Consider the following 71,725-nt stretch of genomic DNA (forward strand, 5'->3'; position numbering starts at 1 on the left):
CGGAACCATGTCATGATAGAAAACTCCGTAGTACAGACTCCTGATGTTCCTTTGTTAGAGGAAAATAAAACCAGCTTTTACGCAAACAAAACTCAGATACACAGCCACAAAGCCATATTGCATATAGTATAGTTTATCATCTGTTTTTATTACAGTGATCTTGCCGGTACATTCAATGTACTGACCTACACGGCTGCAACGTATCATGTTGCAAGATTATTTCTACGACGAGTGAGTTTCATTGATTGGGTTATGGTCTACACTCAACCTGCCGATGGCGTTGATGGGACTCCACACCCGATTGTTTGTTTCCGCTGAGACTTATGAGGTATATATCAGTTTTATGTTATTTATACATGTGATTGCACTTTGATATATACATTGATGTACTGTGTGTGCCAGCATACTGATCCATGGATGGCACAGATACACAGAGACTTGACCGTCTGAGGTCGGGTCGCTACAGCATCAAAACCACAACGATAGTTCGTCAAGTTAGTGTTGTTTTAACCTTCTTAAGGACCGGGCGTAGCCACACTCGGTTCAACTAAAGTTGGAGAAACTGACACGCGCCAGCCACCTGTGTGCAAAGCACGTCGGTAGAACCAGTCTCGCGTAAGCGTACGCGTAATGTCGGTCTGGGCTGCTTCATCCTGTTGGAAATATGCCCTAGAGGCAATAATAAATAGGTTATTATTATATTTCCTTGTTCATGATAATCGTTTATTATCCATGCTAGAATTGTATTGATAGGAAACTCAGATACATGTGTGGATACATAGACAAACACCATGTCCCTAGTAAGCCTCTAGTTGACTAGCTCGTTGATCAATAGATGGTTACGGTTTCCTGACCATGGACATTGGATGTCGTTGATAACGGGATCACATCATTAGGAGAATGATGTGATGGACAAGACCCAATCCTAAGCCTAGCACAAGATTGTGTAGTTCGTTTGCTCAGAGCTTTTCTAATGTCAAGTATCATTTCCTTAGACCATGAGATTGTGCAACTCCCGGATACCGTAGGAATGCTTTGGGTGTACCAAATGTCACAACGTAACTGGGTGGCTATAAAGGTGCGCTACAGGTATCTTCGAAAGTGTCTGTTGGGTTGGCACGAATCGAGACTGGGATTTGTCACTCCGTGTAAACGGAGAGGTATCTCTGGGCCCACTCGGTAGGACATCATCATAATGTGCACAATGTGACCAAGGAGTTGATCACGGGATGATGTGAGTTACGGAACGAGTAAAGAGACTTGCCGGTAACGAGATTGAACAAGGTATCGGGATATCGACGATCGAATCTCAGGCAAGTAGCATACCGATAGACAAAGGGAATTGAATACGGGATTGATTGAATCCCCGACATCGTGGTTCATCCGATGAGATCATCGTGGAACATGTGGGAGCCAACATGGGTATCCAGATCCCGCTGTTGGTTATTGGCCGGAGAACGTCTCGGTCATGTCTGCATGATTCCCGAACCCGTAGGGTCTACACACTTAAGGTTCGATGACGCTAGGGTTATAAAGGAAGTTTGTATGTGGTTACCGAATGTTGTTCGGAGTCCCGGATGAGATCCCGGACGTCACGAGGAGTTCCGGAATGGTCCGGAGGTAAAGATTTATATATGGGAAGTCCTGTTTTGGTCACCGGAAAAGTTTCGGGTGCTATCGGCAATGTACCGGGACCACCGGGAGGGTCCCGGGGGTCCACCAGGTGGGGCCACCGGGACCAGAGGGCTGCGTGGGCCAAGTGTGGGAGGGGACCAGCCCCAGGTGGGCTGGTGCGCCCCCCCACAAGAGGCCCAGGGCGCAGGAAGGGGGGAAGGGGGAAACCCTAGGCTCAGATGGGCCTAAGGCCCATCTAGTGGGGCGCCCCCCTCTCTCCCCCCCTTGGCCGCCCCCCCAAGCCCCATCTAGGGCTGGCCGCACCCCTTGGGGGGGAACCCTAGATGGGGGCGCAGCCCTCCCCCTCCCCTATATATATTGGGGTTTTGGGGCTGCCATACACACGAGAACACATCTCCCTCATGGCGCAGCCCTACCCCTCTTCCTCCTCCTCTCCCGCGGTGCTTGGCGAAGCCCTGCGGGATTGCCACGCTCCTCCACCACCACCACGCCGTCGTGTTGCTGCTGGACGGAGTCTTCCCCAACCTCTCCCTCTCTCCTTGCTGGATCAAGGCGTGGGAGACGTCACCGGGCTGCACGTGTGTTGAACGCGGAGGCACCGTTGTTCGGTGCTTAGATCGGAATCAACCTCGATCTGAATCGCTACGAGTACGACTCCTTCATCCGCGTTCTTGCAACGCTTCCGCATCGCGATCTACAAGGGTATGTAGATGCACTCCCCTTCCCCTCGTTGCTAGATTACTCCATAGATTGATCTTGGTGATGCGTAGAAAATTTTGAATTTCTGCTACGTTCCCCAACACATCCAACAATACCGCCGAACCAAAGTGTGACATGTTGGTAAGCAGTATGACTTGTATCGCCCACAACTCACTTGTGTTCTACTCGTGCACATAACATCAACGCATAAAACCTGGCTCGGATACCACTGTTGGGGAACATAGTAATTTCAAAAAAAACCCTACGCACACGCAAGATCATGGTGATGCATAGCAATGAGAGGGGAGAGTGTGTCCACGTACCCTCGTAGACCGAAAGCGGAAGCGTTAGCACAATGCGGTTGATGTAGTCGTACGTCTTCACGATCCGACCGATCCAAGTACCGAACGTACGGCACCTTCGAGTTCAGCACACGTTCAGCTCGATGACGTCCCTCGAACTCCGATCCAGCTGAGCTTTGAGGGACAGTTCTGTCAGCACGACGGCGTGGTGACGATGATGATGTTCTACCGACGCAGGGCTTCGCCTAAGCACCGCTACGATATTATCGAGGTGGACTATGGTGGAGGGGGGCACCGCACACGGCTAAGAGATCAAGAGATCAATTGTTGTGTCTATGGGGTGCCCCCCTGCCCCCCGTATATAAAGGAGCAAGGGGGAGAGGCGGCCGGCCAGGAGGGGGCGCGCCAGGAGGAGTCCTACTCCCATCCCTTCCTTGTTGGATTAGGAGAAGGGGGAAGGAGGAGGGAGAGAGGAAGGAAAGGGGGGCGCCGCCCCCCTTCCTTGTCCAATTCGGACTAGAGGGGGAGGGGGGCGCGGCCTGCCCTGGCCGCCCCTCCTCTTCTCCACTAAGGCCCATGTAGGCCCATTAAGCCCCCCCGGGGGGGTTCCGGTAACCTCCTGGTACTCCGATATATATCCGATAACCCCCGAAACCATTCCGGTGTCCGAATATAGTCATCCAATATATCAATCTTCATGTCTCGACCATTTCGAGACTCCTCGTCATGTCCGTGATCACATCCGGGACTCCGAACTATCTTCGGTACATCAAAACACATAAACTCATAATATAACCGTCATCAAACTTTAAGCGTGCCGACCCTACGGGTTAGAGAACTATGTAGACATGACCGAGACACGTCTCTGATCAATAACCAATAGCGGAACCTAGATGCTCATATTGGCTCCCACATGTTCTACGAAGATCTTTATCGGTCAAACCGCATAACAACATACGTTGTTCCCTTTGTCATCGGTATGTTACTTGCCCGAGATTCGATCGTCGGTATCTCAATACCTAGTTCAATCTCGTTACCGGCAAGTCTCTTTACTCATTCCGTAATACATCATCCTGCAACTAAATCATTAGTTGCAATGCTTGCAAGGCTTAAGTGATGTGCATTACCGAGTGGGCCCAGAGATACCTCTCCGACAATCAGAGTGACAAATCCTAATCTCGAAATACGCCAACCCAACAAGTACCTTTGGAGACACCTGTAGAGCACCTTTATAATCACCCAGTTACGTTGTGACGTTTGGTAGCACACAAAGTGTTCCTCCGGTAAACGGGAGTTGCATAATCTCATAGTCATAGGAACATGTATAAATCATGAAGAAAGCAATAGCAGAATACTAAATGATCGTGTGCTAAGCTAACGGAATGGGTCAAGTCAATCACATCATTCTCCTAATGATGCGATCCCGTTAATCAAATGACAACTCATGTCAATGGCTAGGAAACATAACCATCTTTGATCAACGAGCTAGTCAAGTAGAGGCATACTAGTGACACGTTGTTTGTCTATGTATTCACACAAGTATTATGTTTCCGGTTAATACAATTCTAGCATGAATAATAAACATTTATCATGATATAAGGAAATAAATAATAACTTTATTATTGCCTCTAGGGCATATTTCCTTCAGTTGCCGCCCTGAGCCGGTTTATAAGCCGCCTGGGAGAAAAGGCTATTCCTCTGTACCAGATGATGAAGAAAATGGATCACTTTGTCTGGAGTGATGTTGCTAATGAGGCATTTGATGCACTTAAAAAACAGTTGGCCGAGCTGCTGGTTCTTGCAGCTTCTATTGAGAAGGAGCCTTTGCTACTTTATGTGGCCGCCAACAGCAGAGCCGTCAGTGTGGCGGTTGTGGTGGAAAGGAAGGAACCAGGCAAGGAATATCCGGTTCAAAGGCCGGCTTATTATGTCAGTGAGGTCTTAATTGAGTCTAAACGGAGATACTCGCATTGGCAGAAGCTAGTTTATGGGGTGTTCATGGCTAGTCGCAAGTTGAAGCAATATTTCCTTGGTGATCCCATTATTGAGGTCAGTTCAGCTCCCTTAGGGCATATTATTCAGAACAGGGAGGCCACAGGCAGAGTGGCTAAGTGGGCCATTGAACTCGGACCTCATGGGTTGGAATATATGCCGAGGGCAGCTATCAAGTCTTAGGCTCTTGTGGATTTCATCAATGATTGGACAGAGTTGCAGACGCCTGAGGAAAAGCCAGATAACACTTACTAGACGATTCATTTTGACGGGTCGAGGCAACTAGAAGGCTCGGGGGCTGGAGTTATTTTGACTTCCCCACGAGGTGACAAATTTTGCTATGTTTTAAGGCTAATGTTCCCTTGTACTAACAATACAGCTGAGTATGAGGCTCTGATCCATGGCCTTCGGGTAGCTAAAGAGATGAATTTAAGCCGTGTGAGGTGCTTTGGCGACTCAGATTTGCTGGTTCAGCAAATCTCCGGAACTTGGGATTCCAAAGACCCGCTCATGGCGGCTTACCGTCAGGCGGTTGATAGTGTTGCTGGTCATTTCAAAGGTTATCAGGTGGAACATGTCGATCGCCGAAAGAATGAGGCGGCTGATGCTTTAAGCCGGCTGGGGTCTCAGCGTAAACCGGTGCCGCTCAATGTTTTTTCTCAATATACTAAATAACCCTTCAGTCAAGCTACCGTTAGAGGAGGATCTTGCAATCCCTGACCCGGAGGCACAGTTGGTGGCGGCTCTTCATGCTATTCCTGACTGGACAGTTCCGTATTTGGCTTATATGACCCGGGGTGAGTTACCTGAAGATGAAACTTTGGCCAGGCAAATAACCCGGCGGTCTAAGTCAATGACCATTGTCAATGGCGAGTTACACCGATGCAGTGTCACAGGGGTGTTCCAGCGCTGTATTTCTCCTGAAGAGGGTCGTGAGATCCTAAGGGAGACTCATGAAGGAGATTGTGGTCATCACGCCGGCTCTAAATCTCTTGTGGCTAAAGGTTTTCGTCATGGCTTTTATTGGTTGACGACTCATGCTGATGCAGAAGATCTGGTTAGCAAGTGTGACGGCTGTCAGAAGTTTTCTAGACGAGCTCATGTGCCGACTCAAGAGTTGAGGATGATTCCAATTACTTGGCCGTTTGCAGTATGGGGGCTGGATATGGTTGGACCTTTCAAGAGATCCAAGGACAAAAAGACCCACCTCTTGGTGGTGGTTGACAAGTTTACCAAGTGGGTTGAGGTAGAGCCGGTCAGCAAGTGTGGTGCGGCAATGGCGGTTCAATTCATCAAGAAGGTGATTTTCCGCTTTGGGTACCCTCACAGTATCATAACGGATAATGGCACTAATTTATCCAAAGGAGCTATGAAAGAATTCTGTCAAAGAGAGCATATTTGTCTTTACGTCTCATCAGTGGCTCACCCCCCAGTCCAATGGTCAAGCTGAAAGGGCCAATCAAGATATCTTAAGAGGGATAAAGCCCCGGCTTATGGTCCCGTTGCAAAGGACGCCGGGTTGTTGGTTTGAGGAGTTACCTTCGGTACTTTGGAGCATCAACACCACCCCTAACAGATCCATGGCTTATACGCCCTTCTTCATGGTTTACGGGGCAGAGGCGGTTCTCCCAAGTGACATCCATCATGATTCACCCCGTGTGGCGGCTTATGTTGAAGCTGACAATGAAAAAGCACGTCAGGATGCTCTGGATATGTTGGATGAGGAACGTGACCTCGCGGCGGCTCGTTTGGCGATTTATCAGCAAGATATGCGTCGTTATCATAGCCTTCGGGTTAAAACCCGGACCTTTCAAGAAGGCGACCTGGTGCTCCGGCTCATCCAGGATCAAACAGATATGCATAAATTATCCCCGCCTTGGGAAGGGCCTTTTGTGGTCAGCAAGAATCTGAACAACGGGTCATACTACCTCATTGATATTTGAGAAAACAAGGACTCACGCACATCGGAGGAGGAGACCCACCGGCCGTGGAACATTGCTCATCTGCGACCATATTACACGTAAGCCACCGGCTCTTGTGCTGTACATACCTTCATCAATGTATATATTTTAATCAGTATAATAAAGACGGCATCCCTGATAATTCGGGGCCTCTGTCGTTTCATTTCAAAGTATTTGAGTCTTTATTGTCTGTTCATAAGGTCACTTGGGGGCTGTCTACTCACTGAGCATAGCTGTTCATACCCTCTTGATCCGGTTTTCAAGTCGTCTCATTGGTCACTTGGGGGCTTCCTGCTCAATGAGCATAGTTGTTCATACCCCCTTGATCCAGTTTTCAAGCCGTCTCATTGGTCACTTGGGTGCTTCCCGCTCACTGAGCAAAGCTGCTCATACCCTCTTGATCGGTTTACAAGCCGAATTTGAGTTAAACCTGCCTGTTTGCAACTTGCTACTCCGCCAGGTGACCCGCCGAACTCTTGACAGCTACTCTTTTCAATAAGACCCTGAACTAGTCAAGGTTAAAACGGCGGCCTTTGTCACGAGAGAGCCGGCTTACAGAGAGCTAGGATAAACTCACATGTCGTCGTAGTCTCTCTGCTATGTGGCCCGTTCGTACTCTTAATAGTCAATCTTTTCAATAAGACCCTGAACTAGTTAAGGTTAAAACGACGGATTTATGTCACGTGAGAGCCGGCTTACGGTATAAAAGGCTTTCATGCCAAACTTCTTTGAAGTAAAACTGATTTTTTTTCAAAGAACAAAATAGAGCTAGACTCTTCTGGACCTGTAAAGCTTCTGGCTTACAGACTTACATCCTTATATCATCATTACGATATTGGTCTACACGTATGACTTCATATTTGAATAAATACTTCGGGTTTTTCTAACCCGCCCTGGTTATAGACTTTACGTCACCAGAACATATTATATTTGACATTAATTATGACCCGCCCTGGCGTAAACCGCTAGGGTATATGTTGTTTACTATGTGTGCAGGAACATTGAAAAAATAGTATGATATTCCTTGCAAGGCTCATCAGTGGCACATAAACATATTTAGCAGTTTTAAAGCTAAACATGCACGATGGCATGACAGGTCATTGTTTCAACTAGTCTATTACAAGGCTTTTCAAGGCCCAAATGATTAAGAGTCGCCCATTGGATCAATTGTTCTGGTCTTGGCGAGTTGAAGCCTACGGGTTATCCTGCGTCGGTTCTTCTTCTACTCCCTCCATTGTCTGGAAGTCAGATGATGTCCAGTCGATGCCAGTTAAAGATCTGAATTTGGCTTCATCGTCTATAAGATTGGACGGATCAACATCAGGAGCAAAGGTGTGCTTACGTATTGGAGGAATGAGCTCTATAATCTCATAAGCCGGCGCTTTCACTTTTGTGTTCTCCTTGGTGTAAGCCAGCTAATACTTAGAAAAATCAGTTTCTTTGGCCAGCTTGGTTGCCAAAGGGCGCATCTCCTTCACACATTTGGTAAAGTCACTGGCATCGAAGGGAGACCCGTCCTCTTTCAAGCTCGGACAGCCAGTTGCTAGCCCCTCTGGGTCTAGCTCCGCCTGCCATGCTTTGACCCGGCTCAAAGCAGTGATGGCGCCGGCTCAAGCTGCGGATCGCTTGATCTCTTCAATCCTATGCATGACAGATAACTTGTCCAATACATCCTTGATGAGTGAAGGTGGCTGCTTATTATGCGAGATAACTACTAAGGATCGATGCGTGCCTGTGTACAACTGTTCCACCAGAGTATAAACCGCCTTCAGCTTCACCAACATGTCTTGGCCAAGGTTAGAGCTTCTGGGGCCTGCATGCATAACATATGATAAGTCGCCAGGCGGGTTAAAGAAAGTTACTTGTGCAAAATTGCAATGCAATAACACTTACCAAAGATGGCGGCTGTCATTTGATTTACATGTCGCTTTAAACCGGATAACTCTTCAGTCACCGGTTTAAAGGCAGCTTCAGCATCTTCAGCTGTTTTCAGAAGAGCTGCTTTTTCGGTCTCCCAGCCAGCTCTGTACATGTCGAAGTCTGTCTTTAGTATTTCAGATATATCTAAGGCGGCTTTTAGTTTTGATTTGGCCTTTGATGTTTCAGATTGTTGTAAGGTGATGTTCTTCCGTAGATCGACCACATGAGATTCCTTCATGCTTAGCTCAACCTGCAAGGATAAATCAAGCAGTACTTAGGAATCATGATAATCATTCTATTGAAGTCCCAAGAACATTACAAAGTATTCTACTTGGCACTTGGGGGCTAATGTAGGTCATTCTTTTTCAAAACGAATCCTTACTGACCCGGCTAGATTTTTCAAATTAAGCCGGCTCATGGGGGCTACATATCCGGATTTTCTACAAACATGATATTAAGTCTTGGCTTAACTATTCAGTTTAAGCCGGCCCTTGGAGGCTACTTAGATGGATCTAATGCATATAGGGTAAATTTGAAGGATCGCAACAAGGCTGTCATTTAAGTCTACAACATTCTCAAATTCTTTCATATCCTATAAACTTGGCGGCTGACACATATATTAATATGAGAAGGGTTCCAGTGTTTACCTCAAAGCGCTCTTTCATTAGATTGACTAAGCCGGCTTCCATGTCTCGACTGGTATGCAGGCGGCTTAAGTAGCCCGAATGAATCTCGCTGGCGCTGAAGTTGGCGTAGCTCTCCAAGTCCAATTTCCATTTGCCTTTGTCAGCAGCTGAGAATTCTTCTTTAGCACTGTGTTTTGATAACACGGTGGGGTTGCCTGGCTCTGTAGAACCAGTCCCGGTGACCACAACATCTTCAGCCTCTTCTTCAGCGGGCTTGGTGGAACTTGGCGGTTTAGTACCGGGCGGGTCAACACCCATTGGATCCACTGTGACCTCATGTGTCTCTGGTGGCATGTCATCAACAGCAGCCACCGGAGTTTCTTGAAAGGTTTCAGAGATGGTTCGAGTCTCCGGCTCAGTAGCCTTGGGGTCTTCGGCCGGCTTGTTTACCTTCAGTTTTTTGCTGGGCTTAGCTATGCCACTGAAAATAAGACACAAGAAGAAGGGTAATGTATTAGTTGGAAAAGTGTGAAAGTAAAGAAATCTAATGTTCTCACCCAGGAGCGACTTTGAAAAGGGGAATCTAAGTCCCAGTCCAGTCGCCGAAAGAGGAGTGAGAGGTTCCCTGATAATTTGAGTCGGAAGGGTTAAGCGGTTGACGGATAAGACCCGCCTTTGAAAAAGATAAGGTTGAATTCGGTGGCACCTCAGTTCGGCGCTTCCGGGGAACCGACGTGTTGGGTAAGCGGGAGGAAAGATTTCCACAGCCACTATTCCGGGTTGTGCGGCGAACTTCGTGTTGTTGTTTCTTCAAAATAAAGTTGGGATCCAAGTAAGCTAAAGGGTGAGAAAACCTTACTTTGCGGCTCGCTTGTCGAACTTTCTATCTTGGCAGAGGTTCTAAGTCGGAGGAAAGGATAGTTACCTCTTCACCATCTACATGGTTGGCCTTCGCGTCATCCTGATAGTAATCAGTGTCAATAAGATGTACAAAAAAGGAGCCAATGGAGTCAAGTTCTACCTCCGACTCGTCATCTAGAGTAAATGGGTCAATTGCATCTGCCTTCTTCTTGGCAGGCTTCTTGGGAGTCTCTCTTTGCCCTGACCTTCTTGGCCGGCTTATCCTGAAGTTTCTTGTTCCAGAAAGAGGAATTGGCCTAAAGAAAACAAGTGATAATGAGGAGAAAGCAATGTATGAATAATTAACAAAGTAGAAATAGCTTCAAGTACTTACAGCATGAGCCGGGTTAAGAGTGAAAAATGGATTCAGCCCCATCTTGCTACAAGTTTCCAAGTTCTCTCTGAGCAACATTTTTGTCATCTTGTTGATTTCGCTATCGTCTAGCCGGATGTTACAATGACGTTGTGGGTCTTTCACGTCACCGGTGTATTCACACATTAAGTCGGACCGGCGGCTCAAGGGAAAAATCCTCCAAGCGTGTCAGCACCGGACTAAATCAACTCTGCTTAAACCGTTGGCCATCAAGGCTCTGATCTTCGAAAAAATGGGCATGTATTTAGCCCATTCTTCAGTGCTGATCCGGTCTGGGAGTGGATGTCTTGAGCTAAGCCGACTGTCACGGAAACCCGGCAGAGGATTCTCATCGCTTGGAGATGTATCTTGACAATAAAACCAGGTTTCGTTCCAGTCTTTAGGATGACTAGGAAGTTGGGCCGAAGGGAAGGTGGCTTCTTTGCGCCTTTGAGTGGAAATTCCTCCAAGTTCTAAGCTAGGCCCGTCTGTGAACTCAGTCAGGCGGTTCAAGTAATAGTGCTCTCTGAAAAGATCAACACTGGGCTCCTCTTAAAGATATACCTCGCAGAAGACTTGAAAGTTGCAGATGCTGGAAACAGAGTTTGGGCCAATGTCTTGGGGGTGAAGTTGGAAAAAGTGCAAGACGTCATGAAAGAATTTTGAGTCGGGTGGAGAAAAGCCCCGAAGCATGTGATCAGAAAAACCACGACCTCGCCTTCCTTTTGCTCAGGTCTAATCTCCGTCCTCGGAGCCCACCAGTGGATGACATCCTTGGCTGCTAAGACGCCCGTTTGAGCGTATTCTTTCAAGGTTTCTTCGGTAATGATTGAGGCGGTCCAATTGCATGCAGTCACGATCTTAGTCATCTTTTCAAATGAAAAACCTAGAAAGGGAAATGTTATCGGGTCAAGTTCATGATGTTAAGCTGTCCAGTGATCAGAAAGCAAGTGCATCATGCAAGGTTAATTCGTACGCAAAGAATACGTGCTATAAAGGTTGGCATGATTAAACCGGCAAGACACTACCGGGTTATACAGACACTAAATATATACAGGCGGTTTAAAGCGGGCTTAACGGTGTTTGGCAGGTTACGTCATATCATATAAGCCGCCCGTGTGGCTACAGTGCACAGGTATCTGTGGATCTATAAGTGAAATTTTGCTAAGCACTGAACAAACAAGTTCCACAGATCAGTTCTACGATTTTGGATCTACTGCAGTTCAAAAAATAGAAGGAAAATTGCTAAGCCTAGCGCACAGCGGATGAACTGTTGTATTAAGGTTTAAATCTAAAACAGATGGGAGGCATCTACGGATACATGTGGTTATTGCAAAAAAGAATCACGCAGTTCCTGTGCTATTGAGAGATTGAATAAAGCATGAATGGGAGTATTGCGAAGAATTCCAAGGAATGGCCGACGAACACAGATGAACTTGGCAAACCCTAATGCAGATTTATAATGGAAGGGGGATGCGTACCTGGCGATGAAGATGGAGAGCGGATGTGCGCCGCGTTTCTCTGGTCCGTTCAGGTCGATGCAGCGGCCGGAGCTGACGTCGCTGGAGGAAGACGGCGACGGCGGAGCTCGGATTGCAGTGGCGTCGCGAGGAAGGAGACGAAGAAGAGGAGGCAGGGGTAAAGAGTAAAAAGGAGGACCCTTGTCCCTATTTATAAGGAGGTGACGAGACGACATGCGCGGAAATCGAGGAGGCAAAAATGATTATGCTGGCAAAGCGGGCGCCTCGATTTTCGGGAGGTCCATTAAGATAAAGATCCGTTGAGGTATCCTGGGCCTTGTGCGGAGTTAATGCGCATGATGTCATGGCGGGTTACAGCGGGTTGGTAAGGAATTGATAATGGAAAATTCTGCTAAGTCAAGTAGTGAAGATTGATGTGAACAAGTTCAAATCAATCTGGGGCATAATGTTGGGGATATAACTTCGACGTAAGACCCGACCAGGAGGGGCCGGGTCACACTGTTGGCGGCTTAAGGTGAGAAGGCCCAAGACGTCTGAAGGCCCAAGACCCGGAGGTGACTTAAGGCCCAAAGGTGTGAACCGCCATATGATAACTTGTTCTGTAAGACAGGTTTAGTTAGAAACCGAGCCGGTCACGTTTGTGTGAGCCGGCCGGGACTCTGTAAGCCGTCGGGTATCAACCTGTATATAAAGGGGTGACCCAGCGGCGGGTTAAGTCAAGAAACAACCAACCGAGAGCTAGGTCAAGCGTATTCGCTCCCTTGTACTCGAAACTCAAGCAATACAACTAGAAGCAGGAAGTAGGCTTTTACCTCGTTGAGAGGGGCCGAACCTGGGTAAACTCCTTGTGTCCTTTGTCCGTTCAACCCCTTTAAGCTAACCTAGTTGCGATGGCTCCGCACCTAAGTCCTTTCACTAGGGCATCTGCCGTGTTAAATCCACGACAGACAGCCCTTACTAAAATAAATGGAGGATTTTGACAAATTGATTCTTTGACCTGAAGGATTACAATAACTCTTCGTCAAAGAGGACAACTCAGTTGCTCCATCAACACTAGCTTTCATAAACGGCAGGCTATCACCAGGTATGTGTAAAATTTCATCGACTAATGCTATTATTTGCAGGCTACACAACAATGAAAAAACCCATTGTAATCTATACATTTATTTTTTCAGTGTGCATCACATATGAATTATATGTTCGTAATTTGTGTACATGACGTTAAAAATATATGCTTATGTGTACATTTGTTTTGATTTTTTTTATGTGGAACAGTATTTTCGCTGAAAAAAGGGCTCCATGGGGTCAGCACCATATGCATTTTTCGTCCTTGTGTCCCGGTTCTTCGATTTATTAAAAAATACTACTCTACTACTCATTCCGTTTCAAATTAGATACCTAACTTTATACTAACTTTGTACTAAAGTTAGTATAAAATTGAGTCATTTATTTAGGAACGGAGGGAGTACTACATAAAAAAAGTTTGCGTGACGAAAATAGTTTTGAATACTGTACCATATCTATCTATTATATTATTAAAACGATAGAAAACGTACGGCTTAGATGTAACAGTAAAAAAATAGTTAAAAAGAACGGCTGTGATTTTGCAGGAAAGAAGTACGTATATGCATGTCTCCTTATCCTATACGACTACAGCCAGCCTAAACGTGTTGGACTAAATGAACAATCGCTAGGCTCATACGCAAGAGACATAGCTAGAGTCCGGACCCAATGTCTTTCCTTATTTCACTGTAATTAAGTGCTTTTTTGTACGTGAAGTCAACATTCAGCGCTAATGAAAGGTATGGCCACCAGTCATTTTATATTTGTAACAATATCTACGTGCATATATGCTCATGGGACACGCACAACAGAAGGGAAAAAAAAAGCATACACGTTTCAGTGGATAAAGTACATCCGTGATTCTGACTTCACGTACAAGAAAAGAAGTCCAATAATATTACGATAGAGGGTAGACATCATTGATTGAAAGTGATGCAGCAGCCTCACGTCATACCCAAAAGAATTTCGTTGGGCCCTCCGTGAAAAGAAAAAAAAGATATGTGCTTGGATTTTTTGATGATCTCCACGGAGCCGCAGCCGTGATGTCCTCAGCAGTCGGCACATCCCTGCTTCGCCTCTCCAAGTGTCTTCGGCAGACATGCACAAAGTTCTCCTCGGCAGACATGCACAAAGTTAAATTGGACGGGAGTGCACACCGGAGATCTGGGATGGCAGTGTTGGGAAACTTGGGACTTAGATGGAACAAGTCATTGGCCCATTATAGACCAAGTCCCTCCACTTAACGTTAAAGTGGGCACGTATCCCTCCACTCCTAGATATATAAAGAGGAGAGCATCCTGTGTATGTACAGTTGATAATGATTAATAAAGAAAGACTCCCCTCTACATCTCTGTGTCCATTTACTTTCTGTACCTGTGTGTGATCGACTACGACGCTCGCTCCCGCTCTGCAACCTTGGACCGGACTCGCCGGCAGGAGTTGCGGAACACGTTATCAGCACGCTTCGCTCCTCCAACTCTCCATCAAACCTGCGTCAAGCCTGCATCGAGCAGGCTTTCGTCAATCTCGCGGAGGTATGGATCCGGAATTTGTTCGCAAAAATGGATTCCTCTTGTTGTTGTGATTCCGTCTTTGCGATCCCGTAATTTTCCGGATTAGTTTTACCTACGGTGTAGATTTTTCTGGTGAGATCGCGGCTGACCTGATGTCGCCCACCAATGCGGATCGATCTTGCATGTAGAGGAATTTGTTGACTATGCTGTAGGGAGACGGTGCCCTGATGAGCACGGCACCGCCGCGATGCACTGGATGTGCACGCGTCGTCTCGCTGGTTTGTGTCGTCCGACGACGAACAGCAAAGACGAAATCGTCTTCCCAAACTCATACATGCCGTCCGGATGACTTGCATGTGTTATGTGTATGCAAATCACCGTGCACTTGTTGTATCGCGCCGACGTCTTCGTGGACAGCCCTGTTGGCCGTATCACAAGAGGTCCGTCAGCCGCCGTTGGCCTCGGCTGCAGGGCAGCAGCCGCGCCGTGTTTCCTGCAGTGCTCGCGCTGCCGGTCGCTGCCAGGCTTGCCTGCGCGCCGCCGCTCACGGCGGTCAACGATTGGACGCCACCACCATGGTCCCGTGCTGGATGGCCAGCTCGCATGGCCAAGCTGTGTCGGTCCTCGTCGATGTCCGCCACCGCGCCAAGCCTCGGCTGCACGATGATCCGCGCATGTTGCGTGATAGGCCGGCTACCGCCCCTCTGCTCAAGCCCGCCCGCCGCGTGCCTAGGCTCGCTGGTCGCGCACGTCGCCGCGCTTGCAGTGGCCGAGCCGCGTCATGGCAATCACGCCTTGCTGCAAAGGCAGCCGCATCGCGCGCGGACCCTGCTGACACATCGCACGCCGTCGGACGTTGCCGCGGGCAGCCGAGCGCCTGAGAGCGCCGCCGCGGGCTACGCGAGCCGGGCCATGGCCTAGTGCTCACCGCCGCACTGCCGCGCGTGACCCTCGTTGGCCGTCGTCATGGCCGCCCGAGCTCCCGCATCGAACCACGCGTGCCGCTCTGCTACGTGCGTCACCGGCCCTGCTGGCCGCCCAAGCGGGCTGTTGCCCTGGTCAACCGCCACCGCCACGTTCCACTCGGGTGGCTGGGAAACCTAGCCACTGCCCCCCAAGGGCTGGGCAGTGTGGGCAGGCCGGTGTTGGGTTGGGCCTAGATGGGCCTCACTGCGGGTGCCTTGTAATAAAAAAAACATGAGTGGCAGCTGTGCACATTAAATTGTCCGACGGCCCGGGTTCGGCATACTGTCGTACGTACATTGCGGCATATGCGTGCGTTTTACATTTTTACACTCAGATTTTTTCCGTATTTATGCGCATTATATTCCAGCTGAGTCATTTTGCACATAAGCCCTCAGTTCAGTCTGTTTCGTGGAAAATGTATAATTGTGCTTAATGTTTCGGGAATTCGATGTTAGAGCCAATTTTTCACGTCTAGGACGCGCTTAACATGCTATTTTATATTAATTGTTGCTTACTTTTAATCGCTATGTAATGCATATTTTAGCATGCTATAAATATCGGAACGTCACTTTGATGAATAAAATGTATCATCATCGCTTTTACATCATGGATTACCCGATGTAACCCCTTCATAATCGATGATGGCTGGAATCAATAAACCGGGAGTCCATCGAGTTGGCCCAGAAGGGGTTCTACTACCCCACCGAGCATTCAACATGTAGATCATCCTCGGGTCCGAGTGACCCTAGAGGGCGATAGGCTTGTGGACCCAGATGGTCTTCACCACTCCTAGGGTGAATGCGGGGATAGTGTATGGGCTAGGGTACCCCACCTTGTCATTCAACGTGGAGGTTGTCCTCGACTCTGAATGACTTAGGGCGATAGACTTGACCCAGATGGTCGCTGTCACTCCTAGGGTGAATGCAGGTTGCTGCACTTTCTTCAACTCCACCTCCGTGGTACCTTGCAAAATGTGTACATGACAAACCGAAGTGCCCTAGTCTTTTAGATCGCTCTCACAAGGGTTGTTCGATAGGCTGGAGCACATTGTTTGTCCCCGTGGAGAGGAGTAGAACCATTGTTGCGCAACTGCTTGGGGGTGTCTATATTATCTAGGGGGAGCACCATCAGCTCATACGGCAACGCCTTATAGGTGCCCAATGTAGAGCCATTGGGGGCCCCCCCTTCCATGACACACGAACTCGATGGTGATGTTATCCTGGCAAAAGCTCTCCTATTTGGAGATGCTTAGCCGCCTCGACATCTAGACTAGAGTAAATGGCCCCCTCATTTATTCTCTTGGTTTCCCATTTGTTTATAATTCCCTAGATTAAATTGATACATTCATCTCCGGTGGGTTGTACTCTATTAGAGCAAAACCTTATTCATCATTTGGCGTTTGGATGATGTTTGCATTCATCCATTTATTCCTTTATTGAATTTTGATAGCTTGTTATGTTCTGAAATTTGTGCATTTATTATTGATGTAGCTTCTTCCTTGCTACATTACATTAATTCGATGTCATATTTTAGAACGTGTGTGGCACCCGAGTAGAGGAAATGTGCCTTGTTGATAGCGGTACAACTAATACCATTTTACGAGTAACTCAGTGCTTTGAGTCTATTAAAAAAATCTCCGGGAATTTTTGTGACAACCGCCTGCTGCGGTTCGAATATATTCGGCTCCAGACGAGCCACCTTCATACTTTCTATAGGGACAACTGTGATCATTAATGATGCATCGTTGTACCCGGAGTCGACTCGTACTCTTTTGAGCTTAAAGACATCCGCGCTAATGGTTTCCACGTTGAGACCGATGATGACTATGGCCAAGTGTGTATACTCATCATCGAGCGGGATGCAAATGGTAAACATGCTATCGAAAGGCTTCCTCCATTCGACACAGGGCTATCCTACACTAAAATAGTAGCACCGCCTGTGTACACTACCCTCAAGACTATTTAGAAGCTCTGAACTTTTCTGCCTCTGGCACAATAGGTTAGGCCACCCCGGACTTAGGATGATGAGAAATATAATTAACAACTCGCATGGTCATAATGTTAACGTGAAGAACTTCCTAAATCCTGATGATTTCGTATGCTCCACATGCGCCATGGGGAAGTTAGTCATTAGGCCATCGCCCCTCAAGGTGAGGGATGAAATCCCCGCGTTCTTGGAACGTATCCAAGGGGACATATGCGGTCCAATTCAGCCCCTCAAGGGGCCGTTTCGGTACTTTATGGTGCTCATTGATGCTTCCTCTAAATGGTCCAATGTTTGCCTACAGTCAACACGGAACCATGCCTTTGCAAAGTTGATCTCTTAGATCATACAAATGAGGAATAATTTCCCTAAATTATCGTATAAAGTCTATTCGAATGGACAACGGCGGAGAATTTACTTCAAAGGCGTTCGATGATTATTGCATGGCAATGGGAATCAAAGTTGAGCACTCAATACCGCATGTTCATACACAAAATGGACTTGCTGAGGCATTGATTAAAAGAATTAAATTCATTGCCCGACCGCTCCTTCAAGGTTGTAATTTACCAACTACATGTTGGGGCCACGCAGTGTTACACGCGGCCCATCTCATCAACTTTAGACCGTCGGCCTACAACATCCACTCTCCTGTTCAGCTTGCGCAAGGGTCGGCACCGAAAATTTCCCACCTTTGTAGGTTCGGTTGCCAGGTATATGTACCAATACCACCACCCCAGTGATCAGCAATGGGCCCGCTCCGTAAGTCGGGGATATACGTTGGTTATGAGATTGTGTCCATAATCAGGTATCTGGACCCCATGACAGGTGACTGTCACACGGCTCGTTTTGCTGATTGCATTTTTGATGAGGATTTTTTTTCCGACTTTAGGGGGAGAGAATCAACCCCTTGATGCTAAATGTCGAGAAATCACGTGGAAAGCCACGGGAATCCATGCTCATGACCCGCGCACTGCTGAGACTGAGAGAGAACTCCAAAAGATAATAGATTTGCAGTCCTTAGCAAATCAACTGCCTGAACACTTTAGTGACTCAAAGACTGTGACAAAGTCGCATGTGCATGTGTGCAATGCACCGGAAAGGGTTGAAATACCGAAAGAAAATGATGGTATACCCGCTCCCGTCCATAGGCCTAAAGGACGAGAAATCCGGCTTCTCAAATCCCAAGTACTCAGGGACGCCTGACGAAAAAGGATAAGAGAGATTTATCACAGCCTGTCACCAAAGTGCCCCAAAGTGAAATGGGGAGCTAGTTTGAGACCTGGCACAAGTACGAAAAATTCAGTGCACGAAATTCCGGACTTAAACGTTCCCATAGAGGAAACACCCAGCGAAGATGTGTGCGCACACATCGGCGCGGGAAAGCTAAAGGACCTTGCTCCCAGAATGGGAAATTTGGTAGAGCAAGGGTCTGCGCCAGATGCGCCCCATGACAAAATGGCCATAAATTATATTAATACGGGAGAGTCCATGAATCGAGCAACGGTAATTGCCGACATTAACTTTGCTAAGAAAATTGCCTCAATCATAAATCTTGATCCCGAGCCTAACATGCTCGCTGAAAAGGTCAGATCGGAAAGATTGGCATGAGGCAATTACTGCCGAATTATTATCTCTCAACAAAAAGAAGGTGTTTGGACCGGTTTTTCTAACTCCTCCCCACACACGCCCTGTTGGCCATGAGTGGGTTATTGGTCAAAAGAGAGATGAAAATAATAAGGTAGTATGGTACAAAGCAAAGCTCATCGCTCAAGGGTTCACTCAACGACAAGGTGTCGATTTTGAGGAGACTCATTTCCCAGTCATGGATGAAATTACCTTTAGATAATTGATCTCAATGGCAGTAAATATGGACTTGAAAATGAAACTAATGGATGTTGTCACTGCTTACCTGTATGGTAACTTGGATTCGAACATATACATGAAGGTTCCTGAAGGTATCCCTGTTCCGAACCATAATAGCGCAAACAGGAGTCTATACAGTGTTCAACTTCAAAAGGCATTGTACGGACTCAGACAGTCTGGTAGAATGTGGTATAATCACCTAAGCGATTTCCTTCATCAGAAGGGCTACACGAGCAATAAAGATTGCCCATGTGTTTCCATACGACGATCCCAAGATGGATTTTGTATAATCTCGGTGTACGGGGACGATTTAAACATAATCGGTACGCCTGAGGATATTGAGGATGCGAGTTCCTACCTGATGTCGGAATTCGAGATGAAGGATTTGGGTAAAACCAAGTTCTGTCTAGGTCTGCAACTTGAACATTCCCCTGATGGGATTCTAGTGCACCAGTCGGCCTACACCCAGAAGGTGTTGGAAAGATTTGGATTTGATAAGGCATATCCTTCTAAGACCCCGATGGTCAGGAGATCTTTACAACAAGACAAGGACCCGTTCAGGCCTAAGCAAGAGGGGGAGGAAATTCTGGACCGGAGTTTCCTCACCTGAGTGCAATTGGAGCACTCATGTACCTTGCAAATTGTACACGGCTGGACATTGTGTTGGCCGTCAATTTGTTTGCTAGGTACAGTTCTGAGCCTACCAAGAGACATTGGAAAGGCGTCAAGGACATCTTCCGTTACCTGTATGGGACCAAAGATCTTGGCATGTTTTAGAAGGAATCAAGACCTATCTCTTATAGGCTATGCTGATGTTGGGTGTCTGTTGGACCCACATACTTCTAAGTCATAGACTGGATATGTTTTCCTTTGTGGTGTGGAACCGTGTTTTCCTGGAAATCTTCCAACACGAGTCTTGTATTGACTTCCATGAACCACTCGGAAATCATAGCACTATGCGAAGCATCACGAGAGTGTGTATGGCTTCAGCGGATGATCGGCCACATTCAGCAGACATGTGGGCTGAGCACCGTACAAACCCCTACCATTATCTTTGGAGATAATACTGATTGTGTTGCACACATTCAGATGGTTATGTGAAGAGTAATCCCACAAAGAATATTAATCCTAAGTTCTTCTATGCACATGAGATGCAGAAGATGAACGAGGTGAGAATCTTGCATGCTAAGTCCGGTGCCAATCTTGCTGATTTGTTCATTAGATCATTACCGACGCCATCTTTCGAGAGATGTGTGCATATAATCAGTATGATGAGACTTAGGGAGATGCAAGGTTCATGGGGGAGAAACTTTACAAAGTCATCGTTAAAATCTCGGTCCCGATGATCGAGTACTCAACTTGATGGTTGAGTGGATTGTACTCTTTTTCCCTTGAGTGAGTTTTCCTGATGTTTCTCACACGAGGTTTTTGACGAGGCAATTCGTGCAACATAACAACGTATACTATGTGCTCTTTCTCCATATTTTTTCCCACTGGGTTTTTCGGAGTTTTGAGACATGGATATACGGATAACTGCCCAAGGGGGAGTGTTGGGAAACTTGGGCCTTAGATGGAACAAGTCATTGGCCCATTATAGACCAAGTCCCTCCACTTAAGGTTAAAGTGGGCACTTATCCCTCCACTCCTAGATATATAAAGAGGAGAGCATCCTGTGTATGTACAGTTGATGATGATTAATAAAAAAAGACTCCCCTCTACATCTCTTTGTCCATTTACTTTCTGGTACCTGTGTGTGATCGACTACGACGCTCGCTCCCGCTCTGCAACCTTGGACCGGACTCGCCGGCAAGAGTTGCGGAACAGGCAGGACTACAGGAAGAAGCATCGTGCTAGCACGACAACAACGTAACTTGTGACACGGCCCATCTCGAAGGCCGTGGATATCGTATCAAAAGCACAAAGACACGACCAGGTTGTCGGAAATCCCTATTCGCCGCATTATGCGGCAAAGTGTCGACCTGCCGCACACCATCGATCGTTTGCGGGCCAGCCCATGACGGATGCTTCCTACAGAGAAAATCCCCAAAAAACGAAGAATGCCAGGAATCGAACCTCCGACCTCCCACTCGTGGAGGTGGGTTGCTAGCCACTGCAGCTTAACAACGCTAGTGTTATAGCGTGCAAGAGGGCGTCTATTATCTGTTTCTTTTTTTCGCGTTTTTTCGTTTTTGTTTTTCTGTTTCTTTCTTTTTTATATAAAAATCGCAATTTAAAAAAAGTTCAGTATATTCAATACTTTGTTCGGTTTTTAAAAAAATGTTCGAATTTTTTTGTTCAGGTTTCAAAAAACATTTCATTCTTTTCAAAAAATGTACAAAATTTTGTTTGTGTTTCCAAAATTTGTTCGGAGTTTCAAATTTTGTTCGTGGTTTTCAAAAAATGTTCGCGTTTCCAAATTTGTTCATTTTTTCAATTTTTTGGGATTTCACATTTGTTCCCATTTTTAAAAAATTGTTCGTGTTTCTTAAAAATTTGCTTGCGTTTCCAAAAAATTGTTCGCAGATTCAATAAATGGTCAGCTTTTCAACTTTTTGTTCAAAAAATTTCAAAAAAATGTTCCTGTTTTTAAAATTGTTCGCGTATTCAAAAAAATTGTTTGGAGTTTCAAAATTTGTTCGCGTTGTTTGACAAATGTTCAAACTTTGAAACATTACTTACCTTAAAATTGTTCATAATTTCCAAGATTTGTTCGAATAAAATCAAAAAGTGTTGAGTTCTGGCACTGTTGTTATTCTTAGATACTGGCGCTGTAAAGCAGTGCATAGCTTTTTCAATTTTTTTGTTCACATATTCAGAAAATGTTCCTGTCTCCGTTTTTCTTCTTCAGGAATTCAAGAAATGTTGATACTTTTTTCAAAGTATGCATTAAAAAACGTTCACCCCAGTAACTAATTCAGATTCGCTACAATAGCTAATTTGCTACAGTACTGGTTCCAGTTCGCTACAGGATACCGTTTCTGCTTTACATTTATGGTTAGTTCTTTAAGCTATCCACTGCTTTATTTGACAACAGCACTGGTTAGTTGGAGTGGCTACTAGTGCGTGCTAGTACGCAGCTGGTCTCAGGTTCGATTCCTGGGTCACGCGCGTTTCATTCTGACTCGACTGGGTTGTCGGCCACGGCCACATAGATCGCGCCGTCGAGACGTGACGGGGTGATGCACCAGTATGTATGATCAAGAAGTTTTCCTTCTCTTGACGATGAGGCGCTTCCTCAGCCTCTGTGACCGCGGACAAGACTATGGGCAGAACGAGATGGTATTTGGCCAGTGTATGTACTATGACATGTGCATGTAAAGACGGCTAAATGGCCTGCCGTACACGTCAAAGACCATATATGAGGCCAATTAAACCTACGCTGAGGTCACATTCATAGGCCCTGTTTGGTTCCCTGGTCCCTAAAAAGTCCCTTCCTGTTATTAAATGACCATGTTGCCCCTAGTATATAGAAGAATAACAATCAAACAACACCATGGGGTGTCAGGCCAATAAATGCATGGAGGGGCATTGTTGGAAAGTCCCAAAAAGACTCTCTTGAGAGTCTTCTTCATTTAGTCCCAAATGCCTAGTAAAGTCCCTCCCGTTTGGTAAAAAAGTCTCTAAGAGGGACTTTTTCTAGTCCCTACACAAAAAGTCCCTGGAAACAAACACCCCCATAGTAGCTTAGCTAGGTTCATATGTAATAATCCTGGCCATTATAATTTATCACATTCCACCTGGCGGTGGAGACTAAATAGGTTGTGATAAATCAAGCATAGACCTGAATAATTATCCAAACTATGAGTGCAATGTCAGCAATGGAGATAGAATTCATCTGACAAAAGTTTGGGTAGCACTGCATGTGCTATGGTCATAAGCGACGTCAGCAAAATACCAGGGTTGAGCTTCATGATTTTCCTTTTTTTTTGCATGGATGCTTGCCCTTTGTTGCGCCCATAGATTGAAATAGAAAAGCCACACCTTCATTAACCGGATGTGACGAGAATTTAATTTAAGTATGATCGCACTTAGTATATGAAACTTTCTCATTATTTTTAGTACATTTTGTGTTTTTTAATATTTCTACAGGGTATCTAAAATATTGGTTTGACAATATCATTTTTGAATGGTGACATGGTCATTTTGTGTGGAGGAAAGTCCACAACAAAATCAGGAGAGCAAAAATTGGCCAGATGATGCGATTTTGCAGTGCATGTGAAGCCAAATCCACTCGAGCATATAGTAAATTATATCCAAGCCAAAACAGATTAGATGTTGGAAAATTGGCAAAAAAGTGTGTAGTCAAAATTATATTTCAAGCTTAGGGGTTTTAATGTAGTGATTTATGGAGGTGGCATTGAACAAATAAAAGTAAGTTATACAGGAGGGTAAATAGAGCCTCTATTCCATGATGCATACTAATGAGATGATGTTAAAGGAGGATAATCAGAGGAGTTGTGTCTCTCTATGCGCACGTGTGTGTGTGTGTGTGTGTGATTTAACTCATAAAGATAAAAATTACTACACACAACACTATACATGGAGTGGCTACTTACTTTTGCATCGTGATTGAACTCAGAGAAAATACATGTTTCTCAAGGAAACACCAACAACAAAGTCTTATTTTTTGTGGGAAAACAACAACAAAGTCTTTAGTCCCAAACAAGTTGGGATAGGCTAGAGGTGAAACCCACAAGATCTCGCGACCTACTCATGGCTCTGGCACATGGATAGCAAGCTTCCACACACCCCTGTCCATGGCTAGGAAAGAATAAAAAAAAGTTATCAGTACAATTTCCCTAATGAAAAAACACATATATTCTTAGGCAATGTACCGACAAAGGCATCACCAATGCATAACATAAGTATATCATTCATGACTATATGTTTGAACCGAAGATATACCTTTTCACAAATACATATTTAAATTTAACCATTGTATATTATGCGTTATCAGTGAGAAAAACATTCATTAGCTTCAACACAACTTACGCATGAACTAAATTAGCTCAATCCATACTTTTAAAAATTATGATAGTATGAAATGTTTATTTTAAAATCTAAAATACATTTAAATGACAAAATATAGGTTCTCACATATGAAATTATGAATTAGAAAAACCAAGGGCACAAATGCATGCACACAAGTAAATACATTCTCGGACCATATTTGTGAATTGAAAATGTTTTTTTCATAGATACATATTTAAATTTAATGGTTCTATATTATTCGTTATTAGTTAGAAAAATAATGAGTTTTGACACACCTTAAAAATGAACTAAATGAGCTCAATCAATAATTTGAAAACTTATATGACAAAACATAGCTTCTAGCATGTGAAATTGTAAATTGAAAAAATCTAGCCGCGCAAATGCGCGCGGGTGACCCCGGTAGTTTTATCTGACCGGAGCACGTCTACAAACTGTAGAATGATAGAGCCGCCAGAGCAGTACCAGCGACATGCCCCCGCCTTGTTCTCCGTCAAATAAATAAAAGGAAGGCAAAAGTCGACGGCAATCCAGAGTAGAGCGACACTACACCAGCGACCCCGCCCCCTCTGAGTTGCGCCGCCGTTTCCCCGCCCGTTCCTCCCGGCGCCGCCCCTCACCCCGCGCTCCGCCTCCGCGGCCTCCTCCGCCGCGCCTTCTCCGTCTGCGAGCGGCAGCGCCCGATCGACGAATCTCGCGATGGCTGGCGGCGGCGGGTTCCTCGACCTGGAGCGGCACTTCGCCTTCTACGGCGCGTACCACAGCAACCCGGTCAACGTCTTCATCCACGCGCTCTTCGTCTGGCCCATCTTCCTCACCGCCCTCCTGCTCCTCCACCTCGCCGCCCCGTTCCCGCGCGCCGCCGCGGTCTTCACCGCCGTCTACGGGGCCTTCTACGTCTCCCTCGACCGCCGCTCCGGCGCGCTCGCCGCCCTGCTCTGCCTCCTCTGCTGGGCCGCCAGCTCCGCCCTCGCCGCCCGACTCGGCTTCTCTGTCGGATGGAAGGTTTTACATCACACACGCCACACTTGGCTTCTTCCTTTGTTTGACTTTGTCTTCAGTATTCATCCTTCTCTGATCTGGTGTAGTGGTGATAGGCTATGAGATTTGAGAAGAAAATAACTGATTTACAGTTGGATTGATCAGGCTATGTGCGCTGAATTTCTGTGGTGGGGAAAGGGATTTTTAGAGTTTGTGGTCATCTTCGTTCAACAGCATCAGAGATGATTAAACTGAAAAGGGATATGGAGTAATCAAAGCTTGAGACTATTTTATTGACTGCAAATGTCTACATACCACAATTCACTCTGAAATGCATTGTAGTGTACAAAAATTAGATAGCAAGTAGTAAAATTTGTTGTTGCCTGTGGTTAAATGAAATTCCTGGTAGAAGATGAGACTGTTGGTTGTTTGACAGTTGATTTTATCTTATAGTGTAGCAGAGAAGTTATGTTCTGGAACAAAACATGGAATTGTTCTGAGGGGAGCTCATATGTAAAATTTCATCTATCTGTCGTAGAAACTGCAGCATGGATTGTACTGATCTGATCATTATTCGTGGTTGATGCACAGCTCTTTACGTTGAGCTACCTGTAACTCGCAATAAACCACACTACACTAGATGTTTGCTTGCTCCTGCTACTCCTAATTACTGCACTTTTAAAGGTCATTACACATGATTTTGATCAGTTAATATCCAGCATGTACTTTCATGATTGTGATGGCAAGAAGGCGTCAGCTGTCATAGCATTTTTGTTGCAACATGGTGTTTGGAGGGGCTTATCTGATTCTGCCACACTTCCGAAATTCACACTTTTTTTATCTGGTCTCAGTGGGTCTAGGTTTCTGAGGCTAAAAGATTCAAAAGCTAGACTGCAGGCACCTACTTGGGGATTCAATGCCTTTTTCGTCACCCCTGAAATTTTGATTATGTCGATGTTTGCTTTTAGGATGGACGATGCTGCATAGTTCGCCGTGTTGAAGATGCTTACATGGGGATTCAATCCCTTTTTCTTAACTCCTGAAATTTTGATTATGTCGACGTTTGCTTTAGGATGAACGATGATGCATAGTTTGCGCTGAAGATGCTTTGTGGCTATAGAAAAGAAGATTACAAAACATAAATCGATCAAGCATAAACTCTTTGTTTTTTCGCAGGTGGTATTGGTAGCTCAGCTGTTCTGTTGGACTATGCAATTCATTGGCCATGGAGTTTTTGAGGCAAGTCTCTATCATATCACGCTATCAATATTAGGTTAAGCACTAGCTATGGAAAATTCTTGCCCAAGGAGTACTAATACTTGACACTTACTCTGATTGTAGAAGCGGGCACCTGCTCTAATTGACAATCTTGTCCAGGCTTTGATGATGGCCCCATATTTCGTGCTTCTAGAGGTAAGCATTCGGAAGCATCATCACTCTGATGATCGACAAGAGATTGATTGCCTTACAAGTCATGACAATCTTGCCGTTTGCTTCAGATTCTCCACAAGTTTGCTGCGTACGAACCATATCCTGGCTTCCATGCCAATGTGCAGAAGCTGATTGACGCCAAACGCAAGGAGTGGGCGGACAAGAAAGCAAAGAAGATGTCCTGAGCTGTGCCCAAGAACCCCTGATGCCTGATGCTACGTCTGCTGTGTAACAGCGAAGATGAGAATGATCTGCCCTGTTTGTCGTCTCTATGTTACTGAAGATAAACTGAACTGTAGACTGATATCATCCTGAGATGTGATACGCTTGTTGTATGACATTGGTACGTATAAGATGAGATACGCCATGTTTGGTGTTGTGTTCGTGTTAGTGGAGATTTTTTATATAATGAACAGTAAAGTAATAATATATTTTTAATGAAGATTCTGGTGCTGTGCCTGTGGTAAATTTGACCGACGGCCTGGAACGAGGTTTATGTGTACCGTGGAGGCCCAAACACTGCCAATGTGAGATATGCAGGCTGTCTGCTTGTCATCCGTGTGTTTGTTGTGTCGATCTTGGTTTTCCGCTAATTAATTGTGCAATTCTGTTCTCCTTGATTAATGAATGAGACAAATCATTTACCTTTGATTCCAAATATAGAAGCCTCCAAAGTTGAAATGCAGGCGATCAAAGAGCCCCGGAATGAGAGAGAGGGAGTGTTGCTTGTTCCGCGAAGAAAACTAAATAGATGGACGCGGAGTTTTGGCATATGCTCCTTGGTGAACAGCAATAAAAAAATGCATATTAAAAATTCTGAATTTATTTGTAGATGTTCATGTTAGTGTAACAAACGTGCTTGCCAATTTTCATGCGAAACGGTATTAGTGCTTCGTCGGTGAAAAATATTAAGTGCATAATTTGAAAGTAACATCTATCTTTCGACTTTTTTTCTGCCACAGGTCAACATGCTTAAGCCCCCCCTCCCAAAATAAATAAATTGCAAACATTTGTTTGTGAACACATCTATTTTAAAAAAAAATAACATTTGACCTTGGCAAAATACATTTTTTAGCACGCAAGAGCATATACTTCCTATAGCCAAAAGCAATATCTGGACAGAGGGAGTGTTGCTTGTTCCGCGAAGAAAATGCTTCCTCGGAGGCGGGCGCCGTAGCCCGTGACGTCTGTCTGTCCACCGGCTCCGTCATCACATCGTTTTCTTTGCGGCGCGTACATACACGAGTCATGGCGATGACTTGCAAGCGAGAGAAGAGAGGAGCCCATGCCTGATGGACCTTTTCGGACGACCGTGCAAGTGCAATTGCAATGCATGCGTAGCCCAGCCAACCATGGAAGAAAGAAAGGGACCGTGCCTGCCGTGCATGGTTTGGTTGACACTTCCATGGATGGACGGATTGATGGATTTGGTCTTGGAGAAGCATGCAAGCAACCAATCCACACAATCCACATGTGCTAAACCAGGTCACGCGTGCGCTGATTACTAGTCAATCATCGTCCAGGTACAACAAATGATGGTGTTTTTTCAGGGTCTACAGCAATGATGTTAGAGCATCTTCAACGTCGTGTCTCCGTGGACACGGATACGGCCATCCAATCCAATCATGTCCATGAAACGTCTGGTAACATTTCAAACGAAAATTTAACAAACCAGACGAAATTTATGAGAATCGGACACAATTTTTTTCATTACTACATTCTTTTACAAAGCGCAAAAGTACACCTAGCCTAATCTATGTTGGGTGTCTGTCTCCCATGTCCTACGCTCCTCACTGGATGTGGGCACGTTTGTGTCCCACGTACTACTCTTCGTTGTCGTCCGCTGACTGGTGAAGATGAGATCATCAGATATTGCATGTAAACGTGCTCGACATACCCACATGAGGTGTCTATTTTTCATTCGTGGCTCGCCATATACATATGTAGTTCCTACTAGTAGCATTCCCTGGATCAACCATGTGCACATCAATGTATCTGTCAAATTTATCAAAAATATTAACTTGCAACGATTTATCCTAAAACAGAGCCACCACCTAGCCCATGCTCGCCTACTCCATAGAATCCTCTCGTACCTAGTCTGCCTTTCAACCTTTCAACACAAACTGAACCTTGCCTAGTTTCACGAAGACAAGCTTGGGGTGTTGGCTTGAGTGAGCACCAACAACTCACGAATTGTTTCCGCGCTCCCTGTTCCAAACTAGGTGATTTATTGGGCATAGCGACACTCCACGTCGAAGGCCGCCAATGTTGCCAAGTCCATGGTTATTGCTTCATTCGCCTTCTGCATTTTGATATCCTGTGAGGTAGTGTCATCACCATTCTTGGTCTTCTTGTTTCAGTTCTCAGTATCAACTAAGTCAATAGTCTCTCCATCTGTTAACATGACAAGTCCCCTTGGCATATTCACACCATCTTGATTCTCAAAATTCAAGCATCTCTTGGTGGAGCCCGAAGAAGGAAGCACTCCACCTGGGTTTTTTTGCAGGGCTGGACTCCGTACTCTTGAGATCCTCATCATCTAGATTGTATTCCCTTGGCATGTACTCCCTCCGTTCCTAAATATAAGTCTTTTTAGACATTTCAAATGAACTACAACATACGGATGTATGTAGACATATTTTAGAGTGTAGATTCACTCATTTTGCTCCGTATGTGGTCACTTGTTGGAATCTCTAAAAAGACTTATATTTGGGAACGGAGGGAGTAGGTACCAAGGTCACCAACATCTGTGCCCCTGCTGCGATTCGCATGGCTTCCTCTATTGCCGTTGCCGCTCGGAAAGTACTCTTCCCGTGACTCTCACACACGCGCGCCTGATACATGAATACCTTTGTAATTTGTATCATCCTGTTCAGGCCAACCATCATAGATTCATAGTTAGCCAACAAACACCGGGCAGTTGCGGAATAACCACGGACCATCTCGCATCACACGCTTCCAGTCAGCCAAGCAATTTAGTTGCACCAAGAATTAATTATCTTTGGTTGCCCTAAATTCCACCTATACCACACCATGATTGTTTGCATGCTTGATCGTACACAGGAATACACAAAGAATTCTCTCCATGAGGTTGGAAACACACGAATCCTAAGAAAAAAAATCCTATGAATCAAAAGAGCACATGTGCGAAATAATCTAAAGATTAGATCCAAATTTCCTTTAGAATTTTTTTCTCGAGACTATTAGAAATAGAATTTTCAATCAAAGAGGCCTGCTTACCTACCACTAACGGCCCATCTTCACTAAAGGCTCTTATAAGATTGTTACCGCAGCCCAGAAACTCGAAGGTTAAAATGGCCAGCAAAGCCCATCCGCAGCCGTCTTCCCGCCAGGCGGGACCCAGCTGTCATCAGCCACCTCGCCCCTTCCCCGCCAAATTTGGGCTCCGCACCCCCGCGAACCCCTCGCCGCCGCTCGCGCGCCTCCGGTACTAAGGGCACGCGCGCAATGGCGCGTCCGCCCGTGCTGCAGCTCCCCGTCGCCCCCCTCTCGCCCACCCTCCCCTTCGCTCGCGATGGGGTCCGCGGCGTCGACCGACAGGGCCGAGCGGCGGAGGCGGGACCGGGCGCCGGGGCACAGCGGGGCCCCCGATCCCCCGGCGGCGCCTCCGCAGGATCCTTCGGTGCCTGCCTCGGCATCGGAGGCGGATGTGAGCAGAAACGGGTGTAAGGTGGCGCCAGAGCCCAACGACGGGGAAGAGACGGCGCCGCTGCCGGGATCCCCCAGCTTCCGGATCTACTGCCAGAAGGCGGCCCAAGTCGACGCTCTGGTGGCCGAGGCCGACGATGAAAACGCGGACGGCGACCACGGCGACGAATTCGCCAGTGCTACTACGGGTAATTTGTTCCCCTTCCCCGTCTCCTGTCACTGTTGCTTGCTTGCTCTGCATCACACAAGTCTCATTCAGGCGCATTGCGCTGACACTTTGAATCGTCCATATTCCTTGCAGACACGACTCTGGCGGTCATGAAGAACGATCCTCCACAATGCTCCGGCGAGGTAGGCATCACAGCCAACTCAGCATTTGCAAATGCACCAATGGCTTACTCTGCTACTCTGAATCCCGCTGATACGCAACGCAGTTGCCCAAATGTAAGGAGGGGTGGCTGAAGGTCAGAGGCCAGACGGCCGTCGGCGCGCTGTACAGCTTTATCGCCTGTCACAGCAAGAGAAATTCAGCTCCTCCTCCTCATCCTCCTGCTGCAAAAACTCCCCGCCGTCCCGGTGCCGCTCCACCAGCTGCTGTTGCTGCAGAGCCCTATCTCTGACCAGACAATGCTTGCGTTCTTCACAGTTTATGTGTCATCATGTAAATGTGGATGATTCAGTCACCTCCTATGATGCTTTGCGGCGTTAATTTTCTGTACTTAATCCTGGTTGTTGTTTGTGAGCTAACCCTGCATATGAGCAACTGGTTTCGAGGAGCGCCAGTATGTGAGTGCTCCTTTTGTTCATTAGAGAAGGATTACTGGTTAGTGTTGCAGAAAAATGGATAAGCCATACTAGTTTGGGAAACTGTTCATGCAAGCTTCTCTTCTGGGAATTTTTCTCTGTTCTTGAAATGCTAGAGGGTCGAAGCAAGCATTTCCCAAGATTAAGACCATTTCCAGTTATCTGCAGTGTCTGATATTATATCATCTGAAATCCATGTCACTGGTGAAATCTCATATGTACATAGAATCGTTGTTCACAACTCTACTTTATTATGCTCTCTAACTATACAAGTATAGCCTATCTATCGTGTATTAAGATGAACAGCTACTGTGACCAGGGGATGTAAGAAAAGGAGAAGAAAAAAAAGATTAGAAAAGAGGGGCATAATTAGCTTGTCATTTGACTAAACCTACTGGAATTTTTCCTTTGGCTCTGAGCTGATCCCTATTCTTTCTTCTCACCTCCATCGGATGGCCAAGCGAGTAGGGCCGGAATGCACCTATGAGAACCGTGGAAGGCGCCATTGTGAGGCTTGGCTTCGCTTTGTGCATTCCCTTCTTCGGGCTGTTCAGATAAGATTTCACGTGACCAAATAGTAGGCTCGGCATTTTCTTTAGTTCCACAACCGATGATGAGAAGAACTCGTTGGTTGTTACATCGGCCGAGGAATCTATGCTATGACCAATTGATGCATCCAGATGCGGCGGAGGAAATCTCTCGAGTTTGGTTGTGCTTGTACTTGTCACCAGTCTTGGTATCTAGAGAACAATAAATACATTTGCCTTTTAGTCATAGATTTATCATATGTCTAAATAGACCTTTGATAAAAAGCGTCAATTGAAGAAGACACAAGAAGTACAATTAAACGTGATTTTTTAGTGGTATTTCGGTATCATACAGTTCACATTTCACAGTTGAGACAAAATTCTTGCAGAAGGAAAAGAAGGGGAACATACCTTTGGGTTTCCATGTGGCCTATTATTGACGTCTGGAGTAAATACTCTTCTACGACCATGATTTTGTGAGATGGGCTTTCTGGTTGTTGTCTGACGTTCTACTGAGCCATTCGCCCTCAATTTTCTGAAAGATATATTATAATGGATGTTGAAGCTTCTTGTGACACAATAGAATAGCAGAAATAAGTTTGAAAGAGTTGAGCAGGACCTTTTGTGCTTCTCGTACTTCAGTTTTATATCCATTTCTTTACACGGCGGAAACCGGGGAAGGCTTGATGGTTCACAGGCATGTGGTTCTGTCCTGAAGAACTGAATTCACAGCAAACTGTAAGCACTTGTGAGGAGAAGACTACTATTAGTTGGCTTCTTATTTGAAACTATATATCTAACATATTATATCAATGCCAAGTCAGTTTAGTCCATGTATCGTGATCAATCGTAAACTATCTTATTGCATAGTGGCTACTCTGTTTTTATTTCTAGCTTTCGGTTGAATTTAGCAGTGTTTCCGGTTGAGACTGACTTTCTACTGTTCAAAGTAGATGCCTTGAAAGTGACAGTAGTATTAACCTCACTGTTTAGAGCATCAGTCGCGGTGCCTCTCATATCTGGGTCAATAGATAGGAGAGTCTCTAGAAGTGATAGGGTAGATGGTTCCAGGTCCTTAAATTTCTGAGCCATACACCGCTCATATGGCTTGAATGTATGATGTGGTAACTTCAGTTTATCCCAGTAATCGTCTGCTGGAGTACCACATAGCTTGAAAACCTTGTGAAGTTGTTCCACCTGATGAGCACAAGTTAGTCTCCAAATGTGCAATTTTCCGCAAATAACTATGCGAATCTCGTATCGTATGGACAAACCTCTGTTCGTCCGGGGAATATAGGCTCGCCGAGAAGGAGTTCCGCCAACACGCAACCCACACTCCAAAGATCAACACCAACGCTGTAGTGAGTGGTGCCTAACATTAGTTCAGGCGGACGATACCAAAGTGTGATCACTTGGCTAGTCATGGGCCGCGGGTTATCAGGATCAAAATGAGTGGCCAGTCCGAAGTCGGCTATCTTAAGAATCCCGTCCTCGCTGACAAGCAGGTTCGAACTCTTGATGTCGCGGTGAAGAACGCCCTTGTTGTGGCAGTGCTCGATTCCCGACAATAGCTGTTTCATGTAGCACTTCACCTGCAAACAGACAGTTACACTTCATGAGAAAAGAAACACAATTCAATGATATCATAAGTGTGTCCATGAAAAAAGATGGTCCTTATTGGGGCCTTGCTTTTGGGAAAAGAAAGGCATTTTCACGCTTTTGACAATTCTAAATGAAATGATTTAGTTGCAGCCAATGTTGACAGTTGAAACATCTGATGGGAATTCTTGCAAGCAATGTGTGAGCAGAAAACATTGGAGTGTCTGTCTTTGTCAATTGGACTGGAGCCCGTGTTCAAAGTTCAAACCTAATAAAAATACTCCACTTCGGTAGTCCAACAGATTTCCAGGTCCACATCATCACGGTGTTTCTGAGCGACTGATTTGTTTGCATCTTTACAAAAAGCCAAAGGAAAAAATTCCTTGCAGACGATCTGTCAATGATTCTTCTTCTGTTCGAGAAGAGAAATTTGGTTCCATTCGGAGAGTATCACATTTTAGCTCCGACTGAGTATACTTCGAAATTACTGTATCCTACTTAATCAGCTATGTGTACTAGAATCTAGACTAGATTTCTGCAGAGACTATTATTATTTTGGACTTATTTTTAATACTTTTCATACAACCATTCTTCTATTTAGAAAAAAACACATATTTGTACACATACATCCATTTGCAGTGGTCCAAGATATGTTCAATTTTGTCTTGAAAACATCTACATGATCCATCTTTTTTCTTTTGACAGCTCCTATATTTGACTATCAAGAGACTACAGGAATATGTCAACTCGCCACATCATCAATTAGAATTCAAGCATGTCATTTAACCAGGCAAGCAAGAAGTTCCATTCCTCAGATAACCTAATCCCTTCTAGAAACCATGAAAAATCAATCTCTTCGAAATTGCGCCAAAAGGTTTAGTTCAATCATTGCATATGTACCAGATCGTTTTTACTTAAAAGTGCAATAGTCCATTAAGCTTACAAAAGAACAGGTTTTATGCCAATGTAAATGGAGATCATCATCTCACGTTGTTATGGCGCTGCTAGAGGAGGGCGCGAGAGGGCCGGCCGGGGGCCTTTTTGCCCCCGGCCGGGCAAGAGGGAAGGGATTTCCTTCTTAATTCTTACTTGATTAGATTGATACATCTTCTCTCTTTATATAAAGAGGTTTACTTGACTCTCAAGCAAGGCTTACTTGACCCCTAAGCAAGCGACCCTTATATCTAATTAACCCTAAGACTAACGGGCTATACCGCCAGCCCAGGCCATTAGGCCCATTACATACTCTAACACACGTACATTATGAACAAGCAGTTTTTCGCGAACCCGAGTTAACAAGCTGGTTCAGGTGATATATCCTGCTCGACTGTAAAAAAGCTACATCTATTTTTCAGGAACATATTGAATTCTCGAAGGCGCATTTCAATTCATGGCCAAACGTATTCAAGAAGGTGAGTGACACTGTTTCAGTGATGAAGGTGAGCAGTATGCTCGGTTACCTGGGGCAAGGTGAACCGTGTGCCGGAGGCCGTGGCGGCGGAGACGAGCCCGGTGAGGTCATGGTCCATGTACTCGAAGACGAGGTAGAGGGATGGCGCGGTGGCGAGGCGTGACGTGACGAGTCCATGGAGTCGGACGACATTGTCGTGCTCACCAAGGCGGCGGAGCAGGGCGATCTCCCGCGCCATGAAGCGCGCGCTCTCGGCCTCGCCCACGCCATCCACCCGCACCTTCTTGAGCGCCACCACCGCCCCGGTCTCCACCTCGATGGCCTTGTACACGTTGCTGTACGTCCCCGACCCAATCTGCACACACACAAAAGAAACAAAAAATTCAGAACCAATACATACAGATTAGTAATAAACACAACACAATAGAACTCTACGGAGTGCGAGCAGCCGGGTTGACTTTGTTCGCCGATATTTTTTCCCGTTCGGAGTTGCTACGAATTCTTGTGATGCCGACAGTAGAGAAAAAGTATCAAAGGGAAAGCGAGGCTGCTGGTTTCTTAAATCAGAACAGAGCTCGGGATTTGTTCGTGTCTGCGTTAGTTTAACGGCCCGGCTCTTGGAATTTGGGGTTTGTTTATGTGTTGAACTACGGAGAGGGCATCATCAATGATCACTTTTTTTTTTGTCCTCTCACTCTTGTTCCTTACTTCTCTGCAGCTCCGCAAAAGAGGTTGGTTTTTCCTTTGAAAGCACTCCTTGTCAACAAGAACTCAGACGGCAAGCTATCTGATTTTACTAGTTCAAGAACGCGGGACAGCCACGGGAGAACGAAATCGCGAGCCAAAATCGAAGCAAAACCACCCAAAAAGCTTCCCCCCAACCACTCGCTGCTGCAGCCTCGGCGTTTCCGAGAGAGAAAAGGCCAAGCTTTTCCGGCAACCACCACCAAAGACGGCCGGACGAGTTACCTAGCTAGGCAGCGGCAGGGAACAGAGGGAGGATCAGGGAGAGTAGTGCTCCTCACTCACCTTCTCGAGCTTCTGGAAGGCGTCGGCGGAGCGGGGCGCCCAGCCCTGGAGCGCGTCGCCGGCGGCGGAGGAGAGCCAGAGCGGCCACCCGGAGGCGTCCTTCTTCACCGCCGCGATGTGCACCGGCGCCGGCGCGCTGAGCTGCGCCTCGGCATCGGCCTCCCCGGCCTTCGCGGCCACGGCGGCGGGGAAGAAGAGGGAGGAGCCCGGCGCGTCCGCGAGCTTACCGAGGAGGCATCCCATGGCCGTCCTGCGTCATGTGGCGGCGGGAGCAGGGCGGTTGGTCGCGAGCAGAGGCAGAGGAGGAGACGACGGGAGGGAGCGGGAATCGTCTCGTCTGTCGACGAGGAGGGCGGGAGGGAAGGGAAGGATGGAAATGGGCGACCGGTCTACGACTACACGCTGCGGCGGGTCTTTTGTGACGACCGTTCGGCAGTTTGGACCTAGGACTTTTTGACCCCGTTTTGTTCATACTCTACTTTTGTAATTTTGTAGTACTACTAGAGTTGGAGTATTATTTACCATGAAGAATATTACATGTAAAGACAATGCATTCTGGGTTGTATTTAAGATTCTAGAAGGCAAGTACTCCCTCTGTTTACGGAGGGAGTACAAATACAAAACTAAAATGACTCGTGCCTAGTTGGGTACATGTCACTCCTACTTGTTGTTACAGGATGCCCCCAAATGCCATAGCAGATCTTTTGGTTGCTGCTTGTAACTCTCCTATTTGAGTAATAAAGTTCTTATATATTGTACAATTTTGTTGTTGTTAACGCTTATGCATTTTGGATATATTTGGATTTGAGCCAACACCTGCCCAACCAAATATTTCGCGTTGATTGTGTGGTGTGTGTCCATTTGGAATGGGAGCAAAAAAAAAATTGGCTTCCCTAGGCTCGATCCACGGTGGCGGTTCAGTTTTACACCAATTCCTCGGCGAGAAGCTGGCGACCAAAACGTCAGCCAATTAATTGGCGTGACGGGTGGAGGCCAAATCTAAACAGCCCTTCTAACTTTGCATAATATTACAATGCCTAAATCTTATAAAATAATTACCTGGCAACCATACATAATCTTCGTGGAGATCATTCACTCTTAAAATGACAACCACGGTGACATAATGTGGCAACTAATGGGGACCAAAGAAACTATTGTCCAAATGTATCAATATAAGATCTTGTTTTGAAGCCTTGTCGAGGCAAATTCATCGGTGAAGACGGATCACAAATCGTATTAATGCTTTGTGAGATAAATCATTTAAAAAATGATTTGAAAATTAATGTGTTGACATCAGCATGATATGTGAGGTTCCTCCATGCATGCATGTGCTCTTTATATAGGCAAGATCTCATTGGCATTCCACAACATCGGAGTGCATGCATCCACACCTATGCAATATAGATTTTACGATATTTGAAATTCTCGTTAATCTATCCCCCGGTCCATATGGATGAAAGCATGCACATAAATGCACCAGGAATAACCACCAGGGCAACCGCCACCTCCGGGTGACCACACAAACGATCGCAACCACCGGTGCCAGGCTTCTAGTGCTACTTGTATGCACCACCGTGACCGGGTATCCACTCTCGACCTCTTTCTCATTGTCCCATACCAGCGAACGCACACCATCAAGCATTCTAGCCACCATGCAAGCGGTGAGGCCGTTGGCGAGGGAGGAGGCTGTGGAGCAGCTGCATGCGCAGGCCATGGGGGAGTCGGAGGCGCAGGAGGTCAGGGAGGTGGTGAAGGCGGTGGAGGAGGACGCGCCTGAGGAGAAGGAGGTGGCGGTGGTGGGAGAGCAGAAGGCCGCCCATGTTGAGGTGGAAGCCGATGAGATGGAGGTGGAGGCGGATATCGAGGCTGAGGCTGGGGTGTCAGCCAAGAAGAATCGGATTCAGGTGTCCACCAACAAGAAGCCGCTTTACTTCTACGTTAACCTCGCCAAGGTATGCCTTATCCAAATCAATTTATTTGGAACAAAACTAGGATAGTTCTTTTATACTTCCATACAAAAAAGAGTAAGTTTTTATGGAACCTCGTCACGGGGCAGAGAGCTCCCACAATTGCATTATGAAGAGGAGAGTTGATCTTATTAGTGAGAGAAATTGGATTCAAAACCCCCACACATATCCTTTATGTAAGAAAAACCGAGCAAAAACCAAATACAAACACGAAATACAAAAAAACACTCGATCTTGGGGCTAGGATTAAGACGAACACACACATACTCCCAACATCACGGAACATCATGTGAGCCAGACACAAGAGCACCAAGGCCCAAAACCACCAGAGGCAACTCATGAGCAACCTTGTTTGATTCACATTAACAGCGGGTCGTGTTGCAGTCACATGCTTATATTTTCCTAGTTTAGAAAATGGCCAATCAATGACCTTGCATACAATGGACAATATAATGAAATTGGTTAATATCATGCAACGGAATAATAGAATTAAGAATAGTAGAATGAAACTAATGATATCAATGAACACAAAACCTTGGTATCTTCCATTTTTTTCTTTTACAATACATGGACAATAGGCCAAGGATATATTTTGCCAGTTTACTTATTGGCATTGAAATTTCATGATTAATATTCTAGAGGGGCTGAATTAGCATGCTATTTCTCTCATTCGTAAAATTGTTGGTTGCAGAGGTACATGCAGAACTATGATGAGGTTGAACTCTCTGCTTTGGGGATGGGTAACGAATGCTTACTCACCTTGCCTTTTACTGCTTGATGTTTTCGTTAATCACTTCATTGTTGGCTATGTATTTATGAGCCAATTTTTGTTCCAGCCATTGGCACTGTTGTGACTGTATCGGAGATCCTAAAGAACAACGGCTTGGCCACAGAAAAGAGTAAGCCACATAATTGTGTTCTATGGTCTAAATAATCAAACTTATCCACATATAATAATTGTAAATTACACTTAAATTTGTCAATGGTTTTGTTCCTCTCCCCCTCCAGAGATCCTGACATCAACAATTGGCACCAAATATGAGTCAAAGGGGCGACTTGTCCGTAAAGCCAAGGCAAGATGCCTTGACTTTACATGTCTCATGACTAGTGAAACTTCATTTGTGACATGAGTCCATGCATGAAACCTTCATTATCTATTGTTGTCATTTGTTTCAGATTGAGATCCTGCTGTGTAAATCAGAGAACTTCAATAGCATCATGTCCAACAAAAAATCACACAAGTCTGTTGACGATGAGATGAAGGTGTGATAATTGTTGAGAAGAGGTAGATACCACTATGCTTGGGATGGTGAGAGGCAGCATGGACGTTGATTCAGTAGTAATTAGGGTACCTTAGTCCTAGTTAAGGAGGGATGGATCATATCTTTGCGATGCATTCAAGTGAGATGTGTCTCGTCTCCTCTTAATTGTTGCTCTAGTGTTCCAGCTCAAATCTGCAAAATTGCAACTCCTTACAACTAGTTGCATCCGTATGAGATGATGATGAAATGTACTTAGAATTCCTGCCGTAGGCTGGAGATAGTATTCCTAAGAGCACCTTACTTTTCAGTGTGTTGTACCTTTTATTCATGTAACGAAGCATTTCGACATGCAAATCGGTACTATGATCAATGGTTGTAATGTTTTCAAAGTTGTACTTGCAAATGATGGTTTGATGGTTTTTCCTTACTTATCTGACCTAGAAAAAAATGTTCCTCCAGTCCAAAAGCTTTTTTGATTTATTTGTTTTTATCATCCACCATGCGTTAATATTTTTAATGGATTGTACTACGTGCGACGCCACACCATGGTCTTACATTGCAGTGCACACTCTGTATATTCTCTCAAAGGAATGAGCTGCGAAAAGGTAAAAGGCAGTTGAGAAAATTCGCTAGCACCACATGCATCTAAATCAAGGCCAATGCATGCTCCCAACTACTCGCACATTGGATTCTAGCTATGCACGACCAGTAAGTGCATGCATGCTCTAGTATTAGCATCTCCACTGAGTGCATTCTCCCATATTAGTAGCACACAGAATTACAATCAATATGCCTCTTTGCCTTGTAATTTTTTGAAAATGGGACTACTAGGTTGGCTCTCCTATGCGGTTCATAGTTTGTTTTAATGTAGTTACTGCATTAACAAAGCAATTACCGAGTTATCTGATGAAGTTAGCAAACGATTTTGATGCAGCTGTCGGGTTTTACGAATGTAGTTACCGGGGTTTCTGATGTAGTCACCAAATTAGTTGTCTTAGATTTGGCTAGATACGGATCTATCTAACACTACTAATTCATGATGGAGGGAGTATGAAATAACCAATGTGTATTCAGTTTTGTATGCTTCCATCATTGACTTTTCATGCATGATTATTTGTGTGTATGCTACTCTTTCATCAATACATCAACTATTTTACTCAAAAGCTCCAAATATTGGATAAATGACGACATACATTGTACTTCGACACTCCCGGCCCTTTTACGTGTACCTTGCTCATCATCCCCAAATATGAAAGACAAGTGAGTTGTTGTAACTGTTTTTTGTGCCTGCCGGTTCTTGAACTCAAAAGTCCATATGTATGGATAAACTGTGAGGTATACTTGTACTTCAACACAGATACAGAGGACCGTTTAATTCATCCAAATACTTGCTACTTCATGTTTTTGAAGCGCTATTTCCATTAATTACCCCTCCCTTCCTCCTTGTACCAGTTGGCACATATCTCATGGTCCCATGGCTATAGCAAGCGTAATTTGGCCACAATATTGCCATCATCAAAAGTGATATGGGCTTGTGGAATCCTACAACAAAGAAAACCATATGGATTATTTTTGTGGTGCAATCATGCGATGCAAAGGATACAAATACACATTTTTTCACATATAATTTTCAATCATATGATCACAATGATAGGAAAATACGCTCTAGAGAATATAAGATGGTTGCATATACTAAAGGGACATGGAGTTTCTGATCCCGAGCTCAAATGTTCCCTCATGAACAGTGTAATTAAAAAATACAAAAAACATTCTAAAATTGTAATAGTTTGGCAATAAACATCGACGAATTGTGTATATACATACAAAATTTGGTGAATAAAAAACATTCCTAAATGCTCTAATAAAAATATATATGCTCCCAAAAGACTAATTTTGAAAGCATTTTAGAGCAATGATTTTGTTTTTCGGTTCTGCCTAGAGAACTAGGATTTTTCTTCCTTCATAAAAATTTGCAGGTATGCAAAAAAAATCATCAATGTTTTTTCTAAAAAGAAAATTCAGTTTTTATATATTTTACTATTTTTATCTTACTGTTCATGAGGAAGTTAATTGCACAGAAGTACCACAATTGGGGCATCACATGTAGATTGGTACCACGATTCCTAATTTTTTACGTGTCAGTACCAACATTGTTCCAGGTTGTTGCAAATAAGGCTAAAACTCTGTTTTATACGTATTGCCCTAGAGGCAATAATAAAGTTATTATTTATTTTCTTATATCATGATAAATGTTTATTATTCATGCTAGAATTGTATTAACCGGAAACATAATACTTGTGTGAATACATAGACAAACAGAGTATCACTAGTATGCCTCTACTTGACTAGCTCGTTGATCAAAGATGGTTATGTTTCCTAGCCATAGAGATGAGTTGTCATTTTATTAACGGGATCACATCATTAGGAGAATGGTGTGATTGACTTGACCCATTCCGTTAGCTTAGCACTCGATCGTTTAGTATGTTGCTATTGCTTTCTTCATGACTTATACATGTTCCTATGACTATGAGATTATGCAACTCCCGTTTACCGGAGGAACACTTTGTGTGCTACCAAACGTCACAACGTAATTGGGTGATTATAAAGGTGCTCTACAGGTGTCTCCGAAGGTACTTGTTGGGTTGGCGTATTTCGAGATTAGGATTTGTCACTCCGATTGTCGGAGAGGTATCTCTGGGCCCACTCGGTAATGCACATCACTATAAGCCTTGCAAGCATTGCAACTAATGAGCTAGTTGCGGGATGATGTATTACGAAACGAGTAAAGAGACTTGCCGATAACGAGATTGAACTAGGTATTGAGATACCGACGATCGAATCTCGGGCAAGTAACATACCGATGACAAAGGGAACAACGTATGTTGTTATGCGGTTTGACCGATAAAGATCTTCGTAGAATATGTGGGAGCCAGTATGAGCATCCAGGTTCCGCTATTGGTTATTGACCGGAGATGTGTCTCGGTCATGTCTACATAGTTCTCGAACCCGTAGGGTCCGCACGCTTAAAGTTAGATGACAGTTATATTATGGGTTTATGTGTTTTGATATACCGAAGGAGTTCGGCGCCCGGATGAGATCAGGGACATGACGAGGAGTCTCGAAATGGCCGAGACGTAAAGATCGATATATTGGACGACTATATTCGGACTTCGGAAAGGTTCCGAGTGATTCAGGTATTTATCGGAGTACCGGAGAGTTACGGGAATTCGCCGGGGAGAAGCATTGGGCCTTATTGGGCCATACGGGAATAGAGGAGAGAGGCCAAAAGGAAGGAGGCGCGCACCCCCCCTCTGGTCCGAATTGGACAAGGGGTGCAACCCCTTTTTCCTTCTCCCTCTCCCCCTCTTTCCTTCTCCCCTACTCCAACAAGGAAAGGAGGAGTCCTACTCCCGGTGGGAGTAGGACTCCCCCCTTGGCGCGCCCTCCTCCTAGGCCGGCCGCCTCCCCCCTTGCTCCTTTATATACGGGGGCAGGGGGGCACCCCAAAGACACAACAATTGATCATTGATCTCTTAGCCGTGTGCGGTGCCCCCCTCCACCATATTACACCTCAATAATATCGTAGCGGTGCTTAGGCGAAGCCCTGCGTCGGTAGAACATCATCATCGTCACCACGCCGTCGTGCTGACAAAACTCTCCTTCAACACTCGGCTGGATTGGAGTTCGAGGGACGTCATCGAGCTGAACGTGTGCTGAACTCGGAGGTGCCGTGCGTTCGGTACTTGATCGGTCGGATCGTGAAGACGTACGACTACATCAACCGCGTTGTGTTAACGCTTCCGCTTTCGGCCTACGAGGGTACGTGGACAACACTCTCCCCTCTCGTTGCTATGCATCACCATGATCTTGCGTGTGCGTAGGAATTTTTTTGAAATTACTACGTTCCCCAACATGACGCTATGCCTGACAGCTCGGGCCCACCCGTCAGGTGTCACGCTAGCCAATCGGCGCATGCCCGCGCGCTGACTAGGACGAGCCGCCCTCAACCCCAGTCCGACCGCACCGGTTCATCCCCCACCGCACCATTCCCCTCCTCCTCGCTCGTTCCCTCCGTCGCCGCCGCCCGCGTTCCCGACTGCCGGCCGCCGCACCACGCCGCCAACGCCATGGTTTTGGAGGACGAAAGTAGCGACGACCAGTCTAGCCTCCCGTACATGCACTCTTCCTCCTCCACCGACGGGCTTAACCAGGTCAGTACAGTGAGTTGAGCTAGGTTTAGGGTTAGGGTTTCAGATTTGGGGTTTCTTGATTTGGTTGATTTAGGTAGGTTTTGATTTGGCCATTGTCCTTGTACGAGCTTCTGCATGTCCCTTCCAGCCCTGAAGATCCAGATTACAAGGGGCTTGAGCTGGATTTGATGTCCCCATGTGAGAAGCACGTCATGGCATCTGAGAGGCTTGTTGCCATGAGGTTTTTAGCATGTGCACAGTCGGAATGAATTGTAGGCATAGTGGTTTTTTTTCTTAGTTTGTCAGTGGCATATTGAACTAGAGTACAATGGCATAGTCATTTTGGTTCATAGTGGTACTAGAGTAGCTTATTTAGGTCAAGCATGAGTACAATGCCTTATTTAGCATAATGGATCAGCCACTGTTTGCTTGTTGATTTAAAAATGGAGTAAGTGAATAAGAACCATTTTCACACTGACCATATATTTTGCTTGCTGTGAACATTTTTGAATTGACCATATGTTTAAAAATGGTTGAACACTCCTTGATATGAACAACTTATCCTAATCTAGGCATCTTATATTACTCAAAGATTTTAAATTGTTGATATGGAGTAGCATACAGATTTTGCACTAAACATGGAAATCTGATAACCCTGAAGCCAAGTGATGATCAATCAAAATGAAGCTCACTGTTTCCCCATTATAAATCAGTACTCCATTTATAAATCAACTATGGCTTGGAGTACCAGTTGCAGAGTTCAGATTCATTAGTTTTTCAGAGTACAAGTTGCTGAAAATACTGAAATGGAAACTAGAATAATTACCACTAGAGTAACTAACCTAGTGAGTCAGCTACTCAAGTGGTTGCTCCTCTTGTTAAATGTAGTGCTCTTCTTGTTCTGATGCTAAATGTAGCTATTCTTGTTGTTCTTGCAGTCTTGCTCTTACTCTCTTCTGTAATTACTTGGTGTATGAACTATGTTGGTGTTGTTGTTGTTTTTGCAGGAAGGTAACAATTGTGGCTTTGTTGAATGGGTTGATCACCAGTGGCCCCCAACAATGCAGAATGCTGCATTGCTGAAGCTGTGGGCAATGGTTGAAGGTGCCAAAAGTGCTAGGGTCAATGATAGTCTTGAAAGTGCTTTAGCTATTCATAATCGGACAGAAGAGAAGAACAAGCTGGAGGCCAACTATGACAAGTTAGTCCAAGATGTGCATGAACTTATGAATTTCCAGGAGGAAAGGGTGATTTATTTCAGTTATCTGCAGTCTAACCTTACATATCAGCAGGAGGTAAGAAAAGAACTGATTGCTGATATGAAGGCATAGATGGCAACTGAGATGGCAAAGAAAGATGCAGAGACCCAGAAACTTACTCAGAAGTATGAACTGCTGGTTAACCTGACAAGATCTCAAGCAATAGTCATTCAGAACTTGAAGTTGAACAATATGAAAGAGAAGCAAGTGTTGATTGAAGCTAGGATGAATTTGGAGCTGAAGAATGCAGAGCTAACAAAGTGTCAGGAGAAGCTCACCCAAGAGAAGCTAGAGTTGAAGCTTAAGGTTGCTGATCTGCTTAAGGGAAAGGAAAAGCATATTCAAGAGAAGTGCCAGTTAGAGCTTCAAAATGCTGAGCTCATGATGCGAAATGAAAAGCTGAAGGAAAAGTTCAAGGGGATTTAGGCCATCTTGGAGAAGTGAAGAAGATGAAAATGAGATTAGTGGCATTGCTGACCTTTTGGGAATGATGGTTGTGTAATGACCTAGCATCTAGGAACTATGGTTGTGTATTGTATGCTTGTACTAATTGTGAACTATGGTTGTGTATGTATGTAGTAGTTATGCTATTCATCCTTTTGTGAGAAAAGGATGAACTATGCATCTGAACTTGAACTCCTCTATGTATTGTGAACAATGGTTATGTATGGCTATAATCAGTTGAACTCCAGTAACTAATGTGTGCTATGATTACTAGACATGGATCAGTTTCTTATATTATAGTGCCATGTCTGAAAAAAAATATATGATTGCTAGACATGGATCAACGTTGAATACATTCCGTTGATGGATATGTTGATGGATATGCTGATTATGTAGATGGATATGTTGATGATGATACATTATGACAATGTTGAAGCAAAACACTCATGTCATACAAAATAAAAGAGGATCAAGACTGACTCAATATCATTGCATCAGAAGATAACTTCACTGATCCATTACACATTAAGCAAGAGCATACAAAAGACAACTTGGCTTAAACTAAAGCAAGAACTTAACTTAGGCTGCAACTTAACTTGTCCAGTACAAATTCAACTAAACCAGATAGTACATTGCATTTAGATTGGCTGCAACTAAACCAACTAACTTAAGATCTTGCCTGCAACTAAGCCAAGCACAAATATAGTGAAACGAAACAGCACATTATGAAATTTGGCCCTAATCCCAGCAATCTCTGCATTCTTCTCTCTCAGTTGAGCTTGCAGAGATAGAACCATGGCCTTCCTTGTGCCATCGTCTTCACTGGGGGCTAGCATTGCAAATTGATCTTCAGATCGAGCAATAGTTGCACCTTTAAGCCTCCAGACTTCATAACGCAGATCCCCAATGAGCTCACTCCAAAATTTGGGCAATGGATCATCATGCCATTCCACAAATCCAAAGCCACCGTGCTATTAAGATGCACAAACAAATTTCCAAATATATATCATTTCACATAGGAGAAGAAAAACGAGAATAATCCTATTGCACGGAAGAAAAGGGAAGAAAATTAGGCCAAAAACCACACTCACCATAGCATCCACGCAGCTATAGTACCTCCTACCAGGGTTCAACCTGCTCCAGGAGATCCATCTTGGCGCCTTCCTCGGAGTTTTGCAGTGGCACATCACTGGAGGCTCGTACGCCATTGGGTTCTCACGGTAGCGCACCGGCGAGTGCGACTTCTCCCCCCTCCTTCCTGCAACTCGACGGAATCCGGGAGCAGACCCGGCACTGGACGACCACGACATCTCCCTCTCCGCCGCCGGCCCCAGTCACTGCCTCCACGCTCAGATCTCTCCTCCACTGCGCTCCGAATTGACACCGCATGGACGAACCCTAGTTTCGTTCCCCACTCACTCGATACAAGCTTGTGCTGTCCCATTAATAGTAGGAGAGGTATCGGTCCCACCCGTCAGAATCCCCAAATATGGTACTGCATGTTAATGTGATGCCCCAATGTTGGTACTGACATGCAACAAGTAGCACCAGTCTTGGTACTGACATGCAACAAGTATTCCCAAATGTGGTACTGCTTTGCAATTAACTGTACTGGATTGTGCCAAACAGACAGCCATAATTCACAAATAACACCACATCAACAGGCATTGGCAACACCATATATGCTTGTACATAATCATCAACATATGAGCTTCACTTTGTAGCATTACATATTCATCAATAGCAAGAGTACTCCATCAACTAACATCAACATATTCATCAACAGCAAGAGTACTCCATCAACTAACAAGACAGGCAAACTTTGTAGCATTACATAATCATCAACATATGCATCCAAAATATGCATCAACTAGAGTACTCCATCAACTAACATCAGCATCAAGTTCAGTCAAGTCATTTGAGCATCATTTTGTAGCATAACAGCATTCAAGCACGAACCAAAATAACACCACATCAGTTCAACATTACATGACACCTCTTCCTCTGCTAGCAGTGAAGTAGGACAGCCATCCAGTGTGTGTACCGTCAGTAGGAATATCAGCATAAGTTGAGGCAGCATATTGCCTGGGGGCAGTGAATGGCCTTGGAGCACCTCTTCCATCTCCTCCTCTGCCAGCTCCTCCTCTTCCAGCTCCTCCTCTGCCAGCTCCTCCTCTTCTAGCTCCTCTTCCAGCTCCTCCTCTGCCAGCTCCTCCTCTTCCAGATGGTGGTGGTGTAGTAGAAGTAGCAGCAGCTCTTCCTTGTCTTGTGGTGGTGTAGGAGCAGAAGCAGCAACTCTTGCCTGTCTTGCTGTTGGTGTAGGAAAGGACCAGCAGCTCTTGGCTGTGAGTTGCTTGGAGTAGCCTTGCAAAGAAAAGGAAATAGTTAATAATACTAGAAAGAAATGTACAAGAAAGGAAACATTAGTATATTTCAAGGTGAAAATTTATTACCACATATTTATTCTTCCTCAAAGCTAGCTCAGGCTTTAACTGTTTAAGACAGTTTGTGTACCTATGCCCTTGGAGACCACAATTGCCACATGTTATGGTCCCCATTCTTGAAGTGTCTTTTGGCTTTGGTACTTCAAATTTGCCCTTGATCCTCTTTTCTTTCTTTCTTCATCTCTTGACTTTGAATGCAGGTGGTTCTATGTCTGGACCAGGGGTCCTTGTCCAATCATGCTCATCAGGCACAAGAAAGATCATTGGTTCATAAGCTGCAACATAAAAATCTTTCTTGAAGAATTTGCTGACATAATCCTCTGGTTTCCTTTTAGCCTTGTTTATTGCAGAGATGGCATGGTTGCATGGTATGCCACTAAGGTCACACTTCCTGCATCCACAAGTCTCAAGTTCCAGGTTGACAGCATGTGTTTGCTGCCCACTTGTAACTTGCCATAAGTTGACCCTAGCTTGTATTGGCTTGCAGTATCTGGCCCTCTCCTTCTCAACCTCTAGCTTCTCACTGTAATGAGGTGTTATCTCTCATCTTGCTGCCTTTCCACTCTCTTTGTTCCTATGCCACCTCACCATCTTCTTATATTTTATCCCATCACACATTGTCCTTATAGGTTTTCTCCTAACATCTAGAATGTACTTGTTGAACACCTCAGACAAGTTGTTCACTACCAAGTCAGTCTTCAGTTTGTGTCAAATGCATGCCTTGCCCATGTTTTTTTTGGTATTGCAGCTAAGCTTCCTCACTTTCAGCTCTAAGATCATTCATTGCAATATTAAATTTGTGTTGATTGTAGGCATAGCTAGTATTATCCATACACTTATTAAGATCTTCACCCCTAAACCCAGCATTTTGGAAATTTGCATATAAATGTCTAAGGCAGAATCTTTGGTTGCAATTTGGAAACACAACATTCACTGCATTCAGTAACCCCTGACACAAACAATTTAACAAGTCTAAGCTACAAACTAAAGAAATATGCACCAATGAAACTCTAAGCTACCGTAAACACTTGTGCAAAACAGAATGAAATATGCAAACACATACCTTTTGTCTATCTGACATTATAGTATAAGGTCCAAACTGGCCCACTTCTCCACCTAGGCAAATTTTGAGTTGGTGTAGAAACCAACACCAACTAGGTATGTCCTCTTGTCCAACTATGCCAAATGCCAGTGGATATATGTTGTTGTTGCCATCTCTACCAGTGGCAGCAAGGAGTTGAGCACCTGTAGTGAGCTTAATGAAGCATCCAACACCTGCATAATCAACATTTCCAAACATTAAATACATTTAAGTGAGATACAATATGAAGTACTCTACAATATGTAAATGGTGCACAAGGTTCAGGAACTAACCAATGAATGGCATGTACCCCTTGAGAAACCCCTCCCTTGCTCCATTCATGCAAAAGAACATGGCATGAAATCTTGGGCCTGGGTGGGGTATTTTTGCAGTTGCTACTAGAGTAACAGTAGTGACTATTACTCTACTCCCAGGGTTTGTGTCCATGACAGTCTGAGCATAGTCTTTAAGCCTAGGATATTGCTTCTTGTGATCTCCTAACATAGCTTCAATAGCTATGTTCTTTGCCCTATATGCCATGCACTTGGGCACATCTACACCATATTTTCCATGCATGCATCAATTATAGTCTGAATACCAGTAGTTATATCACACCTGAAGAGATGCTCATATTTCTGTGCTAGCCACTTAGCACTAACCCTGGTGGTCTCAGTAGTACTAGGGCAAGTGTGCTCTAGTCTCATCTTCTTAATTACAAAGGTTTTCTCCCCTTTTATAACTGTTGCCACCATAAAGAACTGGTATTGTTTATCTGTACACTCAACAATTATCCTCTGATCTGAATTCCTGTGATACTTGAAATTCCTGGCCTGAGTGATGTGCAAATTCAACAAAGCATCTCTGAATTGATGCTGATCCCTAAAACACAACTTTAGACATAGTTGTGAAGGAAATATGCCCTAGAGGCAATAATAAAGTTGTTATTTATGTTTCCTTATATCATGATAAATGTTTATCATCCATGCTAGAATTGTATTAACCGGAAACTTAGTACATGTGTGAATACATAGACAAACAGAGTGTCACTAGTATGCCTCTACTCGACTAGCTCGTTCCTAACCATAGACATGAGTTGTCATTTGATTAACGGGGTCACATCATTAGAGAATGATGTGATTGACTTGACCCATTCCGTTAGCTTAGCATTTGATCGTTTAGTATATTGCTATTGCTTTCTTCATGACTTATACATGTTCCTATGACTATGAGATTATGCAACTCCCGAACACCGGAGCAACACTTTGTGTGCTACCAAACGTCACAACGTAACTGGGTGATTATAAAGGTGCTCTACAGGTGTCTCCGATGGTACTTGTTGAGTTGGCATAGATCAAGATTAGGATTTGTCACTCCGATTGTCGGAGAGGTATCTCTGGGCCCTCTCGGTAATGCACATCACGATAAGCCTTGCAAGCAATGTAACTAATGAGTTAGTTGCGGGATGATGCATAACGGAACGAGTAAAGAGACTTGACGGTAACGAGATTGAACTAGGTATTGAGATACCGACGATCGAATCTCGGGCAAGTAACATACCGATGACAAAGGGAACAATGTATGTCGTTATGCGGTTTGACCGATAAAGATCTTCGTAGAATATGTAGGAACCAATATGAGCATCCAGGTTCCGCTATTGGTTATTGACCGGAGATGAGTCTCGGTCATGTCTACATAGTTCTCGAACCCGTAGGGTCCACACGCTTAACGTTCGGTGACGATCGGTATTATGAGTTTATGTGTTTTGATGTACCGAAGATAGTTTGGAGTCCCGGATGTGACCACGGACATGACGAGGAGTCTCGAAATGGTCGAGACATAAAGATTGATATATTGGACGACTATATTCGGACACCGGATGAGTTCCGGGGGTCACCGGATATTTATCAGAGTGTCGGGGGGTTATCGGAACCCCCGGGGGATATAATGGGCCACATGGGCCTTGTGGGAGAGAGAGGATAGGGCCTAGGGCTGGCCGCGCGCCCCCCTTGGGAGTCCGAGTTGGACAAGGAGGGGGGCGGCGCCCCCTCTTTCCTCCCTCTCTCCCTCTCTCCCTCTCCTTCCTTCCCCCTTCCTCCTTCCTAGTTGGACTAGGAAAGGGGAGTCCTACTCCCACTAGGAGGAGGACTCCCCCCTCTCCTTGGCGCGCCCCAAGGCCGGCCGGCCTCCCCCTTGCTCCTTTATATACGGGGGCAGGGGGCACCCTAGAACACACAAGTTGATCATTGATCTCTTAACCGTGTGCGGTGCCCCCCTCCACCATAATCCACCTCGGTCATATCATCATAGTGCTTAGGTGAAGCCCTGCGCCGGTAACTTCATCATCACCGTCATCACGCTGTCGTGCTGACGAAGCTCTACTGGATCGTGTGTTCATGGGACGTCACCGAGCTGAACGTGTGCAGATCGCGGAGGTGCCTTACGTTCGATACGAGGATCGGTCGATCGTGAAGACGTACGACTACGTCAACCGCGTTGTCATAATGCTTCCGCTTTCGGTCTACGAGGGTACGTGGACAACACTCTCCCCTCTCGTTGCTATGCACTTCCATGATCTTGCGTGTGCGTATGATTTTTTTTGAAATTACTACGTTCCCTAACAGTGGCATCCGAGCCAGGTTTATGCGTAGATGTTATATGCACGAGTAGAACACAAGAGAGTTGTGGGCGATACTAGTCATACTGCTTACCAGCATGCCATACTTTGATTCGGCGGTATTGTTGGATGAAGCGGCCCGGACCGACAGTACACGTACGCTTACGTGAGACTGGTTCTACCGACGTGCTTCGTACACAGGTGGCTGGCGGGTGTCAGTTTCTCCAACTTTAGTTGAATCGAGTGTGGCTACGCCCGGTCCTTGTTGAAGGTTAAAACAGCACATACTTGACGAAATATCATTGTGGTTTTGATGCGTAGGTAAGAACGGTTCGGCTGAGCCCGTAGCAGCCACGTAAAACTTGCAACAACAAAGTAGAGGATGTTTAAGTTGTTTTTGCAGGGCATGTTGTGATGTGATATGGTCAAGACATGATGCTAAATTTTATTGTATGAGATGATCATGTTTTGTAATAAAGTTATCGGCAACTGGCAGGAGCCATATGGTTGTCGCTTTATTGTATGAAATGCAATCGCCATGTAATTGCTTTACTTTATCACTAAGCGGTAGCGATAGTCGTAGAAGCAATAGTTGGTGAGACGACAACGATGCTACGATGGAGATCAAGGTGTCGCGCCGGTGACGATGGTGATCATGACGGTGCTTTGGAGATGGAGATCAAAGGCACAAGATGATGATGGCCATATCATATCACTTATATTGATTGCATGTGATGTTTATCCTTTATGCATCTTATTTTGCTTAGATCGACGGTAGCATTATAAGATGATCTCTCACTAAATTTCAAGGTATAAGTGTTCTCTCTGAGTATGCACCGTTGCGAAAGTTCGTCGTGCCGAGACACCACGTGATGATCGGGTGTGATAAGCTCTACGTTCACATACAACGGGTGCAAGCCAGTTTTGCACACGCAGAATACTCGGGTTAAACTTGACGAGCCTAGCATATGCAGATATGGCCTCGGAACACTGAGACCGAAAGGTCGAGCGTGAATCATATAGTAGATATGATCAACATAGTGATGTTCACCATAGAAAACTACTCCATCTCACGTGATGATCGGACATGGTTTAGTTGATATGGATCGTGTGATCACTTAGATGATTAGAGGGATGTCTATCTAAGTGGGAGTTCTTAAGTAATTTGATTAATTGAACTTAATTTATCATGAACTTAGTACCTGATAGTATTTTGCATGTCTATGTTGTTGTAGATAGATGGCCCGTGCTGTTGTTTCGTTGAATTTTAATGTGTTCCTAGAGAAAGCTAAGTTGCAAGATGATGGTGTTGGGGAACGTAGCAGAAATTCAAAAAAATTCTACGCATCACCAAGATCAATCTATGGAGTAATCTAGCAACGAGGGGAAGGGGAGTGAATCTACATACCCTTGTAGATCGCGATGCGGAAGCGTTGCAAGAACGCGGATGAGGGAGTCGTACTCGTAGCGATTCAGATCGCGGTTGATTCCGATCTAAGCACCGAAAGAACGGTGCCTCCGCGTTCAACACACGTGCAGCCCGGTGACGTCTCCCACGCCTTGATCCAGCAAGGAGAGAGGGAGAGGTTGGGGAAGACTCCATCCAGCAGCAACACGACGGCATGGTGATGATGGAGGAGCGTGGCAATCCCGCAGGGCTTCGCCAAGCACCGCGGGAGAGGAGGAGGAGGGAGAGGGGTAGGGCTGCACCAAAAGGAGACGTTCTCGTGTGTGTATGGCAGCCCAAACCTCAAGTATATATAGGGGGGAAGGGGGCTGCGCCCCCCTTAGGGTTTCCACCCCCAAGAGGAGGCGGCCAGCCCTAGATCCCATCAAGGGGGGCGGCCAAGGGGAGGAGAGGGGGAGGCGCCCCACTAGATGGGCCCTAAGGCCCATCTGGACCTAGGGTTTGCCCCCTCCCACTCTCCCATGCGCCTTGGGCCTTGGTGGGGGGGCGCACCAGCCCACCTGGGGCTGGTCCCCTCCCACACTTGGCCCACGCAGCCTTCTGGGGCTGGTGGCCCCACTTGGTGGACCCCCGGGACCCTCCCGGTGGTCCCGGTACATTACCGATTTCACCCGAAACTTTTCCGGTGACCAAAACAGGACTTCCCATATATAAATCTTTACCTCCGGACCATTCCGGAACTCCTCGTGACGTCCGGGATCTCATCCGGGACTCCGAACAACATTCGGTAACCACGTACATGCTTTCCCTATAACCCTAGCGTCATCGAACCTTAAGCGTGTAGACCCTACGGGTTCGGGAACCATGCAGACATGACCGAGACGTTCTCCGGTCAATAACCAACAGCGGGATCTGGATACCCATGTTGGCTCCCACATGTTCCACGATGATCTCATCGGATGAACCACGATGTCGGGGATTCAATCAATCCCGTATTCAATTCCCTTTGTCTAACGGTATGTTACTTGCCCGAGATTCGATCGTCGGTATCCCTATACCTTGTTCAATCTCGTTACCGGCAAGTCTCTTTACTCGTTCCGTAACTCACATCATCCCGTGATCAACTCCTTGGTCACACTGTGCACATTATGATGATGTCCTACCGAGTGGGCCCAGAGATACCTCTCCGTTTACACGGAGTGACAAATCCCAGTCTCGATTCGTGCCAACCCAACAGACACTTTCGGAGATACCCGTAGTGCACCTTTATAGCCACCCAGTTACGTTGTGACGTTTGGCACACCCAAAGCATTCCTACGGTATCCGGGAGTTGCACAATCTCATGGTCTAAGGAAGTGATACTTGACATTAGAAAAGCTCTGAGCAAACGAACTACACGATCTTGTGCTAGGCTTAGGATTGGGTCTTGTCCATCACATCATTCTCCTAATGATGTGATCCCGTTATCAACGACATCCAATGTCCATGGTCAGGAAACCGTAACCATCTATTGATCAACGAGCTAGTCAACTAGAGGCTTACTAGGGACATGGTGTTGTCTATGTATCCACACATGTATCTGAGTTTCCTATCAATACAATTCTAGCATGGATAATAAACGATTATCATGAACAAGGAAATATAATAATAACCTATTTATTATTGCCTCTAGGGCATATTTCCAACAGTCTCCCACTTGCACTAGAGTCAATAATCTAGTTCACATCACCATGTGATTAACACTGACAGGTCACATCACCATGTGACCAACACCCAAGAGTTTACTAGAGTCAACAATCTAGTTCACATCTCTATGTGATTAACACTCAATGAGTTCTGGTTTGATCATGTTATGCTTGTGAGAGAGGTTATTAGTCAACGGGTCTGAACCTTTCAGATCCGTGTGTGCTTTACGAATATCTATGTCATCTTGTGGATGCTACCACGCGCTATTTGGAGCCATTTCAAATAATTGCTCTACTATACGAATCCGGTTTACTACTCAGAGTCATCCGGATTAGTGTCAAAGTTCGCATCGACGTAACCCTTTACGACGAACTCCTTTCCACCTCCATAATCGAGAAAATTCCTTAGTCCACTAGGTACTAAGGATAAGTTCGACCGCTGTCATGAGATCCTTTCCCGGATCACCATTGTACCCTCTTGACCAACTCATGGCAAGGCACACTACATGTGCGGTACACAGCATAGCATACTATAGAGCCTACGTCTAAAGCATAGGGGACGACCTTCGTCCTTTCTCTATCTTCTGCTGTGGTCAGGTCTTGAGTCTCACTCAATACTCACACCTTGTAACACAGCCAAGAACTCCTTCTTTGCTGATCTATTTTGAACTCTTTCAAAATCATGTCAAGGTGTGCTGTCTTTTGAAAGTATCATCAGGCGTCTTGATCTATCTCTATGGATCTTGATGCCCAATATGTAAGTAGCTTTATCCAGGTCTTCCTTTGAAAAACTCCTTTCAAACAACCCTTTATGCTTTCCAGAAATTTTACATCATTTCGGATCAACAATATGTCATTCACATATACTTATCAGAAATGTTGTAGCGCTCCCACTCACTTTATTGTAAATACAAGTTTCTAACAAACTTTGTATAAACCCAAAAACTTTGATCACCCCATCAAAGCGTATATTCTGACTCCGAGATGCTTGCTCTAATCCATGGAAGGATCGCTGGAGCTAGCATACCTTTTAGCATCCTTAGGATCGACAAAACCTTTCTGATTGTATCACATACAACCTTTCCTTACGAAAACTGGTAAGGAAACTTGTTTTGACATCCATCTGCCAGATTTCATAAATGTAGCTAATGCTAACATGATTCCGACGGACCTAAGCATCGCTACGGATGAGAAAAACTCATCGTAGTCAACTCCTTGAACTTGTGAAAATACTCTTTGCCACAAGTCGAGCTTCATAGACGGTAACATTACCGTCCACGTCCGTCTTCTTCTCAAAGATCCATTTATCTCGGATTTCATGGTTTCTAACCATTTGTCGGAATATGGGCCCACCATCGCTTCTCCATAGCTCGTAGGTTCAGTATTGTCCAACAACATGATATCTCAGACAGGATCACGTACCACTCTGAAGTAGTGCGCATCCTCGTCGTCCTACGAGGTTTGGTAGTGACTTGATCCGAAGTTTCATGATCACTATCATAAGCTTCCACTTCAATTGGTGTAGGTGCCACAGGAACAACTTCCTGTGCCCTGCTACACACTAGTTGAAGTGACGGTTCAATAACCTTATCAAGTCTCCACCATCCTCCCACTCAATTCTTTCGAGAGAAACTTTTCCTCGAGAAAGGACTCATTTCTAGAAGCAATTACTTTTGCTTCCAGATCTGAAATAGGAGGTATACCCAACTGTTTTGGGTATTCTATGAAGATGCATTTATCCGCTTTGGGTTCGAGCTTATCAGCCTGAAACTTTTTCACATAAGCATCGCAGCCCCAAACTTTTAAGAAACGACAACTTAGGTTTCTATAAACGGTGTCGTCTCAACGGAATTGCGTGGTGCCCCTTTTAAAGTGAATGCGGTTGTCTCTAATGCCTAACCCATAAACGATAGTGGTAATTTGATAAGAAACATCATGGTATGCACCATATCCAATAGGGTGCAGTTATGATGTTCGGACACACCATCACACTATGGTGTTCCAGGCGGTATTAATTGTGAAACACTTTCCACAATGTCTTAATTGTGTGCCAAACTCGTAACTCAGATACTCATCTCTATGATCATATCACAGACATTTTATCCTCTTGTCACGACGATCTTCAACTTCACTCTGAAATTACTTGAACCTTTCAATAATTCAGACTTGTGTTTCATCAAGTAAATATACTCAGCATCTACTCAAATCATCTGTGAAGTAAGAACATAACGATATCCACTGCATGCCTCAGCACTCATTGGACTGCATACATCAAAATGTATTACTTCCAATAAGTTGCTCTCTTGTTCCATCTTACTGAAAACGAGGACTTTCAGTCATCTTGCCCATGTGGTATGATTTGCATGTCTCAAGTGATTCAAATCAAGTGAGTCCAAACGATCCATCTGCATGGAGTTTCTTCATGCATATATACCAATAGACATGGTTCGCATGTCTCAATCTTTTCAAAAACGAGTGAGTCCAAAGATCCATCTACATGGAGCTTCTTCATGCGTTCTATACCAATATGACTCAAGTGGCAGTGCCACAAGTATGTGGTACTATCATTACTATCTTATATCTTTTTGGCATGAACATGTGTATCACTACGATCGAGATTCATTTTAGGTGCAAGACCATTGAAGGTATTATTCAAATAAACAGAGTAACCATTATTCTCCTTAAATGAATAACCGTTTTGCGATAAACATAATCCAATCATGTTCAACGCAAACACCAAATCTCGATAGTAGAGGGAGCATGCGATGCTTGATCACATCAACCTTGGAAACACTTCCAACGCACATCGTCATCTCACCTTTAGCTAGTCTCCGTTTATTCCGCAGCTTTTATTTCGAGTTACTAACACTTAGCAACCGAACCGGTATCTAATACCCTGGTGCTGCTAGGAGTACTAGTAAAGTACACATTCATATAACGTATATCCAATATACTTCTGTCGACCTTGCCTGCCTTCTCATCTACCAAGTATCTAGGGTAGTACTGCTTCAGTGACCGTTCCTCTCATTACAGAAGCACTTAGTCTCGGGTTTGGGTTCAACCTTGGGATTCTTCACTAGAGCAGCAAACGACTTGCTGTTTCATGAAGTATCCCTTTTGCCCTTGCCCTTCTTAAACTAGTGGTTTTACTAACCATCAACAATTGATGCTCCTTCTTGATTTCTACTCTCGCGGTGTCAAACATCGCGAATAGCTCAAGGATCATCATAACTATCCTTGATATGTTATAGTTCATCACGAAGCTCTACTAGCTTGGTGGCAGTGACTATGGAGAACTATCACTATCTCATCTGGGAGATTAACTCCCACTCGATTCAAGCGATTGTGGCACTCAGACAATCTGAGCACATGCTCAACGATTGAGCTTTTCTCCCTTAGTTTGCAGGCTTAAGAAACTTGTCAGAGGTCTCATACCTCTTGACGTGGGCACTAGTCTGAAATCCCAATTTCAGTCTTCGGAACATCTCACATGTTCTGCGACGTTTCAAGAACGTCTTTGGTGCCACAATTCTAAACCGCACTGAACTATCACGTAGTTATCAAAACGTGTATGTCAGATGTTTCGTAACATCTACAGACGACGCTGAGGTTCAGCACACCGAGCGGTGCATTAAGGACATAAGCCTTCTGTGCAGCAATGAGGACAATCCTCAGTTTACGGACCCAGTCCGCATAATTGCTACTACCAACTTTCAACTAAATTTTCTCTAGGAACATATCTTAACCAGTAGAACTAAAGCGCAAGCTATGACATAATTTGCAAATACCTATTTGACTATGTTCATGATAATGAAGTTCATCTGATTAATGAACTCCCACTCAGATAGACATCCCTCTAGTCATCTAAGTGAAACATGATCCGAGTTCAACTAGGCCGTGTCCGATCATCACGTGAGACGGACTAGTCAAGATCGGTGAACATCTCCATGTTGATCGTATCTTCTATACGACTCATGCTCGACCTTTCGGTCCTCCGTGTTCCGAGGCCATGTCTGTACATGCTAGGCTCGTCAAGTCAACCTAAGTGTATTGCGTGTGTGCCGAGGCCATGTCTGTACATGCTAGGCTCGTCAACACCCGTTGTATTCGAACGTAAGAATCTATCACACCCGATCATCACGTGGTGCTTCGAAACGACGAACCTTCGCAACGGTGCACAGTTAGGGTGAACACTTTCTTGAAATTATTATAAGGGATCATCCTACTTGCTACCGTCGTTCTAAGCAAATAAGATGCAAAACATGATAAACATCACATGCAATCAAATAGTGACATGATATGGCCAATATCATTATGCTCCTTTGATCTCCATCTTCGGGGCACCATGATCATCTTTGTCACCGGCATGACACCATGATCTCCATCATCATGATCTCCATCATTGTGTCTTCTTGAAGTTGTCACGCCAACGGTTACTTCTACTTCTATGGCTAACGCGCTTAGCAATAAAGTAAAGTAACTTACATGGCGTTATTCAATGACACGCAGGTCATACAAAAATAAAGACAACTCCTATGGCTCCTGCCGGTTGTCATACTCATCGACATGCAAGTCGTGATTCCTATTACAAGAATATGATCAATCTCATACATCACATATATCATTCATCACATCTTCTGGCCATATCACATCACATAGCACTTGCTGCAAAAACAAGTTAGACGTCCTCTAATTGTTGTTGCAAGTTTTTACGTGGTTTGTAGGTTTCTAGCAAGAACGTTTCTTACCTACGTATGACCACAACGTGATTTGCCAATTTCTATTTACCCTTCATAAGGACCCTTTTCATCGAATCCGTTCCGACTAAAGTGGGAGAGACAGACACCCGCTAGCCACCTTATGCAACTAGTGCATGTCAGTCGGTGGAACCTGTCTCACGTAAGCGTACGTGTAAGGTCGGTCCGGGCCGCTTCATCCCACAATGCCGCCGAAACAAGATAAGACTAGTAGCGGCAAGAAGAATTGACAACATCGACGCCCACAACTACTTTGTGTTCTACTCGTGCATAGAAACTACGCATAGACCTAGCTCATGATGCCACTGTTGGGGAACGTAGCAGAAATTCAAAAATTTTCTACGCATCACCAAGATCAATCTATGGAGTAATCTAGCAACGAGGGGAAGGGGAGTGAATCTACATACCCTTGTAGATCGCGATGCGGAAGCGTTGCAAGAACGCGGATGAGGGAGTCGTACTCGTAGCGATTCAGATCGCGGTTGATTCCGATCTAAGCACCGAAAGAACGGTGCCTCCGCGTTCAACACACGTGCAGCCCGGTGACGTCTCCCACGCCTTGATCCAGCAAGGAGAGAGGGAGAGGTTGGGGAAGACTCCATCCAGCAGCAACACGACGGCATGGTGGTGATGGAGGAGCGTGGCAATCCCGCAGGGCTTCGCCAAGCACCGCGGGAGAGGAGGAGGAGGGAGAGGGGTAGGGCTGCACCAAAAGGAGACGTTCTCGTGTGTGTATGGCAGCCCAAACCTCAAGTATATATAGGGGGGAAGGGGGCTGCGCCCCCCTTAGGGTTTCCACCCCCAAGAGGAGGCGGCCAGCCCTAGATCCCATCAAGGGGGGCGGCCAAGGGGAGGAGAGGGGGAGGCGCCCCACTAGATGGGCCCTAAGGCCCATCTGGACCTAGGGTTTGCCCCCTCCCACTCTCCCATGCGCCTTGGGCCTTGGTGGGGGGGCGCACCAGCCCACCTGGGGCTGGTCCCCTCCCACACTTGGCCCACGCAGCCTTCTGGGGCTGGTGGCCCCACTTGGTGGACCCCCGGGACCCTCCCGGTGGTCCCGGTACATTACCGATTTCACCCGAAACTTTTCCGGTGACCAAAACAGGACTTCCCATATATAAATCTTTACCTCCGGACCATTCCGGAACTCCTCGTGACGTCCGGGATCTCATCCGGGACTCCGAACAACATTCGGTAACCACGTACATGCTTTCCCTATAACCCTAGCGTCATCGAACCTTAAGCGTGTAGACCCTACGGGTTCGGGAACCATGCAGACATGACCGAGACGTTCTCCGGTCAATAACCAACAGCGGGATCTGGATACCCATGTTGGCTCCCACATGTTCCACGATGATCTCATCGGATGAACCACGATGTCGGGGATTCAATCAATCCCGTATTCAATTCCCTTTGTCTAACGGTATGTTACTTGCCCGAGATTCGATCGTCGGTATCCCTATACCTTGTTCAATCTCGTTACCGGCAAGTCTCTTTACTCGTTCCGTAACTCACATCATCCCGTGATCAACTCCTTGGTCACACTGTGCACATTATGATGATGTCCTACCGAGTGGGCCCAGAGATACCTCTCCGTTTACACGGAGTGACAAATCCCAGTCTCGATTCGTGCCAACCCAACAGACACTTTCGGAGATACCCGTAGTGCACCTTTATAGCCACCCAGTTACGTTGTGACGTTTGGTACACCCAAAGCATTCCTACGGTATCCGGGAGTTGCACAATCTCATGGTCTAAGGAAGTGATACTTGACATTAGAAAAGCTCTGAGCAAACGAACTACACGATCTTGTGCTAGGCTTAGGATTGGGTCTTGTCCATCAAATCATTCTCCTAATGATGTGATCCCGTTATCAACGACATCCAATGTCCATGGTCAGGAAACCGTAACCATCTTTTGATCAACGAGCTAGTCTCCTAGAGGCTTACTAGGGACATGGTGTTGTCTATGTATCCACACATGTATCTGAGTTTCCTATCAATACAATTCTAGCATGGATAATAAACGATTATCATGAACAAGGAAATATAATAATAACCTATTTATTATTGCCTCTAGGGCATATTTCCAACAGATGGTAGCAACTACACGGACTGGGTCCGTAACTTGAGGATTATCCTCATTGCTGCACAGAAGAATTACATCCTGGAAGCACTGCTAGGTGTCAAACTCGCTGCAGGAGCAACGCCAGATGTTATGAACGTCTGGCAGAGCAAAGCTGATGACTACTCGATAGTTCAGTGTGCCATGCTTTATGGCTTAGAACCGGGACTTCAAGGATGTTTTGAACGTCATGGAGCATATGAGATGTTCCAGGAGTTGAAGTTAATATTTCAAGCAAATGGCCGGATTGAGAGATATGAAGTCTCCAATAAGTTCTACAGCTGCAAGATGGAGGAGAATAGTTCTGTCAGTGAGCATATACTCAAAATGTCTGGGTATAACAATCACTTGATTCAACTGGGAGTTAATCTTCCGGATGATAGTGTCATTGACAGAATTCTTCAATCACTGCCACCAAGCTACAAGAGCTTCATGATGAACTATAACATGCAAGGGATGGATAAGACAATTCCCGATCTCTTCGCGATGCTAAAGGCTGCAGAGGTAGAAATCAAGAAGGAGCATCAAGTGTTGATGGTCAACAAGACCACCAGTTTCCAGAAAAAGGGTAAAGGGAAGAAGGGGAACTTCAAGAAGAACGGCAAGCAAGTTGCTGCTCAAGTGAAGAAACCCAAGTCTGGACCTAAGCCTGAGACTGAGTGCTTCTACTGCAAAGGGACTGGTCACTAGAAGCGGAACTGCCCCAAGTATTTGGCGGCTAAGAAGGATGGCAAGGTGAACAAAGTTATATGTGATATACATGTTATTGATGTGTACCTTAGTAATGCTCGCAGTAGCACCTGGGTATTTGATACTGGTTCTGTTGCTAATATTTGCAACTCGAAACAGGGACTACGGATTAAGCGAAGATTGGCTAAGGACGAGGTGACGATGCGTGTGGGGAATGGTTCCAAAGTCGATGTGATCACGGTCGGCACGGTACCTCTACATCTACCTTCGGGATTAGTTTTAGACTTGAATAATTGTTATTTGGTGCCAGCGTTGATCATGAACATTATATCTGGATCGTGTTTGATGCGAGATGGTTATTCATTTAAATCAGAGAATGATGGTTGTTCTATTTATATGAGTAATATCTTTTATGGTCATGCACCCTTGAAGAGTGGTCTATTTTTATTGAATCTCGATAGTAGTGATACACATATTCATAATATTGAAGCCAAAAGATGCAGAGTTGGTAATGATAGTGCAACTTATTTGTGGCACTACCGTTTAGGTCATATTGGTGTAAAGCGCATGAAGAAACTCCATTCTGATGGACTTACTTGATTATGAATCACTTGGTACTTGCGAACTATGCCTCATGGGCAAGATGACTAAAACTCCGTTCTCCGGAACAATGGAGCGAGCAATAGATTTGTTGGTAATCATACATACTGATGTATGTGGTCCAATGAATATTGAAGCTCGAGACAAGTATCGTTATTTTCTCACCTTCACAGATGATTTGAGCAGATATGGGTATATCTACTTGATGAAGCATTAGTCTAAAACATTTGAAAAGTTCAAAGAATTTCAGAGTGAAGTGGAAAATCATCATAACAAGAAAATAAAGTTTCTACGATCTGATCGTGGAGAAGAATATTTGAGTTACGAGTTTGGACTTCATTTGAAATAACGCGGAATAGTTTCGCAACTCACGCCACCCGGAACACCACAGCGTAATGGTGTGTCCGAACGTCGTAATCGTACTTTACTGGATATGGTGCGATCTATGATGTCTCTTATTGATTTACCTCTATCGTTTTGGGGTTATGCTTTAGAGACGGCTGCATTCACGTTAAATAGGGCGCCATCTAAATCCATTGAGACGACACCTTATGAACTATGGTTTGGCAAGAAACCAAAGTTGTCGTTTCTTAAAGTTTGGGGCTGCGATGCTTATGTGAAAAAGCTTCAACCTGATAAGCTTGAACCCAAATCGGGGAAATGTGTCTTCATAGGATACCCAAAGGAGACTGTTGGGTACACCTTCTATCACAGATCTGAAGTCAAGACATTCGTTGCTAAGAATGGATCCTTTCTAGAGAAGGAGTTTCTCTCGAAAGAAGTGAGTGGGAGGAAAGTAGAACTTGATGAGGTAACTGTACCTGCTCCCTTATTGGAAAGTAGTTCATCACAGAAATCTGTTCCTGTGACTCCTACACCAATTAGTGAGGAAGCTAATGATGATGATCATGTAACTTTAGATCAAGTTACTACCGAACCTCGTAGGTCAACTAGAGTAAGATCCACACCAGAGTGGTACGGTAATCCTGTTCTGGAGGTCATGTTACTTGACCATGACAAACCTACGAACTATGAGGAAGCGATGATGAGCCCAGATTCCGCAAAATGGCTTGAGGCCATGAAATCTGAGATGGGATCCATGTATGAGGACAAAGTGTGGACTTTGGTTGACTTGCCCGATGATCGGCAAGCCATCGAGAATAAATGGATCTTCAAGAAGAAGACTGACGCTGATGGTAATGTTACTGTCTACAAAGCTCGACTTGTTGCAAAAGGTTTTAGACAAGTTCAAGGAGTTGACTATGATGAGACCTTCTCACCCGTAGCGATGCTTAAGTCCCTCCGAATCATGTTAGCAATTGCTGCATTTTATGATTATGAAATTTGGCAAATGGATGTAAAGACTGCATTCCTGAATGGATTTCTGGAAGAAGAGTTGTATATGATGCAACCTGAAGGTTTTATCGATCCGAAGGGTGCTAACAAAGTGTGCAAGCTCCAGCGATCCATTTATGGACTGGTGCAAGCATCTCGGAGTTGGAATAAACGTTTTGATAGTGTGATCAAAGCATATGGTTTTATACAGACTTTTGGAGAAGCCTGTATTTACAAGAAAGTGAGTGGGAGCTTTGTAGCGTTCTAATATTATATGTGGATGACATATTGTTGATTGGAAATGATATAGAATTTCTGGATAGCATAAAAGGATACTTGAATAAGAGTTTTTCAATGAAAGACCTTGGTGAAGCTGCTTATATATTGGGCATTAAGATCTGTAGAGATAGATCAAGACGCTTAATTGGACTTTCACAGAGCACATACCTTGACAAAGTTCTGAACAAGTTCAAAATGGATCAAGCAAAGAAAGGGTTCTTGCCTGTGTTACAAGGTGTGAAGTTGAGTCGGACTCAATGCCCGACCACTGCAGAAGATAGAGAGAAAATGAAAGGTGTTCCCTATGCTTCAGCCATAGGCTCTATCATGTATGCAATGTTGTGTACCAGACCTGATGTGTGCCTTGCTATAAGTTTAGCAGGGAGGTACCTGATAACCCACAAGTATAGGGGATCAATTGTAGCCTCTTTCGATAAGTAAGAGTGTCGAACCCAACGAGGAGCTAAAGGTAGAACAAATTTTCCCTCAAGTTCTATCGACCACCGATACAACTCTACGCACGCTTGACGTTCGCTTTACCTAGAACAAGTATGAAACTAGAAGTACTTTGTAGGTGTTTTTGGATAGGTTTGCAAGAATATAAAGAGCATGTAAATAAAAAGTAGGGGCTGTTTAGATAAAGACACAACTAAATTAGTTTTAGTAAAGAGCTTTTTGTCACGAGAAAGTTATTTGTCCCTAGGCAATCGATAACTAGACCGGTAATCATTATTGCAATTTTATTTGAGGGAGAGGCATAAGCTAACATACTTTCTCTACTTGGATCATATGCACTTATGATTGGAACTCTAGCAAGCATCCGCAACTACTAAAGATCATTAAGGTAAAACCCAACCATAGCATTAAAGCATCAAGTCCTCTTTATCCCATACGCAACAACCCCCTTACTCGGGTTTGTGTTTCAGTCACTCACGCAACCCACTATAAGCGAATCATGAACGTATTGCGACACCCTACAGCGGAGATCCCTCACGCTTGCGCGACACAGAGAGCACCATAGGACAGCACCAATAATAAAACATGCAACTCAAACCAATCTTGATCATCAAATAACCCATAGGACAAAACGGATCTACTCAAACATCATAGGATAGCCATACATCATTGGGAAATAATATATAGCGTTGAGCACCATGTTTAAGTAGAGATTACAGAGGGTAAGAGAGAGGTTACACCACTGCATAGAGGGGGGAAGAGTTGGTGATGATGGCGGTGAAGTTCTTGATGTAGATGGCGGTGATGATGATGGCCCCGGCAGCGTTCCGGCGCCACCGGAAGAGAGGGGGAGAGGGCCCCCCTTCTTCTTATTCTTCCTTGACCTCCTCCCTAGATGGGAGAAGGGTTTCCCCTCTGGTCCTTGGTCTCCATGGCATGGGAGGGGCGAGAGCCCCTCCGAGATTGGATCTGTCTCTCTGTCTCTCTCTGTTTCTGCGCTCTGGTATTCCGCCCTTTCACCGTTTCATATATATATGGAGATCCGTAACTCCGATTGGATTGAAACCTTCGCCGAGATTTTTTTTCCGAAAATTAGCTTTCTTGCGGCCAAAGTAGAGCAGCAACCGCCTTACGGGGGGGCCACGAGGGGGGCAGGCGCGCCCCCTGCCTTGTGCCCCCTCGGGCACCGTCTCGCGTTGATTCTTCTTCCCATATTCTCCAAATATTCCAAAAATATTATCCGTCCGTTTTTATTCCGTTTGGATTCCTTTTGATATGGGGTTTCTACGAAAAATAAAACATGCAACAAATAGGAACTGGCACTGGGCACTGGATCAATATGTTAGTCCCAAAAATAATATAAAAAGTTGCCAAAAGTATATGAAAGTTGTATAATATTGGCATGGAACAATCAAAAATTATAGATACGACGGAGACGTATCAGCATCCCCAAGCTTAATTCCTGCTCGTCCTCGAGTAGGTAAATGATAAAAAAAGATAATTTTTGATGTGGAATGCTACCTAGCATAATCTTGATCATGTATCTAATCATGGCATGAATATTAAGACACGAGTGATTCAAAGCAATAGTCTATCATTTGACATAAAAACAATAATACTTCAAACCTACTAATAAAGCAATCATGTCTTTTCAAAATAACATGGCCAAAGAAAGTTATCCCTACAAAATCATATAGTCTGGCTATGCTCCATCTTCACCACACAAAATATTCACATCATGCACAACCCCGATGACAAGCCAAGCAATTGTTTCATACTTTTGATGTTCTCAAACCTTTTCAACTTTCACGCAATACATGAGCGTGAGCCATGGACATAGCACTATAGGTGGAATAGAATATGATGGTGGAGGTTGTGTGGAGAAGACAAAAAAGGAGAAAGTCTCACATCGACGCGGCTAATCAATGGGCTATGGAGATTCCCATCAATTGATGTCAATGTGAGGAGTAGGGATTGCCATGCAACGGATGCACTAAGAGCTATAAGTGTATGAAAGCTCAAACTGGAAACTAAGTGGGTGTGAATCCAACTTGCTTGCTCATGAAGACCTCGGGCATTTGAGGAAGCCCGTCATCGGAATATACAAGCCAAGTTCTATAATGAAAATTCCCACTAGTATATGAAAGTGATAACTCAAGAGACTCTCTATATGAAGGATCATGGTGCTACTCTGAAGCACAAGTGTGGTAAAAGGATAGTAACATTGCCCCTTCTCTCTTTTTCTCTCATTTTTTTATTTTTTATTTTTTTGGTGGGCTTCTTTGGCCTCTTTTGTTTGTAAAATCCGGAGTCTCATCCCGACTTGTGGGGGAATCATAGTCTCCATCGTCCTTTCCTCACTGGGGCAATGCTCTAATAATGATGATCATCACACTTTTATTTACTTACAACTCGATATCTGAAACAAAGATATGACTCTATATGAATGCCTCCGGTGGTGTACCGGGATGTGCAATGATCTAGCGTCGCAAAGATATCAAAAAACGGACAAGCCATGAAAATATCATGCTAGCTATCTTACGATCATGCAAAGCAATATGACAATGAATGCTCGAGTCATGTATATGATGATGATGGAAGTTGCATGGCAATATATCTCAGAATGGCTATGGAAATGCCATGATAGGTAGGTATGGTGGCTGTTTTGAGGAAGATATAATGAGGCTTATGTGTGATAGAGCGTATCGTATCACGGGGTTTGGATGCACCGGTGAAGTTTGCACCAACTCTCGAGGTGAGAAAGGGCAATGCACGGTACCGAAGAGGCTAGCAATGATGGAAGGGTGAGAGTGCGTATAATCCATGGACTCAACATTAGTCATAAAGAACTCACATACTTTTTGCAAAAATCTGTTAGTCATCGAAACAATGTACTACACGCATGCTCCTAGGGGGATAGATTGGTAGGAAAAGACCATTGCTCGTCCCCGACTGCCACTCATAAGGAAGACAGTCAATAAATAAATCATGCTCCGACTTCATCACATAACGGTTCACCATACGTGCATGCTACGGGAATCACAAACCTCAACACAAGTATTTCTACTAATCCACAACTACCCACTAGCATGACTCTAATATCACCATCTTTATATCGCAAAACTATTGCAAGGAATCAAACATATCATATTCAATGATCTACAAGTTTTATGTAGGATTTTATGACTAACCATGTGAATGACCAGTTCCTGTCATCTCTCTAAATAGATATAAGTGAAGCAAAAGAGTTTAATTCTTTCTACAAAAGATATGCCCACGCTCTAACAAATATAAGTGAAGCAAAAGAGCATTCTACAAATGGCGGTTTTCTATGTGAAGAGAAACAGGCAATCCAAACTTCAAATGATATAAGTGAAGCACATGAAGCATTCTATAAAGCCATACTCAAAAGATATAAGTGAAGTGCAAAGAGCATTCTATAAATCAACCAAGGACTATCTCATACCAGCATGGTGCATAAAATAAAAATGAGAACTAAGTGCAAAAGACGCTCCAAGATTTGCACATATCACATGAATGAAACGAATCCGAAAACATACCGATACTTGTTGAAGAAGGAGGGGATGCCTTCCGGGGCATCCCCAAGCTTAGACGCTTGAGTCTCCTTGAATATTTACTTGGGTGCCTTGGGCATCCCCAAGCTTGAGCTCTTGCCTCTCTTCCTTCTTCTCACATCGAGACCTTCTCGATCATCGAACACTTCATCCACACAAAACTTCAACAAAAACTCGGTAAGATCCGTTAGTATAATAAAGCAAATCACTACTCTAAGTACTGTTGCAAACCAATTCATATTTTGTTTTTGCATTGTGTCTACTGTAATATAACTTTTCCATGGCTTAATCCATTAATATAAATGGATAGTTTCATCAAAACAAGCAAACTATGCATCAAAAACAGAATCTGTCTAAAACAGAACAGTCTGTAATAATCTGAACATTCACCATACTTCTGAAACTTAAAAACTTCTGCCAAAATTAGGAAAAATAAAAAATTGGTATAGAAAGACAGTGCCAAAGGAATCAGAACCATTTGACGTTCCAGTAAAAAATGTAAAATCGCGCACTACAGCCAAAGTTTCTGTCCTGCACCGTACAAACCAACAAGCATTGTAAACATCCTAAAGGCAAACCTTGGCACATTATTTTTATAATACAACGGAATTGTACAAGGGGATAATTATTTTTGTTGAAAAGTTTCTGTAATCAAGATTCACCAAGTTTCCGTGAGCATGAACAAAGTTCAAGGCTAGCTCCCATTTCAACAATGCTCGTCTTTCTCACTTTCGCTTTTCTTTTTGAAAAGTTTCGGGTTCCCCTCTTTATTTTATTTTTGTTTTTAAACTATATAAAGGCACTCAACAGAAATAAATGACTCTCTAAAACTTCCGGGTTGTCTCCCTGGCAGCGCTTTCTTTAAAGCCATTAAGCTAGGCATATAGTGCTCAAGTAGTGAATCCACCCGGATCCCAAGGTATATCAAAGCCAATTTTAATTAGCAATGATTTGTAATTTAGTAGTGAGCACAAAGTAACATATATCAAGCAATTACTAAGTCTAACCCTCTTCCTATGCATCGGCATGTCATAAAAGAACAATTCATGCACACATAGTAAAGGCCAATGCATAGTATAAACAGTTTCTTGCAATTTTATTGTGTTGGAAACATAGAGAGGTGGAGATATAGTTCCTCTTTCATAATAATTGCAAGTAGGAGCAGCAAGCACATGCATATTATATTCATCAAAATCATCATGTGCAACGGTATAAGGCAACCCATCAATATAATCCTTAATAAGGGTAAACTTCTCCGATATAGTGTAGTTGGGAGAATTCAAAAAGATAATAGGACTATCATGCGTGGGTGCAATAGCAACAATTTCATGTTTAACATAAGGAACTATAGCAAGTTCATCTCCATAAGCATAATTCATATTGGCATCTTGGCCACAAGCATAGCAAGCATCATCAAAAAGGGATATTTCAGGAGAATCAACGGGATCATAATAGTCATCATAGCAATCATCCTTCGGTAAGCACGAAGGGAAATTAAAAAATGTATGAGTTGAAGAGTTACTCTCATTAGAAGGTGGGCACGGGTAGCTAATCCGCTCTTCCTCCTTTTGTTCTTCGCTCTCCTCATCATCTTTTTCATCCAATGAGCTCACAGTTTCTTCAATTTCTTCTTCCATAGACTCCTGCAAAATATTAGTCTCTTCTTGGACAGCAGGGTAGTCCTCAATATATGGTTCAACATAGGCATTAGAAGCATAATTATCATAGCAATATTTAAGTATGGCAAAATTTTCAGATTTGTAAAGAGTAGCATCATACTTTTCAATCAAAGAAGCAATTTCATAAGCACCCTTAAAAGCAAAAAATTCTTCAATTTGTTGAACATCATAGTAATTATAAACACCCTTAGCATACGAAGATACGATGCCATTATCACTAAACTCACATTGGTAGGTAAGGTGCTTCTTAGGGTTTTCAGAACAACAAGTAAAATCATATATTTCACATAAATTCCAAGCATAGCATTGCAAACAATGAATTTGATCCAGTAAACGTTTCCCTTTTTCAGATATACGGTGTCGCACATAACAAGCATGCTCATCTAAAGATTTGCCATCAACTAAGCTAGTTGGGGTTTCAGGACGAGCACATAGGGATCGAAGATGATCCAAGTAATAAGCTTCAGGAGTGTGATAGATTTTGAGTGGTTCTTCAACCATTGGTTCAGTAGGTACAACTAATTTTTTATTGGTATTTTGCGTTTCCTACCCATAACTAAAGATAGGAAACAACTAAGAACAACAAATAAAAATTACTTAGTGATAAAGCAAACAAGCACACACGAGAATATTCACCCGACGCTATTGCTCCCCGGCAACGACGCCAAAAAAAGGTCTTGATAACCCACAAGTATAGGGGATCAATTGTAGCCTCTTTCGATAAGTAAGAGTGTCGAACCCAACAAGGAGCTAAAGGTAGAACAAATATTCCCTCAAGTTCTATCGACCACCGATACAACTCTACGCACGCTTGACGTTCGCTTTACCTAGAACAAGTATGAAACTAGAAGTACTTTGTAGGTGTTTTTGGATAGGTTTGCAAGAATATAAAGAGCATGTAAATAAAAAGTAGGGGCTGTTTAGATAAAGACATAACTAAATTAGTTTTAGTAAAGAGCTTTTTGTCACGAGAAAGTTATTTGTCCCTAGGCAATCGATAACTAGACTGGTAATTATTATTGCAATTTTATTTGAGGGAGAGGCATAAGCTAACATACTTTCTCTACTTGGATCATATGCACTTATGATTGGAACTCTAGCAAGCATCCGCAACTACTAAAGATCATTAAGGTAAAACCCAACCATAGCATTAAAGCATCAAGTCCTCTTTATCCCATACGCAACAACCCCCTTACTCGGGTTTGTGTTTCAGTCACTCACGCAACCCACTATAAGCGAATCATGAACGTATTGCAACACCCTACAGCGGGGATCCCTCACGCTTGCGCGACACGGAGAGCACCATAGGACAGCACCAATAATAAAACATGCAACTCAAACCAATCTTGATCATCAAATAACCCATAGGACAAAACGGATCTACTCAAACATCATAGGATAGCCATACATCATTGGGAAATAATATATAGTGTTGAGCACCATGTTTAAGTAGAGATTACAGTGGGTAAGAGAGAGGTTACACCGCTGCATAGAGGGGGGAAGAATTGGTGATGATGGCGGTGAAGTTGTTGATGTAGATGGTGGTGATGATGATGGCCCCGGCAGTGTTCCGGCGCCACCGGAAGAGAGGGGGAGAGGGCCCCCTTCTTCTTCTTCTTCCTTGATCTCCTCCCTAGATGGGAGAAGGGTTTCCCCTCTGGTCCTTGGTCTCCATGGCATGGGAGGGGCGAGAGCCCCTCCGAGATTGGAGCTATCTCTCTGTCTCTCTCTGTTTCCGCGCTCTGGTATTCTGCCCTTTCACCGTTTCGTATATATATGGAGATCCGTAACTCCGATTGGATTGAAACCTTCGCCGAGATTTTTTTCCGAAAATTAGCTTTCTTGCGGCCAAAGTAGAGCAGCAACCGCCTTACGGGGGGAACCACGAGGGGGGCAGGCGCGCCCCCTGCCTCGTGCCCCCCTCGGGCACCGTCTCGCGTTGATTCTTCTTCCCATATTCTCCAAATATTCCAAAAATATTCTCCGTCCGTTTTTATCCCGTTTGGATTCCGTTTGATATGGGGTTTCTGCGAAACATAAAACATGCAACAAACAGGAACTGGCACTGGGCACTGGATCAATATGTTAGTCCCAAAAATAATATAAAAGTTGCCAAAAGTATATGAAAGTTGTATAATATTGACATGGAACAATCAAAAATTATAGATACGGCGGAGACG

General features: G+C 44.6%; 4 protein-coding genes across 4 annotated transcripts; 3 read left to right on the top strand and 1 right to left on the bottom strand.

Moving 5' to 3' along the window:
* The first annotated feature begins 24,681 nt into the window (after nucleotides 1-24,681).
* On the top strand, nucleotides 24,682-27,099 carry LOC123080363 (2-hydroxy-palmitic acid dioxygenase MPO1). Its single transcript, XM_044503270.1, has 4 exons — nucleotides 24,682-25,250; nucleotides 26,403-26,465; nucleotides 26,568-26,639; nucleotides 26,726-27,099. Exons 1-4 carry the CDS (start codon nucleotides 24,945-24,947, stop codon nucleotides 26,840-26,842), a joined length of 558 nt encoding a protein of 185 aa, XP_044359205.1. The 5' UTR covers nucleotides 24,682-24,944; the 3' UTR covers nucleotides 26,843-27,099.
* Nucleotides 27,100-30,025: 2,926 nt separating this feature from the next.
* Nucleotides 30,026-31,132, top strand: LOC123080364 (uncharacterized). Its single transcript, XM_044503271.1, has 3 exons — nucleotides 30,026-30,514; nucleotides 30,628-30,677; nucleotides 30,761-31,132. The coding sequence occupies exons 1-3, from the start codon at nucleotides 30,193-30,195 to the stop codon at nucleotides 30,944-30,946; spliced, it is 558 nt and encodes a 185-aa protein (XP_044359206.1). The 5' UTR covers nucleotides 30,026-30,192; the 3' UTR covers nucleotides 30,947-31,132.
* A 217-nt stretch (nucleotides 31,133-31,349) lies between these two features.
* LOC123080365 (probable serine/threonine-protein kinase At1g54610) lies at nucleotides 31,350-36,076 on the bottom strand. Its single transcript, XM_044503272.1, has 7 exons — nucleotides 35,697-36,076; nucleotides 34,717-35,022; nucleotides 32,932-33,249; nucleotides 32,639-32,854; nucleotides 32,277-32,377; nucleotides 32,069-32,192; nucleotides 31,350-31,870 (listed from the first exon to the last, which is right to left on the bottom strand). Exons 1-7 carry the CDS (start codon nucleotides 35,937-35,939, stop codon nucleotides 31,508-31,510), a joined length of 1,671 nt encoding a protein of 556 aa, XP_044359207.1. The 5' UTR covers nucleotides 35,940-36,076; the 3' UTR covers nucleotides 31,350-31,507.
* A 1,184-nt stretch (nucleotides 36,077-37,260) lies between these two features.
* Nucleotides 37,261-39,383, top strand: LOC123075302 (uncharacterized protein At2g34160). The gene is made up of 5 exons (XM_044497942.1): nucleotides 37,261-37,648; nucleotides 38,355-38,403; nucleotides 38,500-38,562; nucleotides 38,672-38,736; nucleotides 38,840-39,383. The coding sequence occupies exons 1-5, from the start codon at nucleotides 37,349-37,351 to the stop codon at nucleotides 38,930-38,932; spliced, it is 570 nt and encodes a 189-aa protein (XP_044353877.1). The 5' UTR covers nucleotides 37,261-37,348; the 3' UTR covers nucleotides 38,933-39,383.
* The last annotated feature ends 32,342 nt before the right edge of the window (nucleotides 39,384-71,725 follow it).

Source organism: Triticum aestivum, chromosome 3D (assembly GCF_018294505.1).
Source record: "Triticum aestivum cultivar Chinese Spring chromosome 3D, IWGSC CS RefSeq v2.1, whole genome shotgun sequence".
NCBI lineage: Eukaryota > Viridiplantae > Streptophyta > Magnoliopsida > Poales > Poaceae > Triticum > Triticum aestivum.

Excerpts from the sequence above, each read along its gene's own strand:
- LOC123080363 (XM_044503270.1), top strand. The coding sequence starts at position 24,945 with ATGGCTGGCGGCGGCGGGTTCCTCGACCTGGAGCGGCACTTCGCCTTC. Across the intron at positions 25,251-26,402 it reads GCTTCTCTGTCGGATGGAAG|GTGGTATTGGTAGCTCAGCT; the intron begins GTTTTACATCAC and ends GTTTTTTCGCAG. Across the intron at positions 26,466-26,567 it reads TTGGCCATGGAGTTTTTGAG|AAGCGGGCACCTGCTCTAAT; the intron begins GCAAGTCTCTAT and ends CTCTGATTGTAG.
- LOC123080364 (XM_044503271.1), top strand. The coding sequence starts at position 30,193 with ATGGGGTCCGCGGCGTCGACCGACAGGGCCGAGCGGCGGAGGCGGGAC. Across the intron at positions 30,515-30,627 it reads ATTCGCCAGTGCTACTACGG|ACACGACTCTGGCGGTCATG; the intron begins GTAATTTGTTCC and ends TATTCCTTGCAG. Across the intron at positions 30,678-30,760 it reads CTCCACAATGCTCCGGCGAG|TTGCCCAAATGTAAGGAGGG; the intron begins GTAGGCATCACA and ends TACGCAACGCAG.
- LOC123080365 (XM_044503272.1), bottom strand. The coding sequence starts at position 35,939 with ATGGGATGCCTCCTCGGTAAGCTCGCGGACGCGCCGGGCTCCTCCCTC. Across the intron at positions 32,378-32,638 it reads CTGATGCTCTAAACAGTGAG|TTCTTCAGGACAGAACCACA; the intron begins GTTAATACTACT and ends CTGTGAATTCAG. Across the intron at positions 31,871-32,068 it reads GGCCACATGGAAACCCAAAG|ATACCAAGACTGGTGACAAG; the intron begins GTATGTTCCCCT and ends ATTGTTCTCTAG.
- LOC123075302 (XM_044497942.1), top strand. The coding sequence starts at position 37,349 with ATGCAAGCGGTGAGGCCGTTGGCGAGGGAGGAGGCTGTGGAGCAGCTG. Across the intron at positions 37,649-38,354 it reads TCTACGTTAACCTCGCCAAG|AGGTACATGCAGAACTATGA; the intron begins GTATGCCTTATC and ends TGTTGGTTGCAG. Across the intron at positions 38,563-38,671 it reads CGGCTTGGCCACAGAAAAGA|AGATCCTGACATCAACAATT; the intron begins GTAAGCCACATA and ends CTCCCCCTCCAG.